At 39.9% G+C, this 55328-nt stretch overlaps 2 protein-coding genes and 1 long non-coding RNA gene across 5 annotated transcripts in view; 2 read left to right on the top strand and 1 right to left on the bottom strand.

The window, feature by feature from the left end:
- The window catches only part of LOC137473049 (DGAT1/2-independent enzyme synthesizing storage lipids-like), an 18457-nt gene extending 97 nt beyond the window's left edge, over positions 1-18360 (top strand). The window contains exons 1-7 of the mRNA XM_068188706.1: positions 1-51; positions 5670-6000; positions 6969-7133; positions 9595-9788; positions 15717-15777; positions 16171-16310; positions 18191-18360. The exon at positions 1-51 is cut by the window's left edge and continues 97 nt beyond it. Of these exons, the coding sequence (XP_068044807.1) occupies positions 5673-6000; positions 6969-7133; positions 9595-9788; positions 15717-15777; positions 16171-16310; positions 18191-18295 (993 nt within the window). The 5' untranslated portion in view covers positions 1-51; positions 5670-5672 and the 3' untranslated portion in view covers positions 18296-18360. The remainder of the gene's footprint in view (positions 52-5669; positions 6001-6968; positions 7134-9594; positions 9789-15716; positions 15778-16170; positions 16311-18190) is intronic.
- A 4294-nt stretch (positions 18361-22654) lies between these two features.
- Positions 22655-43401, top strand: LOC137473009 (DGAT1/2-independent enzyme synthesizing storage lipids-like). Of its 3 annotated transcripts, XM_068188652.1 has the most exons (7): positions 22655-22918; positions 26556-26886; positions 29237-29401; positions 34737-34930; positions 37102-37162; positions 38975-39114; positions 41128-43401. In XM_068188652.1, exons 2-7 carry the CDS (start codon positions 26559-26561, stop codon positions 41230-41232), a joined length of 993 nt encoding a protein of 330 aa, XP_068044753.1. In that variant the 5' UTR covers positions 22655-22918; positions 26556-26558; the 3' UTR covers positions 41233-43401. The 3 variants fall into 3 exon arrangements, 2 of the variants coding, with proteins under 2 accessions (XP_068044753.1, XP_068044765.1); XR_010998559.1 differs by lacking the exons at positions 38975-39114; positions 41128-43401 and adding an exon at positions 36572-36772; XM_068188664.1 differs by lacking the exons at positions 38975-39114; positions 41128-43401 and adding an exon at positions 38657-38844.
- Positions 36321-40923, bottom strand: LOC137473023 (uncharacterized). Its single transcript, XR_010998560.1, has 2 exons — positions 40779-40923; positions 36321-38661 (listed from the first exon to the last, which is right to left on the bottom strand). It is a non-coding gene; the product is annotated as an uncharacterized lncRNA (long non-coding RNA).
- Positions 43402-55328: the final 11927 nt, after the last annotated feature.

The following is a 55328-nucleotide window of genomic DNA, read 5'->3' on the forward strand; positions in this document are numbered from 1 at the left end:
CGGGACGGGGCTCAGCCGCGGGGTCCGGGACGGCGCCGCCGCCGCGGGCAGGTGAGCGGGGCGGGGGCTCGGGACGGGACGGGACGGGACGGGACGGGACGGGACGGGACGGGACGGCGGGTGGCGGGGGCAGGTCCAGGTCCAGCCGCGTTCCAGCACTCCCGTGCTTCAGCAGCGATCTGCTCTTAGGGGCCCTTAGCGCTAGATATTGAGGAAAGCCCCGAGTCTTCGCGGTGTTGACGTTTGGAAATGTTAAATGACATTTCCAGGTGAAGAAAAAAGACAAATGTAGGGTGTTGGGCACTTGCGGTATTTTACTTGTGCCTGAGCAGGACGAGTACCAGATATGAACTCAGATGCTGCTCCTTGTACACCCTCTTCATACACCCGACCATGTGTGCTCACAGGTCAGGAAAACCAGCCGTATCCTGGGCTGGATCCCAAGACTTGTGGCCAGCAGGGTGAGGGAGGTGATCGTGCCCCTCTACTCTGCTCCACGTGTGAGCCATCACCTGGAGTGCTGATCCAGCTCTGGAGTTCTCAGCACAGTAAAGACATGGGCCTGTTGGAACAGGTATAGGGAAGGATCGCAAAGATGATCAGAGGACTCTCTTGCAAAGACAGGCTGAGAGAATTGGGGTTGTTCAGCCTGATGAAGAGAAAGCCTCAGGGAGATCTCATTTCCGCCTTTTAGTGTGTGAAAAGGACCTGCAAGAGGACAGGAGAGGGACTTTTTACCAGCAGGACAAGAGGGAATGCTTTGAACGGGAAGAAGGCAGTTTAGATTAAATATCAGGAAGAAATTTACTGTTAGAATGATAAGACACTGGACCAAGTTGCTTAGAACAGTTGTGGATGCCACATCATTGGCAATGTTGAAGGTCAGGTTGGATTGGGCTTTGAGCAACCTGGGCTAGAAGATGTCACTGCCCCATTGCAGTTTGGAACCAGATGCTCTTTAAGGTCCCTTCCAACCCAAACCATTCTATGATTTTATTATTCTTCTAGCTCTAAACTGCCACATTTCTGGCAACCAGGCTGAGCAAGGATGCTCAGCTGGGGGTAGTCCCTGATACACACGTGCTCAATCAAACCCAAGTGGGAATTTGGTTATTCATGTTTGCTAAGGCTGTAATTGTGAAAGAGTGTTCCAGATTTAGTATCATCAGTGTGTGAAAAAGGTAGAATGGATGCAAAATCCTGGGGGGCTGAGCACTGTAATGGCCAATAGTTCCTGTCTGGAGGGGATAGACCGTTCATTTTTGGGATGGATGTGCTGAAGTTGGGGGAAGCTCTAAAACACAGGAGGGTACAAGATGGGTGGATTTATGGAGATAAATAAAGTGGGTGGTTGGCAGGGTGAGACCAGCAAGAGAGTTATTGTCCATGGATCTGCCACAAAATCTCCAAGAAATACAAACCTGGAATTTCATTTACACTGAAAAGCAAAAGGCAGAATTGTAACTGTTAGATGACTTCCCTCACGAAACAGAACAATTGAGTTTGAGCAAAGAGTAGGAGTCTGCCACAAGAAAGCAAGTGTCAAAAAATTCTCTCTCCAAGAGCCTGCAGTTACCTTACACTTGCTTCTGTGTAAAGCATCTTCTCATTATGCTAAACTTATTGCCAAGAGCAAACTAGTGAGCAGGACTAAGATTATGATTCTTCAGTCATGACTGAAAGCCAGCTACAAGGTTTTAATGTAATAGGTCTCCTGTGACAGCTTTGTTCTTCCCTGGGATTATAGTGTTGGTAAGATTATCCTTATCAGTAAATGATGCTTCAGCAAGACCTTAGGATCTGAACAACTTGTACTACTGGAGACTTTGGTTGAAAGGGGAGCTCCTCTCTAAGTCGGGAGACAGTAGCTCTGTCTTTCTCTGTCATGACCTGTAATTTTACACTGTAGATACAGTGATTACCCTGGAATTTGATATGCTTTAGAGGTGGAGCCCAAACAAATACCTCACATGTCAACACACAAGTTGTTCTCTATAAGAACAATGAAATCACTCAGAATGGTAGCTTCGAGTCCATCACTAGATAAGATAAGAAAAATGAAGAGAATTTAAAAAATGTTTGTTTGGATTTTTTTTGTTAAATAATGCGACACTATACCCACTTGCTAACCTTTTAGAAGATATTCAGTATTGAAGTATGTTAGAACTGCTCCTGGCTCAGGTTTGATAAAAGCAGAAGAGAAATTTCTTACTTAAATTTGACATTTGGGGCAAATCAAAGCCATTATAAATAAATGTGTTCACTTTGTGGTAGCACTCCTGCATTGCCTCCTAGTGCATAATCAAGGAGATTGTTAGTAACAGGCTTGCAATATGCACTCATATAATTGTAATAATTTCATATATGGTGTTTGATAGAAAGAATACTTCAAAATTGTGTTTAGGGGACTGGTGAGACATAGTCAGTGGAACATGGAAAAATTTAAGTCCTGTCCTGCTGTAGCCCCTTGATATACTGACAGTAGAAGGATGCATTGACCATGTTGGGCTTGCATCATATAGTCCAAATACCAGGGCCAAGGTTTCACTGATTGGAATTCATTCTTTTCTTATGAAATATTGGAGGTAGTTTGCAATTGAACTGTGAGAGCAGTAACTGAACCATGGTTGAGTACCCAATTTTCAGAAGAAACCATACTGCTTCTAGTTTTTCCTCAATCAGTCAATCATTTATTCTTTTTCTACCCTTGCATTCAGCTGGAATGATGTTCAATTAACTTGCATCCCACCCATCCAGCTAATTGGTGGAAGGCGGACTCCCTCTGTATATACACAACTACTTTCAGATATCTTTGGTAAAATCTGTACTGTTAAATCTGTTTTGTAGGTTTAAAAAAATACAGTTTTGCACATTGGTGCATTTTGCTTTCTTTCTGAAGCTTTTTTCTGGTGTCTATATTGAACTTAAAATCAGAAATTAATAAGATGTTAATTTATACTGTAGTTTGTGAGCTAATAAAATTAAGGGTAGTGGTTTTTCAGCCAGCAAATAATTTTCTGCTACATAACAATTGGGTCAGAGGAAGAGGAATCAGTGAAATATTACATTGTTAAAACTGATCAATGTAAACATCCTATTAATATTAGAATAAAATTCTGAAAATGCTGAATAATGTAGGACCGAGATTCAGTTCTTATTTGGTAGAGAGTCCACCAGTGATGGATACTTTGTTGTCCTGCTAGTCGATGACACCATTCTTTGCATATGTGCTCCATTTCAAAGAGATTTATTTTTTAATAAGAATGTCAATTAGCACTGGTAATATACGTGCATAATACCCATATGCCAACCTAAGTTTGGGCTGTTCCCAAGAGCGATTTTGCTTGTGCCAGCATTTTCACTGGCATCCCTTTAGCAGGGAGCCAGGAGATCCTGAGGGAGATCAGGCTGGGGTAAGAACATAGAGTGAAGCACTGGTGGAAGGATGACTTTCAAGTAGCAGCTCATGTGTGACTTTAAGTGACTTTTTAAGAAGCTCCTGTTAAAACTGTATGTGTATGAAACCTGTACAAGCTATTCAGCCTCTAATTTCTTCAAAGAATGGAAGTGAATTTGCTTACAAGGTCTGTTTCCCACAAAATTAGAATGAGTGTCATCAGTTACCAGCTTCTCAGTTATCTTGCCAGAAGTTTATCTGGCTGTTGAGTCTGCACTTTCGTGTGCTTGGGGACTTTGGAATCATCTTAAATCTTGTTGCTAGATCATACGATCTCTTGTTCATCAGTGATCTGTATATCCAAATTAATCCCCATATCATATAGAGGTTATTATTGATGCACTTGTTATGGATATGGACATTTTATCTGTGATTTTAAGACACTTTTGCTGCTGGCTGTAGTAGTCTATATTCCAGATCTGAACCCCCAATAACAATACAAAATCCACTCACTTCCTTCACCCTATGTTGCAGGCTGAACAAATTATTCCAAATACTGCTCAGTATTTCTGACTCAGTAGCCTGAGGCAAGCCCCCTTAACATGGCCTTCTCCTGAGCTCTGTCAGCACAGAGATTTGCACACATTGAGGATTTGTAGTCCTTGCTCTTATCAGAACTTTATAAACAATGACTTACTATAGAGTAGCACCACACCATCAGTTTTATCCTCCTTAAACACTGTCTAAACAGATATTTTAATATCTGAATCATGCAGACTATTCCTTTTTTTTCTTTCATGTTATTGATAAATTTTCAGTGAAAATATCTGGATTTTCCTATATCATAGTGAGGCACCAGTCATCAGGATATAAACAATTCTATATTACTTTTTGTTACTTTTTTTCATAATGATTTCATTTGTTTTTACCACATTGAGCATCTTTTAACACAGTGCTTGCTTCCTTTTTGTTTACTATCCTTGCAGCTTGTGCTCTACCTATGAAACTGCCTTTCTCTCAAACCAAGAGTTTTTGCACTTCTTATCTTCTGATTCTTCACCCATCTCACTGCAGCAAGTGAGTGGCTGTGTGGTGATCAGCTGCCTACTGGGGTTAAACCAAGTGGTCCTTTTTGGTGGCCAATGTGGAGTTCAAAGGGTTTCAGATAAGGACAGATTTCATTGGGTTGTGTGAGACCAAATTTATATCTACTGCAGCTACTCATTCTGCAGGGCTTGCCACAGGGCTTGCTTGCCTTGATGCATGTTAGACTCTAGTTCTTGTTCATGTCTGCTTTCCACTTTTGCTGTTTGCTGTACTCCTTGTCATCTGTAATTCTGAAGGGAGCTGTGCTTTATGCTAGTCCACCCCTATATTCTACCCAAAGCTTCAAAGAAGGAAAACAGAAGTGTACAGCAGGTTTGCTCATGTAAGTACACAGCTGAAGAAGTAAAGTCAGAGGAGTCTGAGCTTGCTGTATTTTCTGATTCTGGCGCTGACTTCGGCACTTATGATTTGTTTCTTGTAGGTACTTGTTCTGGTGTTGGAGCGGAAAAATCCACTCATTAAACAAGTAGCAACCTGATTGAGGCAAAGAAAATCTGTGTTCAGTAATGGATTACTGAGCTGGATTGCAATGTTTAAACCTCTGGCTAATGCTCAAGAATCTTTAAAGCAGCCAGTGATGCCGGAGTGCTCTTGCATTCCAGTGTAACCACTGCCTGCTGTCAGGCAGGCAGGGTCAGCTGTAGAAATGGACTAACTAGGGAGTTGCATGTGGAAAACATACCATGGAGCTCTCCTGGCCTTTGCTAGGGGGGGAAGATGTGAAAGAAAGATGTGTTGTATGGATGAGGGGTGAAAAGCTGTTTTTCCCAGTGTTAACAGCAGTACCAAGTGTTGTCCCACATACTTCCAGGCCTTGTGAAGAAGCCATGACTGCCTTGGTTTTGCTGCTGTCCCTTCAGCTGCTCGCTCCCCTGCTAAAAATACTATCCACTTACTCTCTTTTGAGAGAAATCATCTGATCAGCCATGTTGCAGGGATCCTGAGGCTTTGTTGAACTCCAGTCCTTCTTGTTTCAGCCCCTATTCCATAAATATGTGGACAATCTCCTAGTCAGCATCTATCTTAGCATGACAGAGAGACACAAAATGTTTGAAACTGTGCTGTACCAAAATAAGGATCAGGTGTATTTACAGAAACCTTTTTTCCTAAATTGAGAAACTACAGCTGGTTTGGTTTTTTTTTCCTTTTTTTCTTCTCCATGCAGGACATGATAGGTAGAAAAGAATCCTGTGCTTCGGGACAGTTACCAATGACCAGCCTCAGCTGCCTTTTCTATGCACTGGAAGAATGGACTGTTGTGGAGTTCCTGAAGAAATACCTTTTTCATCTGATCATTGCCTCACTGACAATTAGTGCAATATTAGTTTTTTTTATAGTTCCTTTAACAATTGTCTTTTTCATTTACCTTAGTAATATTTTGCTTTTAATATATCAGAGGAACAATGAGTTAAAAGCAGATCCTTTGAGTGATGTTTGGAATAGTGTAAGAAAAACTATAGCGAGCTTTTGGGATGTATATGCAAGAGTATGGCACGGTAAGTACAACATGACTTGTCTGAAGCATTGAATTACAGTAAGTGGTAAAAACTCAGAAGTTTTAATTTTGTCTTCCATATGAAATGAAATAAGTTACATTTATTATACTTTGTAAGGCTTCTTTGAACAACCTGCGGTATAAAACTTTCTCCACGTGCTCCTAGGACTCTGTCTACTCCAATCCCATCCAAATGGCTCATGGCAGGAGCTGTAGCAGGGATGGAAATGAAGGCAGGCAAGGTGGAGCAGAGCTCTTAGTTGGCAAAAGCTGTGTCTTTCCTAAGCCTTTGTAAACATTAGCCTTCTAGTCTGGCTCCACCTGAAACCTGAACCAAATGTAGGAAGAGTCATGACAAGGATTCATAGAAGTGCATGTCTGTGAGGAAATCCCCTCCCACTGTGAAGCGAATATATTTAAATCTTGAGGAGAGAACCTTTCTTTGGGATTCTTAGGGGTTATGGTTTCAAATTAAACATCTCACCTTCTCTAAAAGAGGAACATTTTATTATGGAAAATCCCAAACTCTTCATTTTCATTGACACAGAATGGAGATTCATACTTCTAGATTTCAGGAAAGTATTCAGACTGCTGGCCACTATTTCTTAAAATGAAGCATTTTCACACTAGTTACTATTTGTTTTTTTGAAAAAGTATTATTATTGTACTATTTACAAAAAGTTCCTAATGGGAAATAATTGCTTGAGTTCCCTCACTGGGAAAAATGTCAGGCGCAGGTTTGATCTCATGATTAAACTGACCAACAAATCAGTCTTGTGATATGCTGTGGTGTCTTGAGGGACTTTCTCCGTGCTATTGACCAAAAGATCCATCCAGAACTTAATTATTTTGAAAGCTGCAACAGAGGCTTTCACAAGTCTCTGAAGGTCACTTAACAAAAAGTTTTCTTTAAACTGTCAGATGATTTACAGATATCATTGTCAGTGTATTGCTTTCCATCCCAAACAGGTTATGAGCTTCATGGTGTGAAAAACCTCCCAGAAGGACCGGGCATTCTTGTGTATTACCATGGAGCTATTCCTATAGACTACCTTTACTTTTTGTCTAGACTGTTTCTGTGGAAGAGAAGACTTTGCCTGTCAGTAGCTGATCATTTTGTGTTTCGTTTACCAGGTAAGAATGTGTTCTCTTTTATTTAAGCTTCCCAGATTCACCTAGCTGGTGAACTTTACATTTCCTATACTTGAAAGAGAACTTTTAAACTAAAAGACTGCTTTTAGATTTTAAACTAAAAGTTGGTAGACGTAACAGGACAAACAGAGTAGCATATCCTGTCTTTTCAGTGAAAACATTGGTAAACCCTCCAAAGTCAAGAAATAGACATATTATCCTTTTGGGATGGAATGTCATCCCTCAGTAGAAAGTGCTGGATAGGACTCTACTATTGACCTAGTGCTGACTGGTCAGGAGAAGATACAGAGAAGCAAAGATATTTCAATTTTAGAAAAACAAGCCATAAAGAAGAGCATCCAGAAGGAATAGCAGGGGAATTATTTAAAGGCACCTTTATGTCACTAATATTGAAAACTATTTTAATATAGACAATAGAGGAAGCTATTTAGAAGGACATTATTTGGAAAACAAAGTTTTCCTGAAAACAAGTATTATAAACTCAAGTAAATTTGATGCTAAAACCATATTCAGGCACTCCTAGAAAGATTACAATAATTTTAAGTCCTACTTAGTAAATACTGTGTAGTACTGAGCACATCAGAAGTAAGAAGTCATCAAAAGATGATTGGCTTTTAAGACTACCCTCACAAAAAGAGAAAGTTTAGCAAAACATTACAAAGGAGACTCCTTTTTTAATGGTTAAATAAGAGGGTACTGTTCAAAGTGAAGTGTCTTTAGCACAGATTTTTATTACAAATATAAAATACACATTTATTAAGACTAAGCAACACTCTCAGCCGTGCAGTTCCTGGACTACTGGTGTGTACATAACATACTGATTTCATTATGTTCATGCTAGAGCAACAAAAGGTGGCAAATGCTGTGTCAGCCTTCAAAAAGGCTGTAAAAAGACATCTGATAAAAAAGCCTACAAATCATTGATGTTACTACAATATTAGACCTCCCCATTGCATTTGCAGAAGATGTGGCTAAAAGTGAAATTCCACCCTAACCTTATTTTGCTCTACTATGTTTACTTTTTGCAAAGAAATGTTACACTTCACAGACTGGTTCTTTAAAAAATGCTCATGAGCTGGACCTCAGTTCAGTTTATTTACAGGATTAATTACAGTTATAGGAGATTTCTTCTTCTGAATTAATAACTCTTTTTATCTTAGAATAGCTGTTTAAAGTAATAAAGTAATAGCTGTTTAAGTAATAAAGTTATAAAAAAAAAGGACAAGGTGTGGCATGGCTTCCTTTGAAGTGCTACGACATCAGACAGAAGCCTTGTATGGCTGAGGTTTAAAAAATTCCATGAGACCTAGCAAAGGAAAATAAGAAGTGATAATATTTTCATGTGAAACATTATCATTCTCAAAGGTTTTAAAGCCAAGCAAATGAAGAACCTCTTTGCTTAATAACAATATGGCATTCCTGACTTTAGGATGAAACAGAAATGAGTTCACAAAAAGACTAAACAAAGTCAACATCTGTCTTTGGCAGAAAGATCTATCAAGAATGATACCTTGAATAAGATTAAATACAGTTAAATTACAGGATTCAGCACTGTGTTATCTATTGTCTTCCAAAGTTTTTGTTGCAGACCTCTGTCAGTCCAGAGCTGTTGCTTCCACTTATTGCTATATTAAAAAAAATTATTTTCAAACTGTGCTCTTTGAACAGGATATTTGAAGTTTGTGGAAATGCTTGTTTTCTTTCTATCCGAGTTCCAAACTGATATATTTAAAATATCAAGATAATATTAGAAAGCATAGAGTACTCCTTTGGTTCTGTATTTTACAGAAATCCCAGTTATGGAAATAGAGGAAGGAGATTCGCTGTGGTGAATTCATTCATGTGGCGCTGAAACTGCCCTGCTAGTTTCTGGCATTCATGCACCTTGAGTGTCGTAGAGCAGTTCAATTTGATCCACATGGTTTGCAATTTAAACACAAAATACTCAATTAAACAACTCAAAACCTCAATGTTTAAAATGTTAAACATCACATTTTAAAAGAAGACCAAAAATAGTAGCTTCTCAGGTATTTATTTTTGTAGTAATCTTTATTGTACTGATTCTTTTTTCTGTATTAAAATGTATAATAAGAAGGAGAGAGGAATAGATGGTTATTTTCTGATTTCTAGCTATGACATACAAGTTTTATTTACATAATTTGATTGATAATTATGGAAGATAGCATGAGGAAGCATTTTTTAATTAAAATATTCCTGACAAGATGGTTAATCTTCATAATATTTAGGCAAAACTATTGTCACGTATTTATAATTTTGTCAGCATTTACTCTACAGGTGTCTTACTTCCTTTGTAAAAATTTGTCTTAGCTGAAATCTATAGCTACTAGACTTTAATTTAGCTGTAATCTGGCTCCTCCATGCAAACAGCATTTGGGATATATATTGTTATATTAAATGTACATTTGCTCCTTATTTATTTCAGGACTTAGATTATTGTTGGCAGTGACAGGTGTTATACCAGGTACGAGGGAGGAGTGTCTTGGTGCCCTGAAGAATGGATACTTGGTGTCCATCTCACCAGGTGGAGTTCGAGAAGCTCTGTTCAGTGACGAAAGTTATCAGCTCGTGTGGGGAAATCGAAAAGGCTTTGCTCAGGTCGCTCTGGAAGCAAAAGTGGTGAGTGCCGTAAGTTACCAATCCCAGTTTGTGCTTTCTGCATATCCGCTTCATTAAAAAATGCAGCTTAGGAGCATTTGTAGGAAAATCTTCTGAGAAATGGTTGGGAAATAAAGATTTTATTTCCTTTTCCCATCACTTTCCTCAAGCACATTCATTCACAAGGAGCAAGAGTTTTGTGGAACTGTCAAACTTTTTCTTGACTGTTTCAAAGTATCTGTCTCTGTGGTTCCGTGTCTACAGTTCTATCATGCAGGCACCCAGTGTTTCATCTTGACTTTATTTCAGGAATCTTCACTGTGGTCCTTCTCCATACTGCCCTAAGGTTTCATTCTTTTTTCTTATCCTAATAGACTTACATCTTTATCTTACTTCCACATATCCAGTCATTTTCTTATGGCTCTTTAATGTATTATCCTTATCTTTCTTCGCATTTATTCTGTGAGGGTCTAGAATTTTGTCCTTACCTTTACTTTTCTTCATATTTCTGAAAGATTGCATCAACTAACTTAAGGTGTGTCTACATCAGTGTCTAAGTTTGAATCGTGTGCACTTTTGAAGCAGTTTGTGCATTTCTCTCACCATGCTTTCATTCATATCAAGGAACATGTTAGAATACTGGAGCTGCATTCCTTCTGGCTGAAACGAAACCAAAATTGGAACGTAATACTCCAGTGTCAAATGGTCTTCAGTCAATGGTGCCAAACAATAATTAGTTCTAGATAAAAACAGCACACTGAAATGTGTTCAGTGTGGATGTCATATTCTCAGCATCCTCTAGATGTGCACTTCTCTTGAATTGCACTCCACCAATGTACTCGTGGCCAAGGTTTCAGTTAGTTTCCATACGGATGATGATCTACAAATGCAACCTTCTATCATTAGCTCTGACTTCTTATAGCTAAATCCACTTGGGAGACTGTTTTTGTGATACAGTCTCTGGGAAATTATTTTATTTGGCATGCAGCTGAAAGAGCAGCAACCCCGTCTTTTTCCTAACTGCCACTCCTCATCATCATCACCACCTCTAGACATAAGTTTTCTGCCTTAATTTAGACTTAGAATACCTAGTGATTTTTGTGTCTGACAATACTGGTGCAAATCCAGGCTTCATCTGTTCTGCCATGCACTTTCTGCTGCTTTCTCATGAACTGCACAACCATCACTTTTTCCTCACATTCTTATGAATATCTCATCACTTGCAGTGCTCTTTGATCTTCCACATAAAGCTTTCTGTCTATATAGAAGAAGCTGTACAGGGAGTTGAATTCTTCTCATGAAACTTTAATTTCTTAACATTCCTTTTTGTGCAGTTATATCTCTTTTGCACCTCATCCGATTTGTTGCTTCTCAAACTTTGTTTTGATCACTTGTGCTATGGCTCCTAGTAGAAAGGATCAGAAGTTGCAAAATGCATGCTTCAGGTTAATATTTCTTCACAACTCTAAATTAAATTATTGTGGAGAGAAAATTAAACACTAGAATAAACTTAGGGGCATTTACCCAATAGATAAAATAATTTTAGTCCTGGAATCTTGTTTCAACATCTTGTCTTATGTGGCCTTTTAAAAGTCAGGTTTTATGTGCTTCTGTTCCTTTTCTGGTCACTTTTTCTCAAAAGGGTAAATGTTAGTCATAATACTTCACATACTGTGTGGGCCTGTACACCACCACTACTGGGAAAGTATCAGAATGTGAATGGGATAAACTCAGTCAAATTCATATTGGCATCTTGAGTTCCCTAATAGTCTTCCTATGTATTAAATGAATAATATGCTGAAACAGTTAGAAAGAGTTGTCACTTTAAAAACTTGAGAGATTTCTATTGATTTTGCTTTCATCTCTGTCTTTCAAGCTACTCCAAACATATGGAAAAACTTTTGCCAGATGTTCTCCCTTCACCTGGAACCTTACAGTAATGCAATGTAACAAGTTGTGAATTTTTAAATAGAAATTGAATTAAAAACTGAGTGCCCTTACATAAATTGCCACCCTGATCAAAACCCATCACAAGCATCCTTGCCAGTAATTCTCCTAATTCTACTAGGCTTCCATAATATAGATGTCTGAATAGTAGTGCATAAAATTGTTACCTCCTTTTCTTGACAGAATTTGTGCTTGGTTTTTGATGGGGTTTTTTAAAATTTTATTTATTGAATTGGGTATTCTTTGAGGGTAAGGTTCTTGCAGTGTGAAAGGGTCTTGTGATCCTTTGAGTAATGTTTGGTAAAACAGGCACTATGTTGGACTGTTACCAGGAGGGCAGAGAGAATATATTATCCTTTGACAGCTACTAGCCTGGGCTTACCTTTACAGTGCTGGTGGTTCTTACATCTCTTTTTATTACCTTCATCCAGCTTTGTGGTTTTTTTTATGATCAGGAAGTCTGATTAGATCCCTTTATGGTGGACATTGCTGTAATTAGCTTGCAAGCTTCACTGAACCTTGGGCATCATTGATATTTCTCTGGAAATCTGGAATCAGACAAACCTTGGATAACTAAACACTTTAAAAAAAAAAGAAAGGGAACCGCTGTGCATTTAACAGTAGAGGGAACAATATTAACTTTATATATAACTTCTTACATAAAGTTAGGTCCACAGTACTCACTGGATCCCATCTTTTGACACATTTCAAGTTTGGTTATTTGTTCTTGCTGCATCCTTTTCAATACTGGCCACTAGTCTTCCTGGCTGACCAAAGACTGGGGTGTAGTGGATGCCAGGCACCCATCAAAGCCTCTCTATCACTGCCCTCCACAAGTGGACAGGGGAGAGAAAATAAAGCAAAGGATTCATGAGCTGAGATAAAGACTGGGAGAAATCACTCACCAAATACCATTATGGGCAAACCAGACTCAACTTAGGGATATTAATTGCATTTATTAGCAACAAAATCAGAGCAAGACAATGAGAAGTAAAGTAAAAGTCTTAAAAACACCTCTTGCCCCACCTCTCCCTTCTTCCTTTGCTCTACCTCCTTCCCTGCAGTGGCACAGGCAGATGGGGAATGGGGTTCATGGCCAGTTCATCACATGTAGTTTCTGCCACTGCTCAGAGAGAAGTGTCTTCCTGTTCTAGAGTGGGGTCCATACCACAGGAGAAAAACTTCAAATTGAGTCCATCCCCTGGGCAACAGGTTCTCCATGAACATGTGAGTCACTCTTCTACAGGGTGCAGTCCTCCAGGCACAGTCTGCTCCAGAAGAGGGTCCCCCCCCACTAGGGTCACAAGCCCTTCCAGGAAACCTGCTTGAGCATGGGCTTCTCTCTCTGTGGGTCTGCAGACCACTGCCAGGAGCCTGCTCCAGCACTGCTTTCCTACAGCTACACAGCCCTCTTTCAGGCATCCATGCTCTGGTGTGGGCCTCCTCCATGGGCTGCAGCTGGATCTCTGCATTGCTGTGGTCTTCCGTGGGCTGCAGGGGCATAGCTGCCTCACCATGGGCTGCAGGGGAATCTCTGCTCTGGAGCACCTCCTCCCCCTCCTTTTGCATTGACCTTGGTGTTTGCAGGGCTGTTCCTTTCACATTTTCTCACCCTGTTCTTCTCTGTTTGCAATTACATATGCACAATAAATTTTGTCCTTCTTAAATGTATTACCACAGAGGTGTTACGATCATTCCTGATGGGCTTGGCCTTGGCACAGAGCTCATCCATCCTGGAGCCAGCTGACACTAGCTCTGCCAGACATGGGGAAAGCTTCTGGCAGCTTCTCACTGAAGCCACTCCTGTAGCTCCCCCTCTACCAAAATCTGGCCACAAAAATCAAGTACACTCGGGATAGACTCATCCAGATATCAGAACTTGTTCTGTTATGTAGCAATTAATAAAAAATTAATTAATAGTTACTCAGATATCATGAATAAAAGCAAGATAGAATTATAAGGGTATTTTAAAAGTTTTTCTACATACAGTGTAGCCCTCAACCAAAGAACTACACACACTTTATAAAATGACTACGTGGTGGTTAATAGCCTGTCACAGATTTCTTGAATGGGGATTTCAAGACAAAACCTACTTTATATATGAATAGACATTCCCATCCATCATGTAATATTACAGAAGTTCAATAGTTCTTCCACTGAAAAAGTTGAAGAAAAGCAAACAAGGAAGGTAGTTTCAGCCTCAGTCCTTATCTGTAAAGTTTTCACATTTGGTTTCCACTTCATTTTGTGTAACTACTCTGCTTAACAGGAGTCAGAGAGTGTTGCTATTTAATGTTACGACTCAGTGTACCTCTGGGATATGTATTTGTCTCAGTGAAATTCATCCATGACTTTCAGAAATACTCTGTCTATGGCTTGGTTTTGACTGGCTAATGGGGAGGGATCATAATTTCTGAAGATCCCTGAATTTTCTCTGTGCCAAAAAATTCCTTCAAGCTGAGTTAGGTGAAAAATAAACAGGAACTATGAGTTATAAAATCCTTTCGTATGGGCAAGGGGTTTGGACTACCTGATCTCCAGAGGTCTCTTCCAACCTCTACTGTCCTGTAATTCTGTGATTTTCAAGCTGGCTGGGGGTGATCCAGCTTAGTTCCAGCACAGCAAGTATAATTGTATTGGTTACTGCAGGTCTGGTTGTGCTGCTTTACAAATGTAAGATTTTATGTGCATACCTGTGTTTTCCAGCTTAGGGATTGAACATTGCTGCCTACTCTGCACCTCAATTGCTGATCGTTGTATGACAGTAACTTCTGTAGTTGCCAGATTTCTTTATAGACTACCGTATGTTTCTCTTGTACTATTCCTAAAATTTAAAGGATTTTGTCTGGACAGATTTCAAACATTTTACATCTCAGGTGTACAGTATTCAAATAATAGCTGAAACAAAGTGTAGTTTTTGTAGTGTCCAGTACTTGTATATTTTTAAAAGACATTACTGATTACTTTTTAAGGGTTTATTTCTATCAATTTCTCTTAATTTTGCATTCTGAAAGGTTTACTATTACAGCTTTATGCATGTTGAATACTTTTCTTCTCTTTCAGGTATTTTTTTCCTTTTAATGTTTTCTATTGCTATGAGTTTTTTGGTAGGCTATAGTTAGGTCTTCTTCTTGCTTGTTTTTTTCCCATCCTGCAGCCTCTGTTCTGTGGTAGTGATTCTTAACAGCATAAAAGTCTTCTTTCATTACCTTCTGGACAAGTTGTTCCAACAACCTGTTCAAATTAGTTTCAGAAAAAGAAAGAGGGACAATAGAGGAGAAAAAAGTCTTTGCATATATGGATACAATTACTGTCAGTCTGTCTACAAACTACAAAATCTTACCTCGGGCTGGAAGGCATGACTGTTTCAAGCAGGTATCTCAAGCGTGTCTCTTTTCAGTCACAATGATGAAGTGAACTTGTTCTGTAAGTGCCTAAGGATCCACCCCCCAGAAGGTGTGTAGTCCCGGTCAGTGAGGACACACAATTGCCTTTTTTTGTCTCAGGGATCTGCAGAAGACTTTTCCAGTGAAGTTTTATCCAAACATTACTGCTTCGGTTAGACCCTCTTTGAGAAGCAGATGAGATGAGCCAACCATGAATGTTTGCTTGCTTTCTGCAAGACTTCACAAACTGAATACTTTCCTATTCACCACTTATGATGAAAGCTTTAGACAAAGAAACCATGGAAATTTGTTTTATGTTCCAGTCAGTGATATTGCAGTAAATACATAACATAGAGGTTATATAAAACCTAGTACAATGTCAGTCATTTTATTTACAGATAGTGACTTTAAAATAGATGTTTATGGCAGCTGAAAAATAGCAGTTTATTTCTATTCTGGAGTTTTTAAAATCAAGATTCCTTGTTTACTACTTAACTGACTGGTAATTACCCTCTGTATTTCAGTTATTTTCTTAGCTGCATTAACAAGCACTAAAGCAGAAATTCAAACCAGGTATAACATTTCCACGTTTTTATTTCTTTTTCTACTTCCTTAGCCCATCATTCCAATGTATACTCAAAATGTCCGTGAAGGCTATAGGATGTTTAAAGAAAGAAGTAAGAACTTAAAAATATATTTTATGTATTTTGAATGTTTTATCTCTTTTCTCTCAGAATTCTCATGCTTTTATTTTAGATTTTGCTTTTCAGACTTCTGCTTACTTTGGATTCTCTAACATTTGCTGGGGGTCAGAGGTAGCTCAAATTTGGAAATAGCTTGTACATAACTGGTTTGTGTGTGTGACTTGGTTCTTTAATGCAGTCTTATTTCTGCCGTCTATTAAGTCTATCAAGCTTTGTTTTCGTGGACAATTGCTTCAATCATGTAACTTCCTGACTGTCAAATAAAGCATGGAACTTTAAGAAGTATTCTACATTAATCAGATTTCATGTTTGAATTGTGTTTACTGTGATTATAATCTCACTTTTTCCTCCCATAAACCATTTCAGGATTTTTTAGACAGTTATATGAAAGCACTCGATTGCCTTTTACTCCTCCATACGGAGGACTTCCAGTTAAATTTCGCACATACATTGGGAAGCCAATCCCTTATGACCCAAATTTAACTGCAGAGGAATTAGCTGAAAAGGTAAGTTCTCTCTCCTTGCAATATTGAACTACATACTTTGCGCTGTACTATAGGTGCAGTTTTTTGCATGCTTCAATAAAGACAAATATACTTTGTCTTTATTGTCTTTATTATTGTCTTTATTGTATGCTATGGGCAGTTGAGGTTTGGGATCATTTAATGTACAAATACCTGCAAGTAAATACTGACATAGTAACAGTTGATTGGGATGACCTCATCCTTTCCAAATGTATGAGCTCTGTCTTCTTGTTATGTTAACTTTGTTTCTCCCATGCCTTTGATAACTTTGATAATAATTATGATAACTGAAATTACATAAATGGTGTTTTAAATGCAGTTTTAAGTAACTATGAAAATAAATTTAATAAATAGCAAATAACTTTGAGAATCTTCGCCAAATAGCATAGGGCTCTAGAAGCGAAGTTCTTCAAGAGCTTCAGTCTCATTGTCAAAGTGAAAATGTTAAAAAGTTGCATCCAAAATATAAAAATATTTTGAGTACCAACAGTTTGGTGAAATTAGTGATGCCCAAGAGCGTAAAAGTGTTTATAGATCCAGAGTTTAAGCATTTTTCAAAATATAAAGCTAAACTGAAAATACACCTTTAAAATTTTTCATGGAAGATGAAAGGAGGATTTTATGAGAAAAAAAAATCTGCTACAACCTAGAAATACACAAACAAATCAACTGTCAGAATTCACTTATTAAAAAACACCTTGCTGCCCCCAAAAAGATGCAACAAGGCTGGCTTTTCTTCTTTTGTTTTCTTTTTTCCTTTTTTAAGGGTCTACTGCAGGTTGTGCTGAGCTTCACAAAAGTCAAACCAGAAAGACAGGTTTGGTCTGTTACAAGGGAACAGCCCCAGCGAGCTGTACAGTTTGCGCTTAGCACCTTTAGGAGGCTGGAAGCAGTATGACTGCCCTTATGGTTATTCATATTCTTGTATTTTAGGGGAACAGTATTTTGTGTACCTGCAAAAGTGAAATTGAAATTTCCCATGATATTGATTTACCTTACTAAGGCAAGCCATTGGCTGTCCCTTTGACCACCACCCACTTTGGTGGGAGTACAGTTAGGTCTTCTGTGGCTGATAATACTTTAAAAAAAGGTAATTTAAATGAGGTTTGAGGTGAGCAGTGGCCTGGCTGACCTCTGTCTGATTCTGCCCTGCAAAGGAGGTAGGACATGAATCTGTCAGGAAAGGTTTGGCTACTCTTTTCTTATATTCACACTGATATACTACTATAACTCTGGGGTAGATCAGTGGAGTATGTAGCTACCCTTATTTCAAGTTTAAATACATGAGGGAAACCGAAAGCACACAATTTCTTAATTACTTTAGAAATAAGAAGTAGCATATTATATTCATTCTCTTCCTAAACTTGCATTTGAATCTTACGTAAAGAGTATTAGGAATTTTCTTATTATGTGCATACTGTATATGATAAAATCATGGGAGAATTCATGTTGGAAGGACAGACAGAGGTTCCTACTCCAAATTCCTTGTACATGATAGATCAGCAATAAGATCAGATGAGGTGAGTCAGGCTTTATCCGTCATTTTTTGATGAACATTTTCAGGGATGGGAGATTGCAGAAACTTAATGTTTTCATGTGTTAAAGGCTACTTTGACTAAGTAATGACCACATTTGATAAATCTCAATAATTTGAACCTACCTAAAATGCAGACATTGTTTTTGTTCCTTTCTTTTCCAAGAAATGTGTTGTTAGGACAGCTAGTTAATATAAACCACAGTTTTTTTCTTACAGTAGAGCTATGTGTGAATTTTCCTTCTTGAACCTCTGAGAAGTTAGTGATTAAACTTTTCTTCCATGCATAAAATAGGTCTGTGAAGGCAAATTTCTCTTTTCTTTTCAGACGAAGACTGCTGTCCAGGATCTCATAAGTAAGCACCAAACAATTCCAGGCAACATATGGAAGGCTTTACTGGAGAGATTTGATAAACGTCGTAAAAGTGATTAGAATGCTCATGTTTATTGCACTGGTTTTACAGCATAGAGTAAAAAACAATGTCCTACAGCACTGGTGACTAACAGTGTTAACCAGTTTAAATTACAAATTTCAACAGATTTGGTGGAAGAAAACAATTAACCTCTTGAAAGTTCCCCCATATCTTTGAGAATATCCTGTACTAAGAAAGATTGATGAAGATGACTTATGTATAATAGCAATGGAAATCATGCAGCCAAGATTTTCCTGGTTCCTAAAACAAGTTTCTAATTACATCTGAGAGCTTTAGTGGTGTTGTCTAGATCTGTGCGTTTATGCTTTGAGCACAGTCTGGTCTCAGAGCAGAGCCTCAGGGTTGGTGTTGTCCCACCAGAGACCACCTCATGGGGGGCACCTTCCCTGATGAGCCCCAAGCAAGACATGTCAGAACAAACTGTCTTGCTTTAGATAATCAGCTACTGCTTACACCATTCTCCTAGAGACTACAAAACGAGACAATCCCATTAAAACAGATGTTAGACTCCTTCAAACACATCAGCTTACTAGTGTGTACCCTGGAAAGCAGAACTGTTTACATTCAAGACTTCTTCCCCACAGAAAAAGGTTTCTCAAAGAGAGGGAAAAAAGTTTTAGTTCAGTGTAGCAAATATTGCAAATATATGTAGAAGGTAGTTTCAAGTCTGAGCTGGTTTGTACATGTTCTATTGCACCACACCATAGGTGTTTAGTGTCTAAACAGCTGCCCCAGCCTGAAAACCCCTGGATATGGTGTGTGCAGTGTGGTTGTGCTGTATTTACTCAAATCTCCCAGTGAACAGGCTCGGGGGGAGCTTTCTCAGGCAATGCATCTTTGAGGCTTATCATCATTGGTGGTTTGCCTAAAAATGCAGCACTGCAACACTGCCGGTACACATTGAACCAAAATGCCCGTTTGGAAAGGCAGTCTTGCCTTCCTAATGCAACTTGTGGAAAACTGAAAGTTAGTACAAAGCAGAATGTGTTTTTACAGGCTGTAGGATGTTGTTACTGGTGGGAGCGGGACAACTTTGTGTAATCTATCCAATATGCCACTAAATACAACCAAGTCTTAACTTCAAAGAGCAAGATAGGTAATTTTTGTGCCTCATTTTCCTTCATGCATTTTTAATATGTAAATAATCTTTCCTCTCAACATCCTAAAAGGTTACATAGCATCTAAGGAAATACATGTAATGTTTGCTCATTTTTCAATAGAAAACTAAATCTGCTCTTTGGATTAAAATAAATTCTTCCCTGACCCTGCCTCTTCACAAATATTTCTTGCACATCTGGTGAAGGGAGAAGGATGGACAGGTGAGTTATTTCCCTGGACCAAAAAGACAGGAATCCTGTCTACCCTCAAATCTGTCTTAAGATACAGGAGTCTTTACTTGAACACCTTAACTCTAACTGCAGTATACAGGCAGAAAGATTTTTCTCCCAGCAGAGACTCAGCATGCATAGGAGATGATGAACTAAAGCAGATCAAGATGCAGACTGATATGCCTGGACATAAGCAGGAATTCAAACCATGAAGTCTTACATGCTGCACTGCAGTGATACAAGCTAAAATTCAAAGCCTGAGCTTTCAAGGGAGAAAAGGAACTAAAGGAAAAGGTTATAGAATACTAAAATGGACACAGATGAAGAAGCAAGAGGAATTATAAGTAACCAGAGTCTGAAGGCTTTCTTTGTAGTGCAGAAATTGTAGAAGGACTAGACAGAATCATTTTCTGACTATCCTGTTTTTCAAGTATATTAATACCATCCTGGAATGTGTCCAAAGAAGGGCAGTGAAGCTAGTAAAGGGTCTGGATCACACGTCTTATGAGGGAAATCTGAGGGAGGTGGGGTTGTTTAGCCTGGAGAAAAGGAACCTATGTGGGGACCAACACCTTACCTGAAGCATGGTTGTGGCTGGGTGGGAATCGGTTTCTACTCCCAGGTAATAAGGGACAGAACAAGAGGAAAAGGAAGCTGTGCTGGGAAAGGTTTAGATTGGATATCAGTAATTTTTTTTTTCACTGAGAGGGTTGTCAAGCATTGGAACAGGCTGCCCAGGGCAGTGGTGAAGTCACCATCCCAGGAGGTATTTGGAAGGTGTGTAGATGTGGCACTTGTGGATATGGTTTTGTAGTGGGCTTGGCAGAGTTAGGTTATTGTTTGGATTCAATGGTCTTAATCTTCCTTTCCAATTTAACGATTCTGATTCTGTGACCAATTAACTACTTCAGTAGTCAGAATTTGCACAGCCTTTCAAATGCCATGCTCTCTGATACATGATGCTGGGAGCTGTGCTGCAACTCACAATGGAGCACTAACCTTGGGTGGGAGATATGTAATCAGAGTGCTGAATATCTTTCAGCTATTTCTGTCTCTATCTGTTAAGAGTTCTGGATGACATCTATCTCCTCTATTTCAGCAGTTGTTTATATTTTCTAACAAGGTTTAAGTTTTTCCCGGGCTAGTATGTCTTTTAGCAGCACCACCGTACAGCTTCTCTGAGTAAAAAAATAATTTCTATTTTTTGTCTTCTGTCACAATTGTCTAAGAGTATTTTCTGGGGTCTCAAGATGATAGACAAAATTATTACTGAGAAACAGGAGGGATTTTGAATGATATATGTTATTTTCCTAATAAAAAATTTAAACTCTTTTTCCACAAATATTATAGTACTGGTGTAATAATAAGCAGTTATATTATTTTAGTGGTGCACTCTAGATTTTTACTTTTTTAGAGCAGTATTATAGAAACTAGAACTAAAAACTGGTGTTAGAGAAATTAGAGTTCTTGTCATACAAATAGAAATGTACTTGCAGATCAGATCACTCCCTTGGTGCACTTATTTTTTAGCCTCTCCATCATACAACAAAAAAAAGAAATGAAAACCAGCAAAGGACCCGTGCCTGCCTCAAAATGAAAACAGTATTTACGACTTTTGTTAGGTATATTTTGCCCAGTAAATACTGCAGGAAAATTCTGTTTTTGTAGCTTTTTGTGTGTAAGGTTTAACCAGCTCAAACAACAAGATTTTGCGTTGGGGAAGAATATGATACTGACAACACAGTAAATTAATAAAATCATAGAATATCTGGAGTTGGAAGGGACCCAGAAGGATCATCGAGCTCCAGCTCCTGTCCCTGTATAGGACAGCCCCAAGAGTCACACCATGTACCTGTCCACATTCCTCTTGAGCTCTGGCAGGCTTGGGGCTGTGACCAATTCATTAACTGGATGACAGTGGAAGCAGTTACACAGTAAAGAGTGTGTACAACTGCACATTTATTAATTGGAAGACGATGGAAACAGTTACATGGTAAACTGCATGCAACTGCTCAACTGAGCAGCTGCAGATGTGCAACAGACAGATGATGTCTGTGTAGAAGAGAGCTGGTCAGAAAGGCACAGCAGGAGGGGATCTGGAAGATCTGGCCAAGTTTATCCCAGCGAAGGCTGAGGGCGCAGCCATGGCAGTGTTCCACGCCATCCTAGCAGGTAGGGTATCTGCATCAATACCTTTGTGTTTGAAGCTGCACCCAGTGTCACTGGAACACTAATTATTTGACTGATTTTTATTTGTAAATACTTTTTTTTTTTTTTTAATATGTAAATCCAGGGATTACATCCACAGCTCTCGGGCAGTGAGCAATGCCTTAACAGCACTGTGAATGCCGTGTCTGCACCACAAAGTGTCTGGAACGCTGACGTACTGCAGTGGGTACGAGTGGGTACCAGGTATGCATGCTGCTGCTGCTGCTGTGGCAACACCAGCAGGGCTGGAGAAGTGGGACTGCACCCACCTGGCAGGTACCAGGGAAGGGCCAGCTGGGTATGCGGTGCCAAGGCAGGAGGGTGAACAGTGGGTGCCTGGTGCTGGGGGTCGTTTAATCCGGAGAAATGGAGACTTAGGGGTGACCTTATCAATCTCCGCAACTCCCTGAAAGGAGGTTGCAGCTGATTGGGGTTCGGCCTCTTTCCCCAGGCAACCAGTGACATCACGAGAGGACACAGTCTCAAGCTGCACCAAAGGAGGTTTAGGTGGGACATGAGGAAGGATTTCTTCACAGATTAGACATTGGAATGGGCTGCCCAGGGGGTGGTGGAGTCCCTGGAGGTGTTTAAGGAAAGGCTGGACGTGGCGGTCAGTGCTGCGGTCCAGTTGTCAAGCCGGTGTTCCGTCATAGCTTGGTCTCCGCGATCCCGCAGGTTTTTCCCAGCCCAATCCCCTCTGGAATTCTGTGGTTCCGGGCTCCCGCCCGCGCCGCCAGGCGGCGCCCTCCGCCCCCGCCGCCCCGCCCCTCCGGCTCGCGGGGAACGCGCGCCCCCTGGCGGCGCCCAGCCCGCGCCGCCGCGGCGGAAGCGGCGGGCGGTGCGTGCCGGACGCGGGTCCGGGCGGCTGCCGCGCCCCCGGCGGCGCGGAGTTCCCGCTGCCCTGCGCGCCCCCGCGGCCGCCCCCGCTCCGCAGGGCGCCCGCCCGCCCCCGCCCCGCCGCCGGGAGCCGCCCCGGCCCGGCCGCCCCGCGGGCACCCGGCCTCCGCGGGGGCGGCGGGCGGAGAGTAAAACCGGGCCCCGGCAGGGACGCGGGGCCGGAGCCGGTCCCGCCGCCGCCAGGGCAAGGTGAGCGGGCGCTGCCGGGCGGGTGGAGGGTCCCGGCCCGGGCCTGGCCCCGCTGCCACCACGCAGGTGCCTGGGCGGGAGGTGACTTGCCCTGGTGGCCTCGGTCACCGCCGAGCTCGGGGCCTTGCTTTAACCACACGGGCCGCGGGCGGAGCGCGATGGGAGCCGGGGGCGCTTCGTGGGGGCGGCCGGGCCCGGGCTGTGTCCTGCTGGCCAGGACAGCGGGGCTCGACCCCCTCCGGCCGCCTGCAGAAGGAGCCGCTGACCAGCCGGCACAGAAACCCGCCCAGTTCTTGGGCCAAAACAAGGGCTAAACCATCCTCCGACTTCTAGGGTCTCTCCTGTCGTAGGTGACATTAGCAGGATTATCAGGGTCTTCTGGTGATTTTCGTTTGTTTTGGTTTTTTTTTTTTTTTTTTTTTTTTTTTGCTGTGCTTGTGGTGGCAGTGCTAATTCTGGTGGAAACGCTCTCCGTAGCCGTGTGTTTCTGTTGGCAGGGACGTGTCGTAGCTGCTGCTTCGCGGTGTCTTTCTAGTTTGGAAACACTGGGATGTCCTCCAGAGGTTTCACTTGCACGTTGACTCTGCACGCTGAAATCGTGCTGTGTGTCCTTTGCAGCAGAGCGTGCTGCTGTCCCTAATCGCTCCTATCCTGATCAGTAGGGTCTCGGTGATCCCAGCATCTGCTGACTGCAGCTGAAGGCCTCCGCTGTAGTTGAGGACTTTTCTGGGTCATGTGCCAGAAGTCAGTGATGGGAATTGTGTGTTAGCCTTGTTTCCACATCATAAAGCTTGAAGTTATAAGAAGCATAAGTTGTTAGCACTCTAATTAGTCAAATGAGAAATTTTGTCTTTGTGAACTAGTGAAAAATGTGAGCTGCTGCATTAGCAAGTTAGAACTTAAGAATGTGTATTTTGAACTGCTCAACAGTGAGCTGGAACAGACCAGTGTTGTTGCCTGTTAGTGGCATGCAAGAACTATTTTGAACCTGTGTTCAGTGTGGAACTTCTGGGCTTTTTTTTGATCATGATCTGCCTTCCCTTCTTCACTGCCATAGTACCCACATTGTGATGACAGTACTGGTGCTCTTAATGAATGTGGGAAGTAGAATCTTCACAGCAAAGGGACAGGAGGCAACAGACACAAGGTGTAGTAAGGGGAACTCTAGAACTAGAATAAAGAAAAACATTTGCACCATGAAGGTATTCAAGCACTGGATTAGGGGATCAAAGAAGCTGTGGGATCTCTGTCCGTGGAGATACTATAGACTGGACTGGATATGTCATTGAACAACCTGATTTAACTGGCTAGTTAGGAAGAGGTTGGACAGTGTAACTTCCAGTATAAATTATCCTGTGATGCTCCTCAAGATGAGGAAGCAGTGTTGTTCAGGGTAGATTTGACTGTTCCTGAGGGAAGGCAGTGCTTTAGCTCTTACCTCTGTGGCTGGTAGCACAGAAGATGTTAGCTCTTAGTTTCTGTTGCAGGTTAGCACACAGATATGCAAGTAAACTTCAAAAACTGTGGTGATTGCATTTGAGGTATTGCATTGAACATTATAGGCAAAAGGACACGTAATATTTTGCAAGACTGACATGTGTGAACAGGACTTTACTTGATGGAGGATTTGGGATTTGGGGAAAGCCATAAGCAATTTAAAGTAGTTAATAAGTGGGAGAGTATAGCTATAAGCTTTCTTTTAAGCTACGCAATCACCTCTGAGTTTTGAAAAAATGCTTCTGTGCTGTAACCCATGCTCCATATTGTTCTCTAGGTAGTAGGTGGAGCCATTGGAGAGGTCCAGGCATAACAATCTGATTAATATTGTGGTGTTGAATACTATTCCTCAATCTTGCTTGGTCTCACAAGTGGTGTTTCTTAAAATTGCTGTGGGTGTTTGCTGCCTGACAGGTTCTGGAGTTCAGCTCTGGCAACTGAAATGAAAAAGAGCTTTCTCTTGCTCTCCCACACTCTCTCTCTCCCATCCTTTCCCCCTAATTCACACCCCAAAGACAGGGGTGCATGAATTCAGTGAAGGGCATGTCACTAATGCTATGTGCTTATATGAGGCTGGAGATAAATCGGCTACCCATCACACTGTCCTCAAGAACATGCTGAGGAGCAAAATGTTGTAAGCCTGAATTAGTTTGGAGCAGCCATGGATTGTGGGAGCAAAGATCAGCTTTTTTCTCACTAGTAGGAGCTAGTTACCTTGACTAATGTAGGTAGAGGCCGATTTCCAAAAACAAAGGAAAAGGGACATCCTTGCTCTGTCAGAATGTGAGGGAAAATGGAGATGGGAAAATAAGTGAAATGAGTTCTACTCTAGTATGTGTTTCAATGTTCCTTAACAAATGTGGAGTAAAATTGAGCTGCTTTGTGATTTTTGTTGTCACACAGTGTTCTGAAAGCAATATTATCGTCTGTATTTCAGTCTCTTGTTTCTCGCAAAAACAAAGCAAGAGTAAAGGAATAGTAGACGTACATGTTTGTCTAGGCATAGGAGCTTTGCAGACATACCTGCTGTAAGTCACATTCTAATAAACAAAATACAGCAACTTCAAACTTAGATTCTTTTCATTTTTAGAAATGCTGTTCTTCCATTTCTCTCTACAAGCCTATTATACAGTTGCAACATTTTTTTTCTTCTTGGTCCTGACTAGCGGAACTTGGAATATTGATCAACCAGTTTTTTTCTAGCCTAGAATAATTTTTGTGCCCAGAGGTATTGTTTGCTGTTCAAGCACTAAAATAGCCAAGCATTCAGGCTGTCCTGTATTTGTAAGGTGAAGTGAATAGCAACTTGTCCCCTAAATTGTACAAAGCTAAGAAAAAAAAAATGTTGCTCCAGAGTTACAGTAAGCCTGAAATTGCAGGCTTGACATCTGTGGGCTGGTAACTTTTTAGGAGCTGGCATTGGAGTGGAGAGATTCTTATATATAGACACAGTAAAGCCAGAGCAGTTAAAACTCTAAAGAGGACTTTTGTGACCTTTTTTCCCTTTTGTCTTTTCTGCTGCCTCTCAGTGTTGTGCTTTGGGTCTTGACATGTTGCTATCAGAAAATTTCTGGTTACAAGTTAAGATCTTTCCAGAACTGAGACTTTCTTATTTGAGAATCTTCTTCCTGAGATGTTCTAGGGTTATAGTGAGTGGAAGTGTTCAGCAGGTTTTCCTTAAAGCACTGGATTTGAGATTGTGCTGTTTCCTGTTGTAGTTAGTGTTTGAGATAAGGTTTTATTTTATTGTAATGATAAGTTAGACTAATCAATACTGCTTTCTGAAATTCAAAAATTCAGTATTAATTGGTATTGGTAACAGAATAAATGTTCTGGGTCTGTGCAAGTTGTACAGCTTTCAATGAGATAAAATCCTAGCCTGAAATAAAGTAATTGCACCATCTTTCTCCATTAGAATTGTCAGCATTTCCAGTACCTAAAAGAAAAGGACTGTAAAGATCAAGTAAAAGTTTTGCTGTGTGAAGTGCTATGTTTCTAATAGGTACTGCTGGGATATGGGGTAGATTGTATATGAATAAAATGCATCAGAGAGGTTAATTATATGAATAAACAGTATAGGCAGATCTATATTTTTTGGAAGATTTATTAATATACTTTTTAAAATTTTTCTTTTAAACAGGAGATGACAGGTGGAAATGAATCCTCTACTGCAGGACCAACATCTATGTCCTATTTAACTTGCCTGACTTACATTCTGGAAGAATGGACTGGTGTGGAGGATATTGGAGATTATCTGAGTTATGCATTCTACATTTTATGGTTGCTTTTTCCACTTGTAGTAGTCTTTGTACTTCCAGGAGTTATTATCATTCTCTTCTATGTTTCCATTCTCTGGCTTCATATTTATAAAAGGAAGAATGAAATAAAGGAAGCTTATTCCCATGACGTTTGGATAGGTGCAAGAGAAATGTTGGCAACCATATGGGATGGACATGGGAGAATATGGCATGGTAAGTGAGATCTGACCTTTCATTAAAAACTTCTGAAGCTCTTATTCCTCATTTAGCTTTCAAGATTATCAAGATATGCCTGATTGTTGCTGCTAGTGCATACCAGTTGAGGCCAGGTGTTTTTTCTGTTTTATGAGTGACTGTCAGTTGTGCTTGAGACAAAAAAAAAGGACATTGAGACTTTTTTGAATGTAAGTTTTTTGTCTTATGCATTTTTTCCTTTGCTGCTATAAAATGACATCTCTGTTCTGGTTAAATATATGCAAAATTTTAAGTGTCTTTTTTTCCATTTTTTGCTTTGTATAACAATTCCTGGATTTCCTCATTTGAAGAAGACCTGAAATGTGTGTTGTTTTAAAAATTAGATCAATTAATTGTATAATTTCAGGGTTAATATAAGAAGACTGGAAGTTAAATGCCAGTTCCCTGATAGCTAGTATGTCAGCCAGCACATGTTGGCATAATTTAATTGCACTTAACCAGTCTTACATGAAATGCCAAATGATGGCTAAAAGGAGCACTTAGTTGCTTCTTGAAATTACCTTCAGAGCCTGAGAGTGTTACAGAACTCTACTTTTTTATTTATCTTTGTATTTTTGACTACTACTTTCTCTACTAGATTGTCAAAACTAAGGGCCCTGTTCTTTGTCCTTCTGCTATTATTTCTTTATAAAGACAGACTTAATAAATGGTTTGGCTTTTCTGTCTAAGGAAATCATAAGTCTCTTTCAGAGCATTCAGTCTAGATGCAGCTAAAGGAGAAAGAGATACTTCAGAACAATTTACATAAAGAATAAATCCTTGAAAATCATCTCTATTTGTTCTCTAGTCAAAGGAAAGCGGGTTTTCAAGGCATTGATAACCAGATGGTGCAGCAGCTGTATCAGATGGGCTTTGTAAGACTAAGATGTAACTTTCAAATCTAGGAAACTACACTACATCAAAATCAACTGCTACATCAAAGAGCTTAAAATGCTCACTTCACAATAAAAAGCTATTTACTTTTTTTTTCACAAGAAAATAATTTTTAAGGCCTTGGCTCTTTTAATCCTTAGTAACTTTTTCTTTTCATAAGGTCTGACATTTTATTTGTGCAAGAAGATTCTTATCCGGTCCCTCATTGAGAGCTGTGACTTTTTTCTAACCTGCCAGCTGCTTCCCTCTTATCTATACACTTGCCTCGCTAAAGAATGAAATGTTTTCCAGTTATTTTTTCCCCTACTTGATTCATCAGGATATCATAAGAACAACTTTCCATCCTGAAATCCAACAGCATTAATTAAAAAAAGAGAAAAAATCAACCATACAATGAAAAAGCCCCAAACCTGGTGATTGATACCTGTAACTTTTTATGTATTACGCCAATGCCACGTGTGTCACTTGCTGGCTTGGAGCACAGTTAGCAGTCCCTTGTGATGGGACAGATGACACACTTGTGATGTGTTGCAGCTCCACAGGTATACAAAGTGAAATAGAGGGAGAAGAGCCAAGAGTACCTTCAGAATTAAATTAATGGAATAGGAGTTGCAGATCTGATTAGCTTAGGAAGAAGTGACAGGATTTGGTTGAGGGTTTTTTTTCGGTGTTTTGTTTTAGATTGCTTTATTTTATTTTTAAAAAGATACTGCAACAGTACTGCTGGGCATTAACTGAGTATGTTCTATACTGATGCATTTTGTGTTAATTAAATATATTCTGCCCTGTAACTTGGAATAGAAATGTGAGGTCAGGAAGAAGCTTATGTGTGTTTATGTATTTTTTAGCTACACATATTTAGCTAGTCCCAACTAGCTTTTAGTATATAGTGATGGAAAGCTGGAACAGGTATAACTTGGAGAGAAGTAACAAAGATAAACTTCATGTCCTGGAGTAAAAGGAGACATGAAAATGGGTGCTGTCATGTCAAGTCTTCTAAAACAGTCACCGATGGCAATGAACTTCAAAAGGTTAATAATAGCTTGAAATAGTTGTTTCTCCACTCCAGTCTGTATTTTGATTTCTCTTGAATGATTGATTCTGAGGACTTTGCAGCCTTGAAAATAGTGAACTGAAAAAATAAGGATAAATTATACAGTTTGAAATAGTGCAACTGGGTGTTTTCTTTTAATGTTGGGGGTTTTTTTTTTGCTCTTTCTCTGTGTAGTGCCTTAAATGAAACTTGTATTCTCTATGAAGCAACTTGTATTTCCTGTAGGTAAGTGAAGAGCTAACTTGCAGTATCATCGGTCACTTTGCTCTAACCACTTCTCAATCCATGTTGGTTTCAGTTTGCCAGCTTGCTGCAAGTTAGTTTATTTGGGATAGAACTGGATAAAAATATAACATCTGTTACATTTTTAACTCCTAACAGGTTATGAGCTTCATGGTGTTGAAAATATTCCTCAAGGACCAGGACTTGTTGTGTTTTATCATGGAGCTACTCCCGTTGACTATATCTATTTCTCAGCTAGACTTCATATAATGAAGAAGAGGCGCTGCAATGTAGTAGCTGATCATTTTGTCTTTAGATTACCAGGTAACACACTTCATTATAAACAAGCAGTTTTGGAATTCTTATTTTAATTTTCTAATTGTGTTATTAGTAAAAATGGTGTTGCAGGAGCACAGCTTTCAGAACAGACATTCAGACAAATTTAGTGAAAGTTTTGAAACAGAGCATTTTCTTTACAAACAAGAACGAGACTGGCCCATGCAAGGATGGGACATAGTCCTGCCTGGGTAGCACCTTCCAATGACTCTATGGTGTTTAGAAACAAAGAGAACGAGATTGTAGGAGAAGCAGTGTTCTCTGTATTAATCATTAGCAAAGATTTCAATAAGACATTTCTTTTTGATTAACATAGGCAGAATGAGTGGTGTGAACTGATTAAGAATTAAACTGTTTGGAAAAAATACCCTGTACGTTAAGAATAATAGACTGGAGAGACAATGCATTTTCTTATCCCATCCAACTCTTATCTAGTTGAGGCTGGCAGGCAGTGGTACCTGTGCCTAGGAAGACTGTTTCAAGTAGAATCTGTTGTGGAGGAAAGCTAGAGAAGTGTTCAACATGTTTGTGTGAAACATGGGGTGAAGCAGGTAGAAAATGAAAAATACGTTTAGGGCACGATTTTGGCTGGGTAGCCTAGTGAAATGCACTGCCAGTTGGTGAAATTATTATGTGAGGGGTTTGGTTTTTTGTCTGTGTGAAATACAGTAGTACCCTCTTTCTTTCTCAAGTTTGGTTTGTGATTAAAGGCCTGTCAATTCACAAAATGAATTACAAGGAGCATTCTGTAGTGTACTGGTGCTGTTAGTAGAACCAACTCATGTAAGAAAACTGTCTTTTTGTTGGTATAGATTTATTTCAGCCTTAGTCCCTGAAAAGAACTTTTTCATACTGATTACAGTATGGCTTTGCCTCTACAACTGCTTTTGCCAACAGATTAATGTATCAATGGTTATCAGATCTTTTGCATACAGATAACTAATATATCCTGCTTCGTGGTGCAGATTTGGCTGTGTATTGTATCTTTATAGGCACAGATGTTTATCAAATGGGACATTATGTTTTACTCCTTTTCTGCTTAAAAATAAGGCTCTAAGTGCGAGTATACTTATGAGTCCCCCAAATATTGTTCAGTAGCATTGCAGAAACATCTTGCTGAATGGCTGATCTTGAAGAACTGGTTTAGCGGTACAACATCTAGCTAACAGCTACAGGCATTCCTCAGGGATTGATACTGAGAGCACTGCTGCTTAGAGCTTTTATAGTACCCCTGGATGAGGGCCTGGAGGATGCACAGGAAATTCACTGATGATACCAAACTGGAGGAGCTGCTGATATACTGGGCATTAAAGCTTGTTCTCAGAGTGACTTCATAGAATTCAACTGGTAGAAATATTATGTTCAACAAAAGCAAATGTGGAGTTGCGCATCTGGGATAGAGCAATTCTGTGCCACAGTTCTCTGGATAACAGGGGGCTTTCCAGGAAAGGACTTACGATTCTAGTGGACAACAAGCTGAATGTGAGTTGGCCGTGTGCCTTTACAGCGAAGATGAACTGCATGGTGAGCTTTTTGTAGTATGAATGTAGCCACTGGTTTGAGTGAAGAGATTTTTTTCGCTTAGTATGGCACCTGTGCAAGCACATCCTGTGACATGGTGTCCAGTTTTGGACTCCCTGGTACAAGGTCATCAGTGGATGATGGGGATCTGGAGCACACAGTGTACAAGGAGAGGTTGAGAGAACTGGATTTGTTTGGTGTGTACCAGAGAAGGGTGGGGAAAGATACTATTGCTGTCTTCAGCGACCTAGTGGGAGGGTGGGGAGAAGAGGGAGTCAGACTCTTCTCACAGGTGCTCAGCAATAGATTGAGAAGTAACAGAGACAAGTTGCAACACAGGAAATTTTGATTAGATATGTGGAAAGGTATTTTACCATGAGGGAGATCAGACACTTGAACAGATTGTTTAGGCAAGTTGGGGAATCTCCATCCTTGCAGACTTTCAAAACTCTACTGGGTGAGGCTCTGAATAGCCTGATCTAGTTGAACCCGCTTTGAGTGGGAGGCTGGACTAGATGACCTCCAGAGCTTCCTTCTAATCTACGTAATTCTATGATTCTGTGAAGGAATTAAGGCTGTTCAGGGAGACAAGTCCAAAGAGCCCAGAAAATGTTGTGGATTTTTTCAAAATAAGCACAGTAATCTATGACTGGCAACTCAGGTAGGTGCTGCTTCCCTTGTGAATCAAACCAGAAAGACTGTGTAATTTTATCCTAATACCAAGGCTGTCTGATCTTGATTAAGTGTTCAGATTAAATTGGATGCTTTGCAGAAGATGTTTAAACCAAAATTATTATGCTCAATGCAGGGAAAATGGGAAGGGGTGGCAGTGCATTTGGGGAGTCTGTTAGACACACATGGATGTGTCAGAATTGTGTCAGTATTAAGTATGCTTTTCTTGCAGTTTTGGAGGAGAAGGATATGAAATATGGTCATGTGAATTCTTTTTTTCCTTCTTTTATAACTAGAGGTTAGCTACAGGGAAAAACAAACTCAGTATTCCAGCTTTCTGGTTCCTTCAGACTCTTAGCTGTGTAGTGCTCAGAAAAACATTTACTTCTCTAAGTTTAGGAGAAAGCCTTTTCCCAAAGCTTTCAGAGAGGATTGAGATTTCACTTGTGTTCTTCTCCATCATCCTCTGCTATAGTATGGGCCATTTTTGCTTCCTAAAGTCATCTGGGAGCCCTCTTTAAAAGTTGCCTGCTATTTTATGTAACTAAGACAATCCCTTCCCTGTAATGTTCCAGAGGAAAGGACCTTTGGCTTCTTGTCTGTTACATGCGCAAGATGTTGCAAAGTATCTTGTGGACTGGATGCTCTGCAGATATATATGTGTGATTACCTACAACTATGGAAGGTTGGATTCAGTGGTCTAAATGGTTCCTCTCTGTCTGGGGTCCTAAAGGTCAACCATGGAAAAATGATGACATGCTTGTCATCCTGGTATCTGGTAGCTGACAGCCCTGATATTACAGTCAAGATAGAAAAATGTACATAGTGCACAAATTGAGAGCAGTATTACATGCCTTACTGGGTACTCTCCAAAGGTTTTTCAAACATTTCTGCCAATACAGCCTTGTGGAAAATAGAAGAGTGTGTTGGGGCAAAGGACACAGTTCAGGTTGAACTGTGGAATAAAAGTAAATTCGAACTTCTTGGTGTCTGGAAGAATATGTTCTGCATGGCTGAAAAATTGTGTTTAGATATTTGAGTGTTGTTTTGTGGTTTAAAATGGAAAAACGATTCTTGGTTCCTTTCATGCAGGGCTACCTGGTACTACCCCAGTGTTTCTTCTAAATTTCTGGTGATCTTTGCCTTGGACACAGGCATCCTGGCTGTCCTTTCTGGGCCATTGTGTCAGATTCTGTCTCTCAGCTGCTTTAGGGGAGCCAGGTCCTTCTTTGGTACTGAAGCAGAGATATCAATAGTAATGTGTGATCTGCTGGCAAGGCTGTGAAGTACAGCTCAGAATATAAAGTTGATACTAAAAGTCAAGAGAGGAAATACAGCTGAGAAATTTTGTGAGGACTTGAAACCTCCCTGGACAACTACTCTGTAGTACATTTTTTTTTTGTCTGTATTTTGTCAATATTCTGTTCTTTTTTTTTACTGATCTATGAACTGGTGTTTGCTTTGTCACACACACCCTCCCCCTCATCCCTTCCTCAGTGTATCCAATGCAGAAATGGTGTTGTCACAGTCTTTGCTTCTTTGGAGTCTCTTTTCCTGCTCATCTCAACCCTTTTCATGACTGTTTTGTCTGTCTCCTGAGCTTACTAATAGAAAGTACTTAGAGACAGGCAGCTTTTTACCACCAGGTACATTCCAAAGCGCTTTAATTAGTTTGGGAATGTCAAGCATTGTAAAAATCAGCTATTGAAAATCCCACAAAAAAAAAGCACCTGAAGGAAATGAATTTCAATTAGGTAAACTCTGTTTCAGGTGTTCTTCCATGCAAATGCTACTAGGTGAAGACTGAGTGTCATCAGCAGTGTGTGAGGCAGGCATGGCAAAATATGAGACAGGTGTAATGCAGCTCGTGTTCTGTGGCTGTGTGTATGGGCAGATCCTGATTGGGTATAGAGATAAGTTGGGAGTAATTATACTCACACCAGTTAAAAAGACTAGTTAGAAATCAGAGTTTAGTTAAGAATACATTAATAATGTGTTGCCTCGTGCTTTTCTTCCTAAGCCCTTAGTTTATGCAAGCTATAAGACCTCTGTCGTCTTAACTTTGTTTGGGCTCTCCTTTAGCATGTATGTGTATGTAGCAAATGTGTGTTTATAGTCACAGCTATTCATTTGTTATTAAGAGGTGAACTTAACTAGATCAGTTCTTTGTCTATGGCTGATAAGGTTGTTTGCTTCAATGGGAAACTTCAAGACAGAGAAGTAATGCTCCCCTTACCACCCAGTCATCCAAAGTTACCATTTTGGTACTATTACTACACTACTCATAAATACTGTATAAGTTTAAAATCTGTTGAACCAACTGAACAGGACTTACTTCATGCAAACAGAGGTCTGTGGTAATTATGTCCTTTAACGATAGGCTAGTTGTCTAAATTGATCAGACGTGTTCCTTTTGATGCTTGTAGCAAAATTTTGATGTTCTACTGTTTCTTGAAGAGTACAGTCTGAATGACAAGTCAAATTCAAGGTGATATGAGGAGTTTATGTAACCTTAGGTCAAAAACTTCAGTTACAATATTAACATAAGGTGAGTGTACCCAGTTGAGGCTTACCAGATGCTTCTCTGTATGAAATGCCATCCAGGTACTCACAGACTGAACCAGAGTCAATTGCTGCAGTGATCCCTTATGCAGAGAACCATGCATTTTCTTTGTCATTCTCCTTCTTATGCACTACTGTTCTTTACTGAAGTTCACAAAACAGAACCACAACAATTTCCTGGTTTTGCTTCTTGTTTCTCTCTATTTGGGCTGTGCTATGTTTGAGCAGTAGAGCTTGAGCAAGGACCCAATGCCCTTGAGTCAAACAGCTCCTTTGAAGGGACATGTGAAGGATATCACAGAGTGCTTGACAGTTCTTTTTCAGTTTAGTCCTGACTGTGGGATAACACTTGACTTTACTATGACAAAAAGCCACTGAAAATCCTAAATCTTCAACTTTGCAGACCAAAATCTGTAAGCTAGACTTAATGCTTCAGTCCCTCTTGGGGACTGGGGACCACAGCTTATTAGACAATTAAGTTTTAGCCATAGTGTTCCTTGCTGGGAATCTGTACTCAATGGTAGTATGAAGTTACATTTTCAGAATTAATGTTATCTTAAACCTACAGGTTTTAGAATACTCCTTGAGGTGTTTGGAGTTATACATGGACCAAAAGAAGCTTGTGTCAGGACTCTGGAGGAGGGCCATCTGTTAGCCATTGCCCCAGGTGGAGTTCGGGAAGCACTCTTCAGTGATGAAATGTACACTATTTTGTGGAGTGATCGGAAGGGCTTTGCTCAGGTGGCCATTGATGCAAAAGTGGTAAGTATGACACATAATGGAAGAGAAGCAAAGAAAGCTAAGTTATTAGTACTTTCTTCCAGAGAAAGCTGTTTTGATTATCATATATTTGATGTTAGATTTCTGACTGTCATGAGTATGGTCTACATGCTCTAATAATTACATTTCAAGACTCTTTTTGTCGCTTTTGATAGATAAGAAGGCTTATGAGTCAGCTAAGAATAGTGTGGTTAGGAAGTCCAGAGTTCAAAAGAACAAGAGATGAAATAAAAGATGGTTTCTCCTTATAAGCATACGCTGTTTTATACATACCTGGTTAATATTGTGATGGTCTAGCCCTCCCTGACCAGCATGGTTGGGAAACAACCCTACATACCAGAGTCACGGAATGTGCTGAGTTGGGAGGGACCATCAGGATCATGGAGTCCAACTCAATGTGTCCGTTTGTTCTGTCACTGAAGTGTGGTGTGACCAGCAGGGTATAGACTCGCCGACACTTTGTACTGTATTGGTATTTTATGGTAGTGAGGGATGTCCAGGGCTGGTCCCTGGTGTGAACTCTTCAGTTCTAATGTACAGCACAGGGCTTGGTCAGCAGGCAGGTAGTTACTCATAGAGGACCAACTGTTAAGGCACAACAGTGTGTGATATATTTGAGTATATTGAACTATTTTAGTAATAATTTCAGAGTCCCTCTTGTTCTAGATTTGTACTTGGAAGATGTGTCATATGTCCATAGGTCTGCATATACCTAATTTAAAAGCAAGTCTCACACCAGGAGTTTTATATTTAGCTACTGTCAAAGACAGACTACATAAATCTCTGGATTTTATACAGAAATAGAATACTTTTAAGACCCAAGTGTGCATCACTTTTCTCACAAGGAAAATAATACTGTTTAAACAGGTATTTTCAACAAGTTTAGATTTTACTAATGTATTACAATAGCATGTGAAAGACCATACTTGAGATTCAACTATGATTGTACTAGTTGCATTTATTTTATTGGAAGTGTGTTGGTTCCCTTTATGCACTCACAAAGGTCTTGTAGCTTCATCCCCTCTAAAAAAAACCCCAAGAGATGCAGTAAAATAGAAAGAGTGTCAGAGGCAGGCTGAACTGGGAAAAACATCTTTATTTCAATTAAAGATGAACTTCCAAGTCACCTTGAATCATCAGCAGAACTCCTCATGGAAAGAAGAATGTGTCTGATACACCAGAAAAATGTGTCTAAAACTGGCGCCTTCAACCTGTTGAAGTTGTCTTATTTCAGCAGGTTTTTTTGCCAGAATTTCTGTCATATAAACAAAAATTTCTACCTCTAAGTCAAAAGTAAGATGTTCCAAATAAGATTGTTCTAGAAAAAAGATTTGTATGCCTTCAGTTTAGGCAACTGCACTTCTTCTTATGCTCTGTAATTATTTACAGACTTTTTTTTCCTCTCAAAAAACTCCCAACTTGAGCCATGTCTGAAAAGTTACATGTGCTAGCTCATCCCCATGCTTGGCTTTAAAAAGTTTAAAACAATTTGAGTTCATGAAAATCCCATTAAGAGTTCTGTATTTCTGATGATGCTGTGTACAACGGGCACATACTATAAAATGCTATTGAAAAACTTTATATTGTAGCTGACCCCCTCATAGTTCTTGTAAATCTTGACAGCTGTTTGCAATTTTAAAAACAGCAATAAAAACTTGGAATATTCAACACCATTCCAAGTACTTATCAGCAGAAATAAGTCATGGACATGTATTGAATATGACACATCAAGTGTGAAGCAATACCATCAGCACAGAGAGGCATCGGACAAGTTTAGTGTCCCAATCCTCTGAATCCTTCCCTTTGAGCATAACTACAAATTAGGTAAGAGGTTTAAGCACTTAAGTCACAACTGTGCAAACACTGCTACATGGGGGGAGGGATGCCTAAAAGCTCCATAGGTTCTGAAATTCTGGACTGCTCTAAGAAAATAGACTTGTTGAAACAGTGACTCACTGAAATCTTGTGGTATTCTCCAGTTTGAAACCTCATGGCAGAAGGTTACAGAAGAACTTCAGAATACCTGTTTTACTCTCTGTATATTCTTGTCTGAGAAACCTTAAATTAATTTGCCTGTTGAGTTTAAGTGAGGTAGAAGTTTTTTAGATAGTACTATCTTCCTTAAATTCTTAATTATTTTTTTTCCCTCCTAGCCCGTCATCCCTATGTTTACACAAAATGTTCGAGAAGGCTTTAGGACATTAGGAGGAATAAGTAAGATATTTTCTGTTTTTCTGTAGTTTATTTTTCCATGTGTTTAGCCTATCTCTGTAGAAATAATCATCATATAAGTTTGAGATTCAGCACAGCCTTGTTTCTTGATGTTTGCTCTCTGGTAGAGTTCAGAGATATTATTAGGATTTAATATCAGCATTAGATGTGACATTGGCTCATCTAGGTTATTTTCCACATAACAGTGTTCTTTTGAACTAGCAGTAGAAGAAAGAAAAAAAGACACAGAAAAAGGCAGGAAGATTTAAAGTACTTTTTTTCTCTGCTTATATCTGCTAGGCCAACCCTAGGTTTTCTGCTGTCTGTTAAGAAGCAAAGCAAACAGGTTGGCAACTGATACATTATTTCTGCTCTCCTAAAGCTCTGTGCTTACACCTCTACCTGTACTTAAAGTTTGAACGGTTTGAACTACATTTAATCTGTAGTTGCTTTTCTATTCTGCTCTAGACCTGTGGTTCCTCACAAAACCTTGCGTTTGGCAGCTCTCCTTCCTTGTCTCTGTGGAACTTACAGCCAGAACATGAATAGATGGGTATTGTGTCTGAGGGATCCATCTCTGGGATGATTAGATGCCCACATCTCTGCTCATTTGCTAGTGTTAAACTCCCTCTTTTTTATATCTCTTAGTTACTACCTAGAAGAGGGGCCTGAACAAGTCTCCACACCACATGTTCTGCCTCAATTATGGCATCATCACCTTCATCAGAGGGCTGCAGGGCAACACAGTTCTGTTTCTCTCCCCCTCTGCTTAAGAGCTATATATTGCACAAGAAAACCAAGGCATCAGATGCCAAAGCTGGAATAATTCATGCATTTGTCATGTTGTACAAAAATAAACAGCAATTAATTGTTGCTGTGTTCAGGAGAATCCCAAACAGAGGAAATTGAAGCCAAAATCATTTATGCTACTTGAATTCTACAGCATAGTTGCTAGAGGAGTGTAATTTCTTGGTCACTGGAGGTGTTACTCCAGTTTCGGTGGTTTTGTCTTTGTTTTTATAGGTTGTGTACAGAAAATTCCACATCTTGAGCAGTATGGATTTTTTTATGTCAGCATGCCGGTTAATGGAGTTTCTTGTCTGAAATTGAGGAAGATAGTATTAGTGCACTTTTTTCAAATAATCTCTTCTGGGTACATTTGGGATAAATGCTTAGAAGATGGCATGTGGAGAAGGATGTGTCCTCCTGGAGCTGTTTGAAATACCTGTTTTTTTTTCTCTTTTTATGTTGTTTAACTGCAACCAATGTGTGATATGAAAGAGCAATTCAGTATGCTAGCATGAGTGACCTTTAGGCAGATAAGGCTATTTCTGATCCTTTAGACCTCAGTGGGACTGAACATGCCATTTTCCAATACTAGTTTCTAATGCTAACCTGTCAAATAAGCTGAACCTGTAACCTGTATTGCGTAGGATTCTCTTCCTCTCCAGAGAGGCAGCTATTGAATTTTTCTCCTCTTTTTTCTTCTTGTTTCAGCTACTCTTTGGAGGAAAGACTTCATACCAAGTTAGGGTAGAAATAAGTCTGATATAAGCATTAATGCGGCTTTTAGGAAATAAAAGTCAAGGTATGGTAGCACTTGAGATGACACATTATTTGAGAGTCTGGGTTGGGAGCTAGATTACTTTGCAAGCCAGTTTCAGTGTTGACATAGTGGGGATAAAAAAACCTTACAGAATAATTCCAGTGTCTCTCTTTCTCTCTTTCTCTCTTCCCTCCTTTACCCTCCCCCACTCCCCTTCTCCTTTCCCCATCTTTCTTTCTCCCATTTTCAACTACATTTTTTCACATTAGAAATACTTAGGTCACTATACGAGCGTATTAGGTTGCCGGTAGTTCCTCTGTACGGGGGGTTTCCTGTCAAGCTGCGTACATTTATTGGAGAACCCATTCCATATGAACCAAATATGACTGCTGAGGAACTAGCTGCAAAGGTAAGATAGTTATTTATAGATGTACATTTAAAATAATGAGTGTTCTGATAAAAAACACTGCAATAGTCTTGTCAAGTGATTTCTGTCTAGGAGCCAGTTATAGAAATTGGTGGAATCATGGTAAGTTTGGTACTTGCCTAACTCTGAATGTTGTTCTTAAATACCATATTTTTATTACTACAACTTGCAGATGTTCTAGGTCTTTTACAGTTAATTGCACCCTATATTTGCTTTAAGAAACAACTTGCTTTAAAGACTGAAGAAGTTTGGTCAGACAAGACAACTCTCAGTTGACAGAGAGAAGCACTTCAACCAAGAGGAAGCATTCTGCTTCCTGGTGTTTTCAGAAAGATGCTAAGGAAGCCTTTCAAACATAGCAAATCTATGTTCACAAACTGTTGGAATTACATACAATAAAAGAAAAATACAAATAATTTCACTGCTTTGTCTAGTGAGTTTCTATTTTGTCCAGTTTCTAGCCCAGCAATTTAACTTCTAAATGTTCCTGTAATTAAGATTTAGATGCCTTATAGAAAGGATTTTCAGGTCCTCATGTTTATTCAGTTTATTAATAGATTTCACAGTGCAAAGACATAAACCAGTTAAGTGGTGGAGCAGTGAGATGGAGTGGACTGAAGTAGGTATTTTTGAAAACTCCACAGATGGTCACTTAAAATATTCTGAAAACTTCACTTGAGAGAGAGACCTTTCTTGACCATGCAGGTGTCAGTTCAGTTGTCTCTCTTTGCCTGTTTATCCTATGATTAGGTCTCCACAAAAAGACTCTTAAAATGTTTATCTGCAAAATCTTAGACCCTGGTTATAGAGCACTGGTTGTTTCTTTTGTGGGGTCACTCTGACTGGACTTCAGAACTGCTGGCTTTCAGCAGAGAATGTGTTTAAGTTACTTTCAGACAGGCATTGACATCTTACATTTATGCCAACCCTCACTTTTTTCTGACTTAAGTTCAGATTCTGCTAGATAAAGCCCCTAGAGTACAAATTCACTAGAATCTTATTTGAAGTGATTCTGAAGTTGTGTCTTGTGTTTTGGGCTATGGCACGGTATGCATTTTCCCATTATATAGAGCAAAAAATAAAACTCAAAATTTTTTACCTAATACAAATTTTAGATCTGTAGAGTCACTTAGGACCAGATGTATGAAGTCCTTCTCCAAGGACATAACAGTTGATCACTTACTTCATATAAACAATGGGAGCTTGTACCAATAAACATACTACCAACATCTGCCCTTGCTGACCACTGGTTTACAGAGGCAAATCATTCTCTGTTCTTCTGTTTCTGGCCTTAAGAATTCCCTAGCCTGTGCTTGTCCAGGCAGAATAGGAGACGTGTTCTCACCACAGCTTTTGCATGTTGCCCTGCTTTTGAATGTTCCCTATAGAGTTTTTATATAATAAGGGTAACTGGTGTGCACTCCTTGGCCTGTTTGTTTTTTGAGTGAAAGTGAGGGCTGCTGCCACATGCAGCTAAGTGGCCTGAGCATGTGTCACAGGACCAGATCCTTCAGGGGCCTTGGGTCCAGAGGGCATTACTTTGTACAAGTCAAATCTGCTGAGACACAATGGTGTTTCCAGTGCCGCTTCTGAGCATGTGTAGAAGCAAAGGTGATGCCCGCTGGAAGAGCGTCATTGATGCAAACCTGGGCATAGGCAGGAGTTTGAGTTGCAGTACATCATGCAGGTGTTTAACATGCTTTATAGACCTAAGTCTCTTCATGAATTTACTCTGTTGTTGTTTGACTTTTGTGCATCACTAATACAGCTTGTGAACACAGCTACCAGACATAAGAGATACTAGTTTGTTAGTCTGTTTTTTGACAGTGTTGTCATAATCACATCCTATGGGCTTAAATATGGAAGAATAGTATTTTGAACTTTCAGTAGTTCTGTGGTATTTGAAAGGATTAAAAAGAGCCTAGAAATTGTGTTATTATATGAGCAGTATGAAGATGAGGTTTTCTGACCAAAACCTTTTCTCTTTCCCTACAGACAAAAGCAGCAGTCCAAGCTCTCATAGAAAAACATCAGAAAATACCAGGAAATATATTTAGGGCTTTAATGGAACGATTTCAAACACAAAAGAAACAAGATTAAGGTCTTCTGAACTTAAACTTCTATAACTACTATTTAGTTATAATATTCTTAAAGTCACATTTGTAAATTATTCATTCTTCTAATAATAGGTTTTAAATACTGTCCTAATGATACTGCTGTATAATTTAAGATGGAAGTCACTTGCCCATGCCCTTTCCCCTGTCCAGTATCAAGCTCAGGAACCCAAACTTCAAATCATTCATAATGGGGTAAAGTTTAATTTTTGATAAATGCATTCCTACTTTGGAAGTGTCTGGGTTGTTGATTCTGGGTTTGTTTTGGGTTATTTTTTCCAAATAATACTGCAAGCCTTTATGTATATGGTCTGTCTTCCTTTTGGTCTGTCATTGTCTCCCATCCCCAACATGATGGATCTCTAACCTCAATGTCAAGCCCTCTGCAGAGCTGGAGTCTTGCAGTCTTGACCCTCATCATTAAGGAGTTTTTGTGGGCCAGATGAATGCCATACAACACATATGAAAACTTTCCTGAGATTGTTACTCTCACACTGCTGGGAAGCAGTCCACCACTTTCGACCTGCAGAACATCTAGCAGTGCCTGCAAAACCTGTGTTGCAAAGTGTTTAGTTTTGCTGGGTGAGCTCAGAAATGGTTCAGAGGAGTGAAAATTGATTAGAGAACTACAGTGATCCAAGGAGGTTTGTTATGGAAACCACTCCGATGCTGTGGATGAGAACCCTACAACACAACTGCTATTCCAAGCCAAGGCATATTGGATATCTGCCCTTAAGCAGAGACTTGTCCCATTTATTTCTCAATAAATCTATAAATTCTCTTTTGAAACAATGAGCCAAGCATTCAAACATCAAGAAGTAAAAATGAGAATACGGTTTAGTAATATGAGCTCAAAAATCTTTATTTTGATGGAAAGAGAAAATTGTTACAACACTGTAAAAGCAGTAGGCTTTTTGAAAAACAGAATTGGCATTCCCAAATACCTTTAAGATTTAGTATGTGGATAAACTATTAAATATATTCTTCAAACAGTTATTTATGTAAGTTATATAATGAAGGAGAGGGAGTTCTGTATACTTAAGTGAAAACAATTGAATCAACAGGAGAGAGACGCAAGATTGAGCTTTTGTGCGCTTACAGCAAATGATATTTTTTTCTTAGCTAAAGCCTATGGTTTTATTGTCCATATAGGAAATATCTGAAATATTTCTTCTAATTTGCAGGAATTTTGGTCTACAGTTCTTAATTAAAATCTGGCAACTTTTTAGTTCTGGGATGAGGACAAACTCCTTCAGAAAAAAAAGGCTTTTGCTATATGATGTGGTTGCCTTTCGATATTGTTGGGGTGTGACCTTTTCTTAAAAAAAATACACCTCCCTGAAAAATACCCAACAAATAACCAACATTTGAAGGAGCAGTTGTATTTGATATAGTAGTCATTCCTCTCACCATTTAAGCACATACTTTGCTTTATGCTCTTTTAAATGTGTAAATTAGTGTTATTGCATAACTGCATGTGGGTGATGCCCTATGTTAAAAAAATATGGGGAATTGTCTATCAAATGTGGTTCACAGGAAGCAAAAGGCTTACTTACTTTATGATATTACTTTTTACCAAAAACATTTTACGTGGTGGTAAATTTTTTAAGGCTTTGGGAAGAATCATGGTATATAAAAGCAAATGCCCATTCTGAAGTTTTTTCAATGACTTGGGTTTTACTTGAAGACAAGATTGTATTCCTTTTAATTTATTGGACTGTGTTTCAAAAATGCTGTTAACACAGCATGTCATTAAAAATGATAATGCTAAATTCCTGCATTGAAGTATAACTTAAGTATCATTTTTTTTACTGTCCATCTTGAGAAAAATGTACATCAGTCTGTGTTGTGAACATCTCAAAGCTGAACATATTTTGTGTTGAGGTTAGATGTATGTAAAAGAGAACTCAATTCTAAAAGGTTCCATTAGACATGGACAGACACTGTTAACAGATTTTGTAAAATTTATTTTATTAAGTATGTAGATTATTTGCTGCAGTTTTGTCCCTTTATGTATTGAAAGATCAGTATAAAAATGAAGGGCAGTATTGGTATTCTCTTAAGTGTTCATATTTGTATGGGCCTTTCATATTTATTTCTATATATTAAAAATATATAGATGACACCTTTTGAATAAAATTGACAACTGGAACAGCCTTGTGAAGTTTTGTGTTGTGTTTGAACTAAATGGAATGATATATGGCCTGTCCTGCTGAACCTTGAGTGGTTTTGAGCAGCATGTTCCACCCCTGAGATTCCCTTCTTGCCTTGCAGTGTCTGAATAGGGATGGAAGGAACGAAACCCCATAAGGAATGAAATGAAAAATAATTCAGACAACAGTGGAATAAAGGAAAAAAGTCACATAAACAATAAGGTCTGAGTTTTAATAGTTGCAGTCTGTGCTGCAGAGGGCCTTTACAAGCACTGCAGTACCACTTTAGTTAACGGTTTTGCACAGAAAATAGGCTATAAACACTAACTAGTAAGGTTTATTTGTACATATTTGGGGTGTGAATGATTGCCTGCTTAGTTTTATTGAAAAAGAGGCAGACATGGATAGATACTCTCACAAGTAAGATTATAGACTTGGCATCCTTTTAGCTGATTTGGTTTACTGTGCATCAAGCAGAAGTAAGTATTCAAAGGAAATTTTAGCAGGGTTAGACTAAACCACCGATTGTCTGGTTGGCCTTTAGATACACTGAAGACATTACATGTTTCGCCATGTGAACAGCATAAGCAGGATATGCATTTTTAGGTTGTTTGGAAGTAGAGCAACTGCTGTACTGACAGGTCTTCATCATTGTCTCTCAACAAGACCCAAATCTCCTACTGGCCAATCTACTGTCCTGTTGTGTAATAGCATAGCTCAGTCTGAACATCTATTATTAGGATGCTTTCACATGAAATTAATCTCTGCAAATGCAAGGTAGAGCAGTTAATCAGCACTGTCAACGCAACTGTGTGGCTCATCCGGTATGGGGTTTGCTGTACAAGTATAGCATTATGTTGCTTCATCCTATTATTCTGTGGAGAAGATACAGCTATGATGACAGTGTGTTATGTCTACAGTGCTTAATCCCTATTAAGCCCATCATGGACACTAGGATGCTTCTCTTGGTGTTACTTTGACATCAAAAAATTACCGTACCAAAAGTAAATGTGGAAGTGCGCGGAATTGCTACGTGAGCATAGTAGCGCTGAAAATACATGTTAAGTAAGATCACTTAGAGACAATCTGATGACACTTTTCTATTTTCTTAACTTTTTTTTTTTTTTTAAACTCAGGACTAGTCAAAAGAAATGATAGTCTCAAAATTATGAAGGAGAGCAGAGGGCTGGAGTATCTCTTGTATGAAGGCAGGCTGGGAGAGTTGGGGTTATTCAGCCTGGAGAAGAGAAGGCTCCAAAGGGGCATTGGAGCACCTTCCAGTACCTGAAGGGTGGTACAAGACAGCTGGAGAGGGACTTTTGATGAGGCCATGTAGTGACAGGACAAGGGGGAATGGCTGCAAACCAAAGAAAGCTGGTTTAGATTAGATATTAGGGAGAAATTCTTTACTGTGAGAGTGGTGAGGCACTGGAACACGTTGCCCAGAAAAGGCTGTGGAGGCCTCATCCCTGGAAGTGCTCAAGGCAAGGCTGGATAGGGCTTTGAGCAACCGGCTCTGGAGGAAGGTGTTCCTGCCCATGACAGGGGAATTGGAACTGTATGGACTTCTTTGAGGACCTCTTCCAAACCAAACCGTTCTATGATTCCATGATGCTTTTCTCATCATGGGTTATTTGCAGTAGTATTTGCTGGTCTGCTTTTTTTTTTTTTTTTTTTTTTTTTTTTTTTTTTTTTACATAATTTTTGCATTGCACAGATGGTTGCAGATTTGCTACTTGCAACCTTGAATTTTGTCACAGCATACATCGCATGCATACCATATGTTGCTTCCTGAAACTTTTTAAAATGGTTAGAATTACCTCTTTATGTCATAAAATTGGTCAGAAAGATGGAACAAAGTTTTGAACTGTAAGGAGCCTTTTCTTAAAACTTGAAGTGTTTACTAACACTTCTCGATTTTGCCTGTGTGTGAAACATTACAAGGTGAGATGCTATTTGGAATTATGCTGCATGTATAAAGCAGACCTAATATTTCTTTCCCCACCATGGAGCTGAGTCGGCTGTTGTAGAGCAGTTCCTGTTCCACTGGGCCTTGTCCCTTGGTACTAGGTACTGTAACGAGTGAATGCAGCACAACTCATCAAATCACCTTTGGATCTTGTTTTCCAACTAAAACCATGCCATACTTTGGAAACATGAGATGCCAAAGTTCTAATAAAACACGTATTATTCAGGTAAGATTTTGAAAGTTTAAAAAAATAAAAGGCAAGAAATCGAACTGTTTTTACCTAATTTCTTTTAATGAGAAACACAATGTCCCAAACATCAAGGAGGGTAGGAATTTACAATTTTGTGTCATCTTTATACAGAATTTGTGGCAGATGAATTGGAATGCAGATGGGGCTAATCTTCATATATTCCGGATGGATTTGCTTTTCTGCTTCATTCAGTAGTGTTTTCTTAGGTCTACACTTTGCTCAGAGCAACTTATTCTTCTTTCAGTTACTTCCAAAGTGGGAACAGAAACAGAGGCCTCGATGAACATTTGTTAGTTCTCTTTTGCAGAATCACAGAATCAATTAGGTTGGAACAGACCTTTGAGAGTATCAAGACCCAACACCACCATGTCAACCAGACCATGGCACTGAGTGCCACATGTCCAATCTTTTCTTAAACACCTCCAGGGACGGTGATTCCACCACATCCCTGGGCAGCCCATTCCAATGCCCAAACACCATTTCTGTGAAGAAATTCTCCCTAATATCCAACTTAAACCTCTCTGATCTATTTTAAATCTGCCAAAGGTACCTACAAACATTTCTGAGCTCTTATTTCTGTAATGAAGTTGTCAGCTCTCCAGACACTTATGCAGTGGATTAATTTTCTTAACTAGTGGGTACAGCATTTTCAGGTTTGCTTGGTTAATGTTTTTTACCATAGATTTCCACTTTCCAGACAGAAATTTTGATTTTTGATCAGGCTTTGTGAGAACAAGCTTGAGGGAAAAGGCTGACTGCAGCTTGGCTCAGTCTCTGGAGGCATTAATGAAAATAAAAACCAAGTCTCACAGCTGAAGCAAGCACACACATACCCGAAACTGCTTTTGGAATCCTGATTCTCAGCAATCCTGAGTCACATTTATGAAAATAAAACTTCCTGGCTTCTTTTTCTCCTTGCAAAACCTGATACCAGCACAGAAGCATGGCAGCTTTGATGGCATTTCCAGGACCAAGGTTGCCGTTCTAGTTGAGCAGTGGTGAGGGCACTTTTCCTGGAGGAGCAAGCTCAGGAGAAGACCTCAGGAGCCCTCAGGGCCTGTTTGGAGCAAAGGGTAACTCAGTAGTGTGTAGAGGAAGATGTTTAGCAGTCAGTGCTATATTACACTATCATCAGGTATTGCCACCTCCAGGCTTGTGGTTTCCTCTCAAAAGCAAGCTAGTAGTCATGCTTGCTACCCATTTCCTCTCTCTGCCACTTGTCTCTGCCAAAATCTTTCATGCAGCCATCCCCTGTGATGATACCCAGGGTCTTCAGGACAAGGCTTAAATCCCACTAAAGCTTTGCCTTCAGAGAGGGTGAAGCAAGCTCAAGCACCTGTGGTTCCCCTGGCCTGTAGCAGTGTGTGGTGTGGTGCTGTGCTGGGCTGCCTTTGCAGAGCAGCCAGAGGAAGAGGCAGCAGCCTGGCTGACCCAGCCACCCTGTTTCCAGTGCCTCATGTGTCCTGGAATATCTTGTTCAGCTCAGGTGTGGCTAGACAGACACAGGAAGTTACAGCTGAGGAGCTAATGTCATTAAGTTTGGATATTTGTGCACATTCTACCACCTCCTTAAGATCTTCGTACAGAGCAAACTTGATAAGGGAAGGCTGCTTTTCTAGCAGCTTTGTATAAAGCTGCTAGAGGAAGCTTTGTATAAAGAACTTCTGGTATTTTTCTGTCATCCTACAGTATGCACAAATACCATTTCTAGGAGGCAATAAGCTTTCTGCATAGCAGCTGTAATAAATGAACCAATAGACATTTACACTGTGTGATTTATTCCACTCTTCTGGTGCAGCAAAGTGTCTGAATTTGTGCTGAAACCACTTTTAGATTGCTTTGGTCACTCCATGCCCAGTGCTTCATTTGCAAAGCTCTCCTTTTGAGCCAGTGGATGTACAGTTTGAAAAGCATTTATATTTGGAGGATGGCTTTTGTTGCTGTCTGCAGCAAGGTGAGTCAGAAGAGATTGGTGTGTAGGCAGCTAAACACCCACCAGGGCCCAAAAACACACTTCAAGAAAGAATGAGAGTAGAAAGCTGACCTAAAAAGGCAGCCAGAAGATCTCAGCTGTTGGAATGCATCAATCCATCTTTAGTTTCTTAACTCATAATATCTTACATTAATGGCTACTGCACCAGATACTGTCTGGCTTTACGCAGCAGCATAGATAAGTGTACATGTGGGTTTTTGTGATGCCCTGTTTCTTTGCTATAAACAGGAGCATGGAACCTACTTCAGCTGCTGATGCAAGGCAAATAGCAGACCATTATTATTCAATCCACCTGGGCTTTGCAAATGTCAAGATGATATCAGTTATGCTTGCTTTGTCATTATTACACTTAAACATTTTTATTAGCTGGTAAGCCAAGCAGTTTCTGTAGATGTGCTGGTTTCTAACAGATTGTCCCTTCAAACCATGCAGCAAAAATAGATAGCAAGAAAATAATTATTTCTGTAGCCCAAGCTCCTAATTTTAATGCAAATCTCTGCAGTTATTTGAACTAAGTCTGTAGGAATTTTTTATCAATTAATTTGCCTTTCTGAGGATCTGGGTCCCATTTCCAATATCAAAAGTAGGAGAGAAGACCTATGTTAATAGCATGATCACACTGGGGCAAATAAAGCCAGAAACACTCAGGTTCCTGAATAATGTTTCCACCTCAACAAATATTTTTTGTATTATGTATATCAGAATATTCCTGCACTCCTCCAGAGAAAAAAACCACACAGGACTAACAGATTTCACAATGAAGAAACCTGATATTTTCAAATATAAAAGTGTATTTCACCTACAGAAAGGCAACATCCAAAAAAAGACTGAAATTTTCATACTGGAGCTTTTCTTCTGAAGAAGCTTGATTTCTTTGGCAGGCTGTCCTGTTTCAGCAGCCCCTCCTCCTTTCCAGGCAGTGTGCCAGGCAAGAGACAGCAGCAGAGACAGGCAAAGGAAAACACATGAGTCTGTAGTATCAGCTCTTTTGGGACAGAATGAGGGCCTGCTTCCATAAAATTTAATCAGATTTAATACTCAACCACTGGGAGCAACTACTATTTTGCAACTGGAGAGAGGAAAAGATGTTTGGCTGAGCGCAAGCAGGATGTGTTGGAGAAGGTGATGGTGATTCAGCCCAATGTAAATGTGCCACTGCTGGGGTGGGGCAAAGTCAATTTTAAGAGGTGCAGCAAGTGTTGGCAGCTGCATGAAGTAAATTAGTAAGTCAAATGAAGAAAACATCACTGGCTCCAGGTAATTCATATGCCCATGACCCAAATTTCCCTTCCTGGCATCCCATACTGCTCTGTGTGTGTGCTGGTTTTACCTTAAATTTTAGCAGAAAAGCTGAAGGTTTGTTTCTCCCAAGAATCCATTTGTGTAACAGCAGTGCATCTGGAATGGAAATATTTGATCTTCTAACAGTTTGCTGGGCTATTTTCTCCCCATTTTCTCCTCCTTTCTCTTCATTACATAAATTTTTGTTTAGTGAGCAGTGCTGCCCCACTGCAACCATTCTAGAATAAAATCACCAACTTTAGCTGCCACTAGCACAGACATTACTTAGCAAGGCAGATTGTCTTAAGTTAGAAAAGCTGTCAAAATGCAAGATGCATGAGAAATAGCTGAGGTCACTTGGTTTGTTCAGCCTAGAAAAGCAGACACTGAGGGGAGATCTCACTGCAGCCTACCAATTCCTCAGGAGGGGAGGCAAAGGGCCAGGGATCAATCTCTTCTTTCTGGTGACCAGTGATGGGGAATGGTCTAAAGTTGTGTCTTGGGAGGTTTAGGTTGGATATTAGGAAAAGGTTCTTCTCTCAAAGGGTGGTTGAGCACTTGAACAGGCTGTCCAGGGAAATGGCCACAGCACCAAGCCTGGCAGAGTTCAAGAGGCATTTAGACAATGCTTTCAGGCACATGGTGTGACTCATGGGGATGGTGCTGTGCAGGACAGGGAGTTGGACTTGATTATCTTGTGGGTTCCTTCCAACTCAGGATATTCTAGGATATCTCAGTATTGCCTAGATAGTGCAGTTATCCCCCTTTGTAAGAGAAAAGGAAAAAATTTTATATGCCCAATTCCTTAAGATGTTTCCCCTGGCCAGCCTGAAAGCTGCCCACCCCTTGGCATTAAGTCTGCTCAGTTCACACATAAAAATTCTGTAATGCATATAATGGAAAACCCCAAACATTGCATCTCCTTTGCTGGCATCTGAGGGCAAGGGAAGGAAGGATCTTTAAACACGGAAGCTTGCACTGTTAAAGGTTTGTTATCACTTTGGACTCTGTTTTGTCGTTCTTTCCCCCCAAGCATATTGACGCTAAGTAAGTTTGGAGTTAGTGTTTCTATGTCAGGAACAATAAGGGCACAGGGAATTTAAAAGCATTGCTGCCTTGGCACAAGTGGAAACCCACATTGCTGAAGCAGAGATTATTCCTTTGAACACTCGCTGAGCACCTCTGAGCACTCACACCAGATGCTGCATCCGTGTTCTGACAGCTCGCAGGAAGAGCTCAGAATGGCGCCGTGCACCATCCGAGCCAGCAGCAATGTGAGCTGGCACACAGGGAGCCACTCGTTCTTGCAGCCTGATGTGGACTGAAAAAGCAGTATGAAAAAGTTCTCTTTGCAGCCTCTGCTTAAAAACCAGACATGTGGGACCTGGAAAGTGCCAGAACAAGGAGCACTGCCCTGCCATATATAAAAGCTCAGCTCTGGCAAGGCAGCAGGACACAGTGCCCAGCTCCATTACTCGCCCTCCCTACCATGTCTGACTGGCTGTATGTCCATTCTGGCTCTGCTTACATGTGCTGCACAGTTTGATCTGTGCACTCATGCCTTGACACACAGTCACAGTCTTTGTGTATTTGTCCCAGGCAGTTAAAGATAAATAACAGAGAGATCCTGACCCTATAAGTTCCTCTGCTTTCTTGCCCCTAATCATCTGCCTTCACAAGAGGCAGAGCATCTCCCTTGAGCCTGTCTTCTTGTCTGAATTTAAATAGCACTGCTTTAATACTTCCTTTGAATCGAGGTAGTAGATAATGCAGAGCAAATGACTGCTTCTGATAACTCAGGTTTCAGAGAAATGTAAGATAAAGTCTTCAAGGCAAACTGTAATGAACACAAGGCTTTTATGTTCTTCCAAGATTTTTTGTTTTTCTCTAAGGCTGCCCTGTTTTTTCTGAGTCTTCCTTTAGGAAATATAAGAGCTATAATCTCAAAAGAGGTTGCACATGTGCACACAAGAAAAACTACTCCAAATGATAAAAGTGCAACCAAAACTTCACTTCCTATTTTAATTCTGCTTCAGGCAGAAATAAAAAGAGTATATTATCTCTGTGCACAGTCAGAAGCATCCTGTAGCATAGGCTGCTGGTAAAAATGAATTATCTATGCAAGAAAAGTTAGTTAAAGAAAAATTCAAAACTGTGTTGAAAAAGTTAAATTTAAAATTGAGGTCTCTCATGTCCTACTTGTATGCACTACCAGGGCAATGGCATACCTGATTGGAAACACAGTGCAGTGACTTCAGTCACTGCTGAGGGAGCAGATGTGCCATGCTGGATCAGACCATTAGCCATGGCACCATCCAAACCATGCACTGGTGAGGAGTGCTAAGTCCAGCTTGCTCTTGTGCAATTCCATAGGGCTGCATGGTAGGTGAGACAAATCCAGACAAAGCAGCAATGGTCCTGTGCTGAGCAGGAGGCATGACAGCCTTTAAAATGGGCAGGAGCCAGAGGTGACCTCCTGTAGGGGCTGGGAGACAGGTTCAGGCAGGAGCAGAAATGGTCCTTTCCATTCCCTTCTCCCCAGCCCACATTTTAAAGTCTCACCATCATGATGTGTCAGACATTCAACTGAGCACTGAGAATGAATACCAAGGGCCACATTCTTTGGATCCCCAAATTTCCAAGAACATTTCTCATTTAATTGCATATTTTCTGAAGATGTCTGATTCTAGACATCCATACAAGGAGATCAAACTTCAAAGAAATTTCACCTTGAAATTCTGCAACAAAGCCTCACAGAGGTGCTCTACAGGCAAGGTAAAATAATTTTATGTGCTAGATAATAACACCAGTATGATGAGATCCTGTCCCATTAGGGTGTTGAACAAATTACTGTCACTGAAATCTCATGTCTTGTCAGCACAGAGTAACAGTTTGGGATCAGGTGATGGGACCAAATGTAAGAAATTGGTAACTACATAAATGGAATGAAGTTGGATAATTATAACTTTCAATATGAGATGGTTCAGATATATAACCAAAAGACCATCTTGATTCATTATTAGTTATGAGTCACACACAGGAGTTGATGCTGCTTTAAAGAAAGATATAACCATGAGGCATAATTATTCTTCATAGCCTGTAATGCCCTGCCTGCCATCAGCTGGGGCAGAGATGGGAGAGCTCTAACCCCTGTGTGAGCACCGGTGCTTCTCATAGGAGGCAAAGCAGCCCATTTCTACCTTTAAACCACGTAATGGAACTGAAGCTTCAACCTCATTTTTGCTTTACAAATACAGCACACCCTGCACAGTGTAAGCTGCTCACAGATGTAAGATAATTGGAGATGTCATTAAAGGAGATCATTAAGACATGCTACGTGATTCATGCTAAAGCAGAGTTTAAACACATGGTAGTTATTTATGTTCTTGGGAAATGGGGAATGCTCTAGGATCTTATGGAACAGCTAAAGAAGGGTTTCCTTATTTTGGGTTGGGTTTTTCTAGATTTTAAAATATGGGCACATATAAAAGTCACAGAAATTTCAAGTCAGCACAACAGATCCTGGGGTGAATCTGTAGGCAGAAGATGGCACAGGGTGCCTAACAAAACACTAACAGACAGGGAAGATGGGAGATGGGTTAATTTTCCTGCTTTTATCAGAACATTGTTAGAACATTGCTCAGGACATCAAATTCTGACAAAACGTCACGAAATGTTACCTGTAACGTAACGATAGAGCTCCTCACAAATGCTGCACCAGCACAGAGAGGTGACACAACTTGAAATGTAATCTCAAACATAACAGATGGCAAGGAGAGCCCAAAGGAAAACAAATCCCCAAAGGAAAACACAAAAACAAATATCAGAGACAAATGGGCATTTAAAATGAATGAAGAAATGCATATAAAAGGAAAATGCCTTAAAGGGACAATCTTGGAAGAGTTACAAAATCATAGACAAGAAAAAAAAAGATCAGTAGGGATAAATGTAAAATAGAGTTGTGTAATGCTGCTCACTCAGTCTGAAGGAGACTCCAGATGTTCTCTCTTACTTTCATTTAACTACAAGTTGTGAAATAGCTGGTTTGCAGAGGGTGCCCGAGCTAAGGCTGGTCATGGTGCCTCTTGTCCTGCTACAAGAGTGAGAAACTACACCTAGGGAAGAGAAACTACATTCGTTCCACTGCAGTGATGGATCTACTGGCCTGCTGGAAGAGTGCACAGAGCTAATGGAGGAATCAAGTAGGGTCGCTGCTGGTGAAGATATAGAGGAACTGCTAGCAGCAGCTAGAGCCCCACTAGTCATGGATGTTAAAATGGAGTTAGGTCGATATTGAAAGAATTGGTGGAGTTTAATTAATTGATGAAATTCTAAATTTGGACTGCTTACTGTCTTTACAGACATAGGAAATTTAAAATTAGTACAAGACTAACATGTTTAAAACTTTGAAATAGTTTGGTGATGACCTGCATGAAAACATAATACCTTTAATAAACCATGAGCTCAGTTCCAATTATTTATAATAGTAGTGTTCTTAAGCTTATCCTTCCATGCTTTGGGACATTATCAGAGATCTTGACTTCTATAAAATGGTCACTGTTGAGGCAGGGGTGGGAATGAAAAGACTACATTTTCAGAAAGCAAAGAATGAACTTTATTAACAAGTAGCGTTCCTCTTTCATAACCAGGATTGCTAAGATGAAATATGATTGGTCTCAAAGTTAAAACCTTTCACACCATTAGTGCACTATGAATAGCACACGGTGGTAGAACATATCTATAAAAAATATGAACAGAAAGAGAGATAATAGATTGTTTACATTCCTCCTGGACTTTTTCCCAGGCTTAGCCTGGCAGAAATCTTTCTCTTTTTCTCTCTGACTGAACTGAGAATATCCACATGGTCAACTTGGTTGACAAAGTCCTGTGAGCACACATAGCAGTCACACAGCAGTGGGAAGCAATGCATGTACCTTGGGTGTGATCATGGCAGCAAAGCTTGTGCTCACAGCACTTAACAAGAACCTGATTTAAAATAAATGACCTGGTTGCTGAAAGACATAGTAAGTGTGAGCATCACATATTTTTTTGTGTAGCTTCTTGTGGATGAGAAATCCTTCTTCCTTGGATGAAGCCTAGAAATGGAGAGCAGCCCCTGAAGCCCACAACACACATGGCCCGCTGTGCTAGGTGGCAGCAAAGGCAGGGAAAGCCACCCTCCCAGTCAGCCTGGCTCTATATCCTCCAGAGAGGATATGTTTTTGTCAGCAAACTGAGCTCTCTTGCCATTGGAACAGAGTGCACGTGAGCACCTGAGAATAACACTAATGTAAAGTAGTTAAAAAATGCATTATTATGTGGAAAACACACTGTAGAGAGTAGTGAACTTCAAGTTTGATTAGTCCAAAGCCATGCCTGAGGGTAGGTTTCCAGCCCATCTTCACATCAAATCCACCTGAGGTTCTGTGCTTGACCATGGGTCTGAAATACTCCACAGCAAAAGTACTGTACATCAGTACTTTTCTGCTTTCCAGCTTGTTTCTGAAATCACTGAACAAATGCTTCTTATACTTGTGCAATATTCAGGAGGAAAATAAAAACCTTCTAATCTCTAATCTACCTTTCCAAATTTCCAGTTGCTATAGGAAGACTCTGCTCCTCCCTATGCACACAGGTCTCTAGGTGCGTTATTAGCACAGTATTAAGCTCAACCTCTTACTAGCTCGCAAACTAAGTAAAGTAGGAGAAAAACCCTGCTTGAATAATTTTGTCAAGACACATGGGACTTTTATCATCAAATCCCTGTATTTTTTCAGATTTTCTTTTTTTTTTTTTTTCCTGAAACTATAGACATGTCAACTCTTTTAAGGCAGAAGAGACAAGAACTTCTCTGAATAAGCACTTTTCAAGACACTTGCAATTTTTTTTTCTCCTTTTCTGTTGTAAAGAATCTAATTAAACTGTCTACTACCTTTGTTCAGCCTAAAAAGAAGCTGCTCCGATTCTTTCATGTTGGTTTTCATTAGAAGTCCCCTGAAGAAAGCTTTTTCCCTAGAGGTAAATAATTTGCATAAAACCATGTAAAATAAATCCCTTTTACCCCAAGCTAACTAGACCCTACTGTGGCAGCAGCCCATCCAGTTAATGTGTCCTGTGCAGCCTACATTTGGGGAGAGAAGGAGGAAACCATGCTAGGGGGGGAAAAAAATTTAAAGTATGCTTTTATTGCTTGTCTACTGGTTTTGGAGCCTTTGGTGGGGATTCAGAGGGTTTCAGAGGGTTACAGGGACTGAGGATTTAGGACTCATCCTAAACAATCCCAGTAGTGCTACTGGGCTGCTGCTCCCTTCATCATCAAAAGTTAAAATAACAAACAACTCCCTTCAAACCTTTAGCCACACAACAGACACACATGAGAAGCAAACCCTCTGGGAATCTATCAGTCACATATCATCCCTACTGGCAAATTCACTTA

Source organism: Anomalospiza imberbis, chromosome 1 (genome assembly GCF_031753505.1).
Source record: "Anomalospiza imberbis isolate Cuckoo-Finch-1a 21T00152 chromosome 1, ASM3175350v1, whole genome shotgun sequence".
NCBI lineage: Eukaryota > Metazoa > Chordata > Aves > Passeriformes > Viduidae > Anomalospiza > Anomalospiza imberbis.

Excerpts from the sequence above, each read along its gene's own strand:
- LOC137473009 (XM_068188652.1), top strand. The coding sequence starts at position 26,559 with ATGACAGGTGGAAATGAATCCTCTACTGCAGGACCAACATCTATGTCC. Across the intron at positions 26,887-29,236 it reads ACATGGGAGAATATGGCATG|GTTATGAGCTTCATGGTGTT; the intron begins GTAAGTGAGATC and ends AACTCCTAACAG. Across the intron at positions 37,163-38,974 it reads TAGGACATTAGGAGGAATAA|AAATACTTAGGTCACTATAC; the intron begins GTAAGATATTTT and ends TTTTCACATTAG.